The following is a 72089-nucleotide window of genomic DNA, read 5'->3' as shown; positions in this document are numbered from 1 at the left end:
TTATGTTCACAATCATATCAACCCTAAATAATATTATAATTTTTCTTATATTTTCATATTTTTATATAAACTTTTAAATAAAATAATTAAAATAAATCATATGAAAATTAATAAATTAGTACATAAATCTTCACCTCTCCACTTTTAAATTAATTAATGACTAAAACTTTTTCGTAAATATATTATTTATATAAAGATTTTTCTTTCGCTAATATCATTAATATTATTTGAATAAATTGTACAAAATAATTAGGAAAGAAACAATGGACTCTCTTAATCATTGAAACTAACCATACCTATGAGAAGGAATATAAAACGATAAATTATAAAATTATACATGATTTTTAATTTAATGTACAATTCTATATATAAACTTTAATTTAGTGTAATTATATATGTAAAAGTTTAATTGTGGTACAAATATATATTTGAAACTTTAACTTTGATTTAATTATGCACATTTAAAGATATTTATGTATGCAATATATAAATATAAATTGATGTTATATCAATAATTGTGTTAATAATTTACAAGAATTTGATCAAATCAAACTTTCATGTATACAATTGTACAAAATCAAAGTTCACATATACAATTGTACATTAAATCATAATTCAAGTATAATTTTGGTATTTATTCGAACATAAATAATTGCAACTTAGAAGAAACTTTTAACATTGGCTCATGAATCTAGCATATAAATTTTTCATAGTTTACAAAACCCATCTTCATAAGAAGGATTTTGTTAGTACTCTTAGTCACAATGGCATTTGCAACTAATTTTACAATCCGAAGTTGTGCAATTTATCTTTTTGTTGACATGTTTAACTTAAAATATGTTAATTATTTATGAAATTTATCTGAAGATTTTGAATAGAAAATATGGATATTTTATAATTGGAGAAGAGATTGGATCCAGAAATGAATGTGTTTTCAAGAGCTCTAGTATGATCTGCTTACCTTATAAAGAGATATTGGTTATGAAGAAATTAAAGTCAAGAAGATCTCTTTTATTATATTCTATAATAAGTGATTAATTAGGTGAAATTTTAGAGATTCATTCATATCACACTTGCTATTTTATAAAGTACTATAATTCCTATTTAAAGACTTGTGTTTCGACTTCTGAAGGAAAAAGAACTTATTTTATTCATTATTAAGAACTTATTTTTCACGCAAAATTCATTGTAAACAAGTTGGTTCATGTTCAGTTTGTAGCTATGGTTTTAAGGGAAATGTGAGAAGAGTAATCTTAGATTGATATATAGGAGTAAGGTTGCAATTTGGTAAGTGAGTTGAACTTAAATCACATCTTATAATGTTAACTCATATTGGATTACTCTTTAGTTAAGACCTCTCAGATGTTAGAAGAGGTTTCGAATGGTATAACTAGCTTTTGTGTCTACCTTCACTTTTTACTCTTTTGGTTAGTACCATTAGCTACAACTGAATGTGCAACTTGAAGGCAATTTCAACTAACTCTCATATTATCTTATTGGGCAAACTATCTAATTGGTCACCCAATTTTTAGGGAGCTTTTATTTTAGTCACCTAAGTGTTAAATCTCTAACAAAGATTAACTGTACACACCACTTCATTTTACACTTTTATTTTGGTCATCCAAAAAATTCTTTTTTAAGTATTGATTGGGAAAAAATCAAGGACTAAAGTGAAAAGCAATAGAAACTAAAATAATACAAAAATTACCAAATTTTACTTGTTTTTCCCATTACCAAAATTCTAAATTTCTTTTGTTAATATTAATATTTTAATTTCAAATCATCAAAATAAATTGTTAAAATTTTTATCAATTGATAATATTAACCGATTTGTTACTATAATATTAAAAATAATTAATTACTTGTTCTTCGTTTGGATAAAAAGTGATGAAAAATTATGAGTTTTGTTAGGAATGGAAGATAAAATTAATTAATTAAATTAATTGCAATAATTTTTCTTTACTTTTAACTTAGCATAAAAGATTCAAGATCATATAATAATAAAAATTTGGGTTTCATAGACAACTATTAACGACAACAACTTTAATTGATAATTTTTAAAATAATTTCACATAAAAATCAAAAGTTTGGTGTTTTGGGTTCAAATCTCATGATTTCTTTTCTAGATTTTATATAAAAAGCCAAAAATCCCTTAAATTAATATTTATTGTTTAGTTTAAAATACACTTACCCTTCCATGTATTCAAGAATATTCACTTAACATCCTCATATTTAAACATCTATTAACTAAGCAAATCTAGGATTAGGAAACAATTTGGAAAATTTTAAGATATTTACATTTAGATCATTTTAAATATTTTTATGTTTAACTTCAATTATTTTTATTTTATGTTGTTTAAATTATATAATATTTAGTCCCTTGTTAAATATCCCAACAACTTACCTACTTTACATAGTTATAAATAATATATTATTTTTTAAATTAAAATATATAATTATTTTATAAGTTAACTTATTTAAAGAAGTTTCTTTTAAAAAATATGTCTTAAATATATATAATCCATACATATTTAATTTTATAGATTGTTAAACTAGCTTTATATGATAAATTGTTTTGATATAACAAATAAAAATGTTTTTGAATAAAGTTTATTTTTGAACAAATAAATTATAAAGTTCATAACATCTTAAAAATGTTTTGAACACTTGCAATTTTTTAACAAAATTCAAAAATAGTTTAAACTTTTAAACTCAATTGAAACATTTTTAAATCGATTAAAAATTGCTCCTACAAAATTATCGATTCCTTTCATAAAGTATCGATACTTATACAATTTTATCGATATCTTTTCAAGATCGATACCAAACTTGCTTACCGACTAGAAACAAAAATTTAACAAAAGCAAAAAGTATCGATACATATTGTATTTTTATCGATACCATCTTTGATATTGATACCATTTTTGTATTCTAACTTGATGATTTTTCAAGCAATCACAAAAAATATCGATACCTTTTCAAAACGTATCGATACCTTTTACCAGGTATCGATAAATGCCTTTGGTATCATTATAAAGTAATTAACTTTAACGACCATTGGATCAAATGTTAAATGCTAATAGTATCGATACTCGTAGAAAAAGTATCGGTACCTTTTGTTGCAGATGAATTTAATGATTTGGTATTTTCATCCCCAATGACTCTATTCAATTCCCCAACAACCACAATGATTGGAAAACAATTAAAAAGTATAAATATCAGCTTCTAAAGGTTCTATCACAATAAGTGAGATTACAATAGATCAAGTGCTTCAAGATACATCAAAAATCCATTACCAATCACTTTATGCTTCAATTCTTTATCTTCTTCTTGTAAACACTTGGGAGCATTCATTGTATTCCTTATATTTGTGTTTAATAGGCAAACATCCTAATCTAGCAAGGATTATTTCTTTATTTACTTATTTGTTTCTTTTTTAGAGGGTTTGTATCTTAAGATTTTTACCGTTAAGGAAGTTGCATGGTTAAACCTTGTCCCTAAAGGTTAATTAAATTAATAAATTTGAAAAATTTCCTTAACTATAAAAAGCTAAAATAGTAGAGCAGACAATTGATCGAACCATTATGTTCAAATTTTCTATCCTTTCTTTCAAGCTTCCAGTAGATAGGTTATCACAGTGTTCAAATTATAGGTATTTATATATTCCCCACCACTTTTTGTGAATTTGCATTCATCAACTTTCAAAAATATGTTTATAGTAAATATTTGGACAATAAAATATTACTATATTAGATATTAAGTTTGAGATTTCATTTAGGGTATTACTATAAATCTATATATTTTATGTTCTATTATTTTAATTTTTCTTTTCTTCTTTATTATTATAGAGTATAATTTATTCCTTTTTCCTACAAAATTATAATTAAATAATTATAACTTACTTGATTTTAAAATAACAATTCACATTTTTTTTTAAATTAGCTTTAATCATAATAAATATAAAGATTTGTTAACATGACAAAATTAAAATTTTGTATTTAAATAAAACATGAGTTATTTTCTTTTAAATATTTCAATTTAACCTCGTTTTCTAGATTTTAATTTATCCACCTTAATCTCAAATGCAATTTTAAATTTTTATATTTAAGTCCTTACTGATTTCGATTTATTTAACTTGGTCCTCATTTAACATACCGTGGGTGTGATTTTTATATTTGCGCAATATGATCACTATTTAATCTTAACAATTTAAAGAAAATGAATTTTTTACTAATATTATTTGTAAAAGTTATTACAAATTTTAAATTAATACATTTTAATAAATATATAAAGCCAACTTGTGCATTGCACATGTAAGAAAAATTAATTTTAGATAAAAGATAATTAAACCCTTGTTATTATTTATCTATTTATTTTATTTAGTTTGTTTATTTCTCATTTTCTAATCACAAAATAATTAAAATTAATTAGATAATTAAGTGCTATAAAATTAATTATATTTGACTTATTTCATAAAAATTATATTTGATTTCAAATAAAATTGAATATTTTAAATTTATATTTAATTCATATATATTAACGTTAAGGTGGATTCATTAATTTTTAATGTAAAATTAGTATCATTATTTAGAAGATTATAATGTAAAACAAAATGATTAAAATTTAAAAGAAAAATAAAGAAAAAGAATCCATCTCAAACTTAATATTATGATTAAATTTAAATTTAAATATTTAACATGTATTTGCATAAAAAAATATTAAAAAGAAACAAAAAAAAGAAGAAGAAGAAGAGAAAAACAAGATATAACTATCAATCATAATTGGCTTTTAAAAATAAACTTACAACCAATGGGGCCTTAACTTAACAGTAAGGTTAACGCCTTGGAAACTTTAAGATGTCATGTCATACTCGGTTCTCCTAAGGACCCAAATTTAAAGGAGAATCGGGGAGTTAATTGTATAAAAATAAAAATTTACAAGCTCTATTGAGATATTTAGAAACTTAATGGACTGGTTGGGAATGGTTGGATTTTAAATCTAGTTTAGTTAGATTGGAACCGATTGGTTCCATAGTGGGAGACAGAATGATTAAAATTGAGTGGTTGTATTGGTTTGTGGAGATCGTGCTAATGGAGTATATATATAAGGGTGTATGGAAACAGAATCCTTTTCAGTTCTGTTTTTACCAATTTTCCTCTCCCTATAGCATCGTTTTCTTTAGTCGCTCTGAAGAAGGGGATGTAGTTGAAGGAAGTTCTACATGTTGCAACGTCATGTGAATTGAAATCTGGTGGTAGAGAAATTGAGGAATTGGTAAGCTTCTTCACCTCTCTATACTCGTGGATTGAAGAAAGAAGTAGAGTAAGAACTCTTAAAAGCTTCTATATAATTATGGATTCTGGGTTTGTAAGGTTTGAACACCTTTAATCTAACCAATAGATGGTTGTCATGCTTAGTTTCCAGGATGAAGAAGGCTCTAGCATTTGGACAAGCTAAGTTGTCAAGGATAAATGAAGCAAAGTGAGTTTCTGCACTCTATTTTGGGTGGTTGATAAGATTGAGTTGTTAAATGATCTATGTTGTTCAATGATAAATTTGAGTCCATCGTTGTGTGCAAATGGTGACTGAGCATGCTATGAATGCAAATTTTGTACAAGTATGTAAGTATGAGAAAGTACGATCATTGAATGATAGACATACATTGCATGGTGTTGAATATGTGGTATAATTTGTGTTATGTAACCAATATCTTGATTTCATGAAATATATGATTATATTATATGTGGAGTATGGCGGTAATTTACCTTGACGGGGTAGATAAAGTTAGGAATGTAGGCGGAGTGGAGTAATAGGCGGACACAAAAGGAAATGGAATTTTTATTAAATTTCGCAATTTGGTATTGTTGGGTGCAAACTGTAATGTGCTAAGTTTTGTGCCTTGAGGAGAGGACACTACGATGTTCAAGCATCAAGGTTAAATGTGAGACAGAATGATCTCGATTGGCTTATTGGAACAAAATCGTGACGACAATTATCGCCTGGTCCTTCGGGGCGACATTGTGACGACGATTTATAGGTTCCATACACCACGAAGACAATCAACAAGCTCTATAGAGTGACATTGCGATGGCGGTAAGGTCCTACAGGGCGACACCTCAAAAGAAGTTTAATGAGTAAGACCGTAGCTCGATTATGACAACCAGTATAGTCCGCCGGGATAGTAAATACAGGGTAGTTTGCCGGGATAGTAAACACGAGGAAGTTTATTAGGACATTAAATATGGGGATTATAAGTGTAAGACCATACTTGGCTATGACAACCAATATAGTCCGCTAGGACAATAAACATGGGTTTAGATTGTGTAAGTTCATAGCTTGTCTATGGCGCTAGATGAAGTCCACCAAAAATGTTGGCCTAGAAAGACGACAAGACAAGGGAAGGGAGATCAAAGTATGACACATTCAGAGAGTAACATGAATGGATGAGTACAACACGTTTGAGAATCCGGGTAAATAGGATCCGCTAAATTCCGAAGATAAGAAGGGCGGGTAGGAACATCTGAGGATGCAGGTAAGTTGCTGACGAATTTTAGCAAATACATCGAAACTGTGGGTGATAGTGAAATGATCAAGCGGAACCTAAATCTAAAGGTCCGTAGGTAAAGTTTAATCAGAAATGAGTAAGTCCGCCAAGGGTTACCTTGGGTGGACAGTCCACCGGGAAGTAGCAGAGGATATGGTTCATTAAGAACTATTTGTTAATTTTAAAAATTTCAAAGGTTGGAATAGGGTGAACTAGCAACTTAAGGTTAGTTGTAAAGTACGAGACTGCCAAATGATGGGGCATTTAATTTGTTAGCTTAACCTCATGTCTAGATCTGTGAGTTTGGACTGGAATGGGGGTTAAAGTGGAAAATATCTCAAGGCTAATCTAATATGAGATGAATGGATTAGAATGAATATCTGAATTTAAGATGATGGGGAATAGGGCTAGAACCATAAATGACTTTTTTCGTGAAGGTCATGTTTACGACCAAAACATAGGATAAATCCTCCAATAATGAACCAAGGAAAAATGGGCAAAATGTTGGCCACGTCAGTGAAATCTGCAGAAGGCCAAGGATAGACAAGGAGTTGAAATCTCTGCTTAAAAATTTGTTCCTTAAAGATTCTGAATTATTGTTACAGCGCAATTTTGCATAATTTCACTAAGTTCATTTGAACTTACAAGCTTTCTGCATGTTTGCAGGACAATTGTGTGATTGGGGTATCAAGTGGAAAGACTAAGCCAAACACTGTCAGTTTGTGGGAGGGGTATGGAAGTTGTTCATGTGTATAGAGGGGCACCCTTAGAGGCCACGCCTCAAGGTTTAAGTTGATTATGTCTGTATTCGAGTTTAAATCTAAAGTTTGTAAATGATTGCTAGATTGATTTAAGAATCAAAGTTATAAGAGTTTAAATTCTGGATTTTGGGTCGTTTGAGTATGTAATTAAATCAGATCCGAAAAATGGTTAAGTTATTCGAGTAGTTGTAACATCAGGTACTCGGATCTGGCAATTGGGTCGGGCATAGGGTGTTACATGTCAAGTACGAGTCTCACTCTTCGTAAATCACATATGAGTTCTTAGTCTATATTTATATGGTTCATGTCCATTATATATGGATCATGTACTAATTTATTCTTTATAAATACAAATATGATTGTACATATAATTTTTAAAAACTTACGTATATTAAATGAAAATTATTGAATATAAAGATTCGAAATAATATAAATAAATAGATTAATTAATGAAAAAGTTGACACTTTATTTAAAGTTCATTTAATAGATATACTTTAGGGGTTTGCATTTTTATGTATAAACTTTTAAAATTAAATTGGTAATTTTTGCAATAATAAAATTTTAAAAAGTAAATTAATTGATTAGGTAGCTATATTCCTAATATATAAAAACTTAAGGTTGAAGAGTAAATAGATAAAAGTTGTTCAATATTCAACTAAATCAGAATTATTAGTTAAGAAAAGTTAGAAAACATCATCCATGAGGCGTTGATTTATAAAATTTAATTTTTTTTTATGAATTATAAGAATAGAGCAAAGTCTGAATAACAAATACAACAAGTGCGATTCGAATCCAGACTGCACCTAAAGTAATAAACATCCATACTATTAGGCCATCACATGGGGTTTAAAATTTTAATTTTTAAGTTTATATTTTCTGAACATCTTAATTATTCAATTATATTACAATTTAATTATTAATCACATTATTTTTTGGGGGATATTAATAAATGGTTAATTTAATACAAATAGTTTAATCTGATATGGAAGCTAAATTTAAAATTTTAATTGATTTAAACTGTTTATAATATAAAAGCATAATTTTTTTCTTAAATCTGTAAATAAATTAGTAGGTTTAAAATCATTTTATTTTCTGTAAACTTTGTCCAAAAAACTTTGACCAACATTTATATTTTAAAAGGGACGTAGACTTAAATGACTACGGTAGCAGGGGCATTTAAGGGGTACACGGCCTTTTACCCTCTTGTCTTGATTAAATGTATAATTACAAGTTTTTTTTTTTGTTATTCTTTGTGTTTTATTTTATCGTTTATATTTTAAGATTTATTATTTTCTCTCTCAATTTTGCGTTTTTCATAAAATATATTTTACTATTTTATCCAATATTTTTTGATAAATTTAAACTCTTTTAAATATATAATTTTTACACATATATACGTGTGATAAAAATTTTAATAAAGATAAAATAATTTATCAAATATTTGAAATTGTTGTAAAATACAAAAGAGTTTAGTTTTGTAAGTATTAATAAAATATTATTAAATTATGAAATGATAAGTGTCTTTTTATTTTAATTTATCATTGAGAGTTTATTCCTCACCTTAAATATAGAAAAGTAGTTTTAAAATTCGTGATGGAAATAAAAAAATTGAAGTAAAATATTGTTAAGAGTTATGGGGTTTCTTAAATTTATCATCTAAAAGTCGGTAAAAGCTTATAGAAGAACCCACCAGACCCCATGTTTATAGTTCAGTGAATATGGGCTTCATTTAGGCATAGAGGTCCAGAATTGATGAAATTACCTTGGAAACGGTAGATTTTGTCAGTATGTAACCCTTTCTTTAACAAAAGACAAGAGCTTGGCATCGGATTTTTATGATATCAAATCACAAAAAAGAAAAAGCTGCTGCTGTCATCCGATTTCCCAAACATCATCCTATAAATGCATATCATCATTAAGGTTGGTTTCCAAAGCCCAGTATCGAAGACAAATGAAGAGGCAACGTAGTAATACAGAGGGTGCCACCATGGAAGGGGGCAAGAAGATCAAGAATGCTGTGGAAGGCAATGAAATGGATGGGAAGAATGAGAATAATGGGGGGGAAGTGGCGGTGGAGAATTGGTGTGGTTGGGAGGAACGGGCGTGGTGGTTAAGAGGTGGTGCGATGGATGAGCTAATGTCATGGGGTTGTTTCTGGTCGCCGTTCTGGGGTGTTGATTATGTGGACTTTGCTTACACTGAGATCTTCAGTGATGTTGCATGGGATGATGACATTTGGAACTTGAAGACCATCGTGGAGATACCCAAGCCCTGAGAATCAGACCAAACAAGATTGGGACTGAGTTAGTTGAGCTTTTACTTTCACAAATTAACCAATAATAATTTTGGTGTTAGTTACATTAATTCTAGTATGGGTAGGAACAGTGTAGCTGTTGGTCACATCTTTTAACATATATTTGTTCGCACAATATAATGATAAATTAGCTACTATTTCATTTTTTTCCAGAATGAGATGTTTCTTTTATAAGTTAGTAAATGGATTTTTAATTCGTTGATATAAAGACCAGGTTCAATATCAATTTTTGGATTAAAAAGAGAAAGATGCTTAGGATGAATGGGTACCAATTAAGAAATGGATGCATTGCTTAGTCAACCCTGGTGTTAAGTTGAGTGAAAGGCTAAAATATTGTACCCAAGGTTGGACCAACCAATTTTCACTTTAGACTCAAACTCAGGCTAACCAGAAGTCGATGCTCAATTTTGACACAAGGTTGGGTTCAGTCATCAATGGCTGCTCCAGATTACACTTTTTGGGTTACACCATAATCACCACTTTAGCTTATGGAACCATCAAAAAGGTGTTGATCCAACCGCAGAAGAAGACTACATATTATCTCTCAACTACTCCTTATCGCTTCATCATTAATAACCTTCCAGTATAATTTTATGTTAAACAGAAAACTACTAACATAATTTTGTATGTTCAAAGGCTTTATTGCTTGAAGTTGTAGTAGCCAGTAGCCACAAATAGCCGAGAATGCTCTGTGAATTTTAAATAAATTAAATATTTTTATCTGATACGTATAGATGACAGACCATACAACAAACAACAAAGAATTCGAGAAGATCGCTCAGACCAACTGTTGAGCCATCAATGACGACACTTTGATTTAATGATAGGCCCACGTCTAGGGTAAGAGTTATAGTATGTGATTCTAATGAGTTTGTCCAGTGTAAGAAACTAAAGACCCCAATATCAACCACATAGTTCGACTACTCACTGAGTTATTGAAGAAAAATGCCTCGGAATGAAGCCCAGCAACTCAGGTTGCTTTTTGACTTATTAAAGATATTCGAGACGATTGCCCCTTCGTTAGCATTGCCAAACATCCAACATACCTTCGTAGGTGCCATGGCTTTCAAATTTCTCAACAATATAAAATTATATCAATCTATCATTTCAATATCCACGAGAACATGAAATGACATCCGTCTCCAAAAACAATATGTAAATTTTCTTTCAATTTGAACTTAGCACTTTCTCTAAGTGAAAATATTATAAACACTTTATATATATATTCCGTTTTATGATCTAAGCACTCTCAATAATAACGACTTCAAAATTTAAACTTGATTCAAATATTTGAAACAAATCCACTTTCACTTCTTACATTCACTTGTTAATATATGTTTAATTGACTATAAAGGCAAATGAGTTTACTTAAACAAACAATAGGATTAACTTTAAAAAATACTTTTATATACCCAATAAAACAAAGCACTATGAACAATATCATAACTTCATAAATATCAAATTTTGTTATAAAATAAAAGATAGAGACTAAAGAATAAAGAAAATGGGAGAGCAAAAGAGAGAGTATATTTTATTGATCAATACAATTTTCTACAATACTTCTCCAAAGTCTATATATAGACATAAGAAGTATAAATGAAATAAAACTCTACTTCTAATGACAATTAGAATTTAAAGTACATCAAAATTATTTTAATCTTGATGGACATTCACTTAATAATAAAATATTCATAACACTCCCTTGGATGTCCATTGGTAGATAATGTGTCACATTAAAACCTTACTAAGATAAAAACCTTATAGGGAAAAAATTCCTAGTGAATGAAAAAGAGTACACATATTTATAACACGCATAACATGCTGCCTCATTAAAAACATTATCAGGAAAACCCAATAGGACAAAACATCGGTTAAAGGAAAAAGAGTACAACGCATATTTACTTTCTCTCATGAAAACATCACATAATATATCATATTCTACGTATTCAATCTTGAATACTAGCTTTTCAAATGATCATTGGAACATATTTGCTAAGCATTTATATCACTATTCTTTTGAAAGTCATGAGAGAGGAAAATTTTTGGAGAAATATATTTTGATCCCTTCAAGTCACTACACCAAAACAGGCTTTTAGCGGTATTTTTTGTGGCGTTTGGACAAAAAATGCCGCTAAAAATCGAGCATTAGTGGCGCTTAGAATAAAACGCCACTAAAGATCTAGCATTAGTGGCGCTTGTTTGGAAACGCCGTAAAAACTCGGACCTGTAGTGGCGTTTTTTAAAAAAAAAAAGCCGCAAAAGAACATCATTAGTGGCGTTTTTAAACAAAAACGCCGTAATAATGTTGACAAAACGCATCGTTTAATCTTCAGGAATAGCGGCAGTAGCGGCGCATTATACAAACGCCATTATATAGTACAATTAGCAGCGTTTTTTTGTAAGCGCCGCAAAAAATGTTGAACAAAACGCAGCGTACGATATTGAGGTATAGTAGAATTAGTGGCGCTTATGCAAAAACGCCGCTAAAGCACAGCATTAGCGGCGCTTTATGAAAAGCGTCGCAAAATATCTTAACCAAAACGCAACGTTTGGTCTTGAGGTATAGAGCCAATAGCGGCGGTTGTAGAAAACGCCGCTATATCCCACAATTAGCGGCGCTTAACTAAAAAACGCTGAAAAATTTTAAACTGAAACACAACGTTTCGTCTTGAGCTATAGCGCCATCAGCGGCGCTTACCCGAAAACGCCGCTATATATCAGCTAGAAGCGCCGTAAAAATTTTGACCAAAACACATCGTTCCGGCTTGACTTATAGAGCGTTAGCGGTGCTTACCTGAAAACGCCGCTATATCCCTCAATTAGCGGCGCTTAACTAAAAACGTCAGAAAATTTTAAACCGAAATGCAACGTTTCGTCTTGAGCTATAGCGCCGTTAGCGGTGCTTACCCGAAAACGCTGCTATATATCAGCTTTTAGAGGCGCTTCTACTGAAGCGCCGCAAAAAATTTGACCAAAACGCATCGTTCCAGCTTGACCTATAGAGGCATTAGTGGCGCTTATTTGAAAACGCCGCTATAGAGCAACTTTTAGTGGTGCTTTAGGGAAAGTGCCGCAAAATTGTTAACCAAAACGGCACAGTTTTTAGTACTTCAGTGGCGTTTTAGGTAAAAATGCCACAATTAAATTAATTTATTTTTCCATTTTAGGATTTAGAATTTAGAATTTAAGAATTAATGTTAATGGTATAGAGTTTTAGGGTTTATGGTTTACTATTTTTTTATTTTGGGCTAGGGATTGAAGGTTTAATGTTCAAGGTTTAAAGATACTATTTGAAAACTAATTAAAGAATAACATTTGAATTTTACTGGGATTCATGCCACTTTGTAGCACACCTATATTATTTAATATAATTAAGAATATAAAATATATGTTTTGTACTAAACTAACATTGGCCACCCGAATTCCCAAAGATATGGTTTAGGATTATGGTTTATGATTTACGATTTAGACTTTAGGGTTTGGCCAATTTTAAGGTTTAGAGTTCATGATTTGGTGGTTGTTGTTTGTGGTTTACGGGTTTAATGTTTATGATTTAAGGTTTAAGATTTTCAGTTAATGTTTATGATATAGTGTGGATTGGATTTTGGGGTTTGGTGGTTTGATATTTTATGGTTAATTGACGGGTTTAGGGTTTAAGGTTTACGGTTTGGGGTTTAAGGTTTATAGTTTAGGGTTTAAGATTTACGGTTAAGGCTTACAGTATAGTGGGGATTGGATTTTGGGGTTTGATGGTTTGGTATTTTATATGGTTGACGATTTTAGGGTTTCCACTTTGGGGTTTGGGGCTTTGTGTTTAATCTTAGCTATTTTAAAATATAAATGTAAATAATATAAATATAAATTATTATTTAAAAAATATATCAAAATGGGTTAAATCCCAAAAGCACACATGAACAATGTTTTATTGTTCAATTGTATACATTAACTTTTAATTAGTTTGATCCAGATCTTGTAAAATAGTAACATAATTATTGATATAATTAAAATAATTTTTTATTTATATTGCATACATAAATATTTATATTTATTCAATATAAAAATATATTGATGTATTTATCTTTTAAAATGTGTAATTATTTTTTAAAAATGCATTACTCTCCTTTTTTATTAGTTAATATTTTCTCTCTAATTTAAAAGAAATTGTAAACATTAGCGACGTTTATGTTAAAAGCGCCGCAAAAAGTGAGGCATTAGCGGCGTTTTTATGAAAATGCCACAAATTTTATTGAAATGTTAGCAAAACATCGTCGTTTTGTTCTTTGCTTTTAGTGGCGCTTTTTGTAAACGCCGCAAAAGTGTATTATGAGTTAAGAAACTGTGTCGTTTGGTATTGTCTATAGTGGCGCTTTCCTTAAAACGCCGCAAATATGTTTTAAGTTTTATATAAATGGTGCCGTTTTTTCTATATTAGTTGTGGCGTTTTTTTAAAAACGCCAGAAGTTTGATTTAACTGATGTGGAAACGACTGCGTTTGACTATATTTAGTGGCGCTTATGTATAAACGCCTCAACTGGGTTAAATAAGAATAAAAAACGGCGTCGTTTGTTTTCCATCCTTTTGATCGAAACAAAACCAAACCCTGATTCTCCCCCCAAATTGTCATCTCCCCTAAATCCCTAAAATTTCCCCTAATCCCTAATAGTTCCCCAAACCCGACGTAATCCTGTACGACGCCGTCTGCTTTGCTGCATCACACCTCCATGCGTCTCCGGTGCCACAACCATCGGTAAGTTCGGCAACTTCTTTTTTCTTCTTCATGCGTGAATGTTATCTGGAATACCGATTTTGAACAAAAAAATCTATTTCGGGTTTTTTGATAATGTCGTGAATTTGGGGCTTCCGAACATTTGTTTTTTTTTATTTTCATTTTCAGAAAACGTTATAGGTTGAGAACTTTGCATAAAAAATCAGTTTTATATATCGACATTTCATATATATCAAAAACCAGTTTATATATCCTTTTCATTTCATATAGTAAGGCGAATCCCGTTGAAATTTATATATATGTATATGTATATGTATTAAAACTAAAGCATACTTATTCTTATTTCTTTTTACCTTGTTGAAAAATTCAAGAAAATGAAGAATTGAACTCTTACGGTACTTAGATGAAAAAGAAAATTGAAAGTGTTCTAGTATGTTTTACCCTTCCGTAATGGAAAAAAAATGGTTGAGTTGGAAAAGAAAAATATTAAGTTATCATTAGGGAGATGAGAAATGAATGATTTGTTCTCATTTTGATTTTTGATATGCTTGAGCTTAGGTTGATTTATTTGTTAACTTGCTAGTTCAATGCAACTATTTACTTTCTTTTTTTGTTCAAGAACTATTTATTTATTTGTTAATACTTTTCAATGTTAAAATTTGACAAGACACATATATGCGATAAAGGTTTAGTGTTTTAATATTTTCTAAGTATTTGAATTTTTTTAAAATCGTTTGTGCATAAATGGCATTCGTTTTTTTAACATATTTGAGATTTTAAATTCTTAAACATGCTACTTGATTTTGTATTCACATCATTGTATTGTCTTCATTAATGGATGCTAAGTATCTTATGTTTCACTTGACTTTATCAATTGATACTTTGTTTAGTTACTTTTCTATAGTTTTGTAAACACCTGGCTGCTTTTAGTTCTCTTTTCTTTATATTTGGTTTAGGGTCACTGGTATTCATTCAGTTTTTATATTTGGTTCTCATATTGGTAAAGTTTTAAGCTGCCATTTAATGTTTCCAAGTAATATTTGGTTGTGATATCGATAAAGTTTTACATATTTGATAGCTAAACTGAAAAAATATTTGCTGCTAGTCTGATCATGGTTCATCTATTGTAGGCAGAATTAATATTTGGTGCAACTTAATACATATCTGACCATTGACATCTGGTTTGCTACCTGTGTTTTGGCGGAACTATTGTTTAGGCAGGTACATGTTAAAATTTGAACGTTTTTTCCCTTATTTATATGCATTTTCCCAAATTACTTAATAGAATTCATATTTCTGACTGCAGTCTCTGTTTGCTGGTGAGTGTGAAGTAGACAAAGTTGAGTTAAATATTAAGGTATGTTTTAGTTCATAACTTAAATCAGTAATAGTTTTATCATGATGATTTTTGAAAAATGTTTCTTTTGGGGCTCTGGTTTTGTATACATGTAATTGGTTTTGGTTGTTTTCCTTTAGCTTATGTTTCATTTAACTTATTTTATAATTGCCATGTATTTTTCTAACTTATGTTTTCTGTTATCATCCATCAATGATTGCTATATATGTTGAGCAAAATAGAAGCAATTTCTGACCGGTCTTGGATGAATTTGTCAATGGTAAGCAACGGTTATCGAAATGGAGTACAGACGTTTTTAAATTTTGCATTTCAATACGCAAGCCAAGAGAACATGATTCTTTGCCCCTGTAAGAATTGTGTGAACATAAACTGGCATTAGCGTGAGGTTGTATACGAGCATCTAATTGTTGATGGGTGTGTTCGAGGTTATAAAAAATGGTTATTTCATGGAGAATGCCCGCCTAGTACTTCCTTTCAAGGATGGATGTATCTTATTCTGGTACTGCTTACCATCAGTCTGATAAAGGGGATGACATGGAAGGTATGTTGCGGGATGCATTTAATATGCACAATCATGGTGTCCAGTCATTCCCAGTGGACTTTGTGGCTTCTGATGATTGTAATATTGGGAGAAATGCTTTTATCGAACCGGGAAGTAGTGTACCTCATGAAAAGCTGAATGGAGAAGCGGTGAAGTTCTACGTGCTACTTAATGACATGAACGAAGAACTGTATGAGGGATCAAAATTTTCAAAAATGTCATTTCGTGTTTTTCTTTTTCAATTAAAATGTTTGGGAGGGTGGATCGGAAACTCATTGACAATGCTATTAGAGTCTTTGAGAGAAATGTTTCCGTTTGCAAAAATCCCTCAGTCATGCAAAGATATTAAGAAAATGATAAAAGATTTAGGCCTTGGGTACAACAAAATTCGTTGTTGCCCGAATGACTGCATGTTGTATTAAGGCGATCGAAAAAACCAACAGTGCTGTCATGTATGCGGCGAATCCCGTTGGATACATAGAAACACAAAATATGGGAACGACGATGAAAATGATGCACAGTCAAGAAAGAAGGCAGTCAAGATTTTACGGTATTTTTCGTTGATACCAAGGTTTCAAAGGCTTTTCATGTCGTCGAAGACAGCGGAGTCAATGACGTGGCACCATGATGGACGAACCGATAATGGATTACTAAGGCATCTGACATATTCTTTAGCTTGGAAATCATTTTCAAATAAATTTCCAAGCTTTGCAAGTGATCCTAGGTGTGTGAGGCTTGGGCTAGCATCTGATGGCTTTAATTCTTACAAGATCATGAGCACTGCGTACAACACTTAGCTAGTAGTGCTTGTTCCTTACAATCTGCCTCCGTGGATTTTCATGAAGCAATCTTCCCTTATCTTATCTATGATTATCCCTGGAGAGAAAGGGCCCGGAAATGATATCGACATTTATTTACAGCCACTTATTGAAGAGTTAAATCAATTATGGGCTGGTGTTGAGACATACGATGTGCTGAGAAAGGAGAACTTTAATTTACGTGCAGCTTTGATGTGGACCATTAATGACTTTCCCGCTTATGTCAATTTATCCGGTTGGAGTACCAAGGGTCGTTATGCGTGTCCTTGTTGTGCTGTACAAACATGTTCGCAATGGTTGTACAATGGGAAGAAGTTCTCTTACATGGGGCATTGTCGGTGGTTGCCGGAAAATCATAAATTTAGATTTCGAGTTCAGATTTGATAAGATCAAGAGTTCAGAGAAGCTCCTTCGCAGACCAGTGGCTCTGAAATCTTGTTGATGTTGGAAGATATGAATTTCACTTATGGGAAGATGAACCAACCGCCAAACACACAAAGAAATAGAAGTTCAATTGATGAAGCTGATGATGACTCTGATGAAGAGGACGATCCTAATGAGGCGGACTTGTGGAAAAAAAGAAGTATTTTTTTGAGTTGCCTTATTGGGAGCATCACCTTTTACAATACAATCTTGATGTTATGCACATTGAGAAAAATGTGTACGAGAACATTGTGGGTACAATTTTGAATGTCGAAGGAAAATCAAAAGATAATCTTTAGAGTCGACTTGATTTAGTCCAAATGGGAATTCGACCTGATCTTCATCCCAATCCACTTCCGAATGGGAAATATCGGTTGCCGCCTTCTATTTTTTCAATGTCGAAGATGGAGAATAAAGTGTTTTGCATGGTGTTGAAGGATATAAAGGTTCCAGATGCCTATGCATCAAATATATCTCGATGTGTTAGTGTAAAAGATCAAAGACTGTAGTCGCTAAAATCACATGACTATCACATCTTGATGTAAGATTTATTGCCAGTTGCTCTACGATGTTGTATGTCGAAGAATGTGACGTATTGTATAATTGAACTATCAAATATAATGAAAGTCATTTGTGACAAATTTTTGGATGTTGAAGAACTTCAGAAGGTACAGGATCGAGCTGCTTTGACTTTATGCAACTTGGAGAAAATCTTCCCACCTTCTTTCTTCACTATTATGGTTCACTTGATAATCCATCTCCCGCATAAAGCAATTTTCGGCGGACCCGTTTTCTATTGATAGATGTATCCCATAGAAAGGTGTTAACTTATTTATGAAATTTCCCTTCATTCACCTATATGCCTTTAGATACAACTTTTGATAATGTTGTATATCGTGTTTAGGTTCCTATCAAAATTAAAGTCTTACTGCAGCAATAAGCGTTATCCAGAAGGATCGATTACTGAAGGCTACTTGGCAGAGGAATGTATGACCTTCTGTTCAAGATATTTGGAAGATGTTGAAATAAGTTTGAACAGACCAACTAGAAATGCTGGACTCACGGATCATAACTTGGCCGATACTTATTTGTTCTAAAGTTTTGGAGAACCAATCGGCAAAGTTGAAATTGGAGAATTACATGATTTATCATGGGTACAAGCACATCGATATGTTCTGTTTCACCACGAATCAGTGGAACCATTACAAAAGTAAGTTCTAGAAATTTGATAAATATTCATCAATCCAAAATTGTTTATCTTCTAACAAAGTGAACATTTTTTTAAAATAGTGAGTACAAACAAATATTGAGATCCCGTTCGTGCTCCCGAAGAACAAAACATCGAGATATCAATAAGTTGTTCATAGAATCTTTTCATGAATGGTTAAGCCAAACGGTATGCAATTGTAGCTTTCATCGAAAAATAATATTATTTTCTAATAACATTTTTAATTACTCAGTTTACTTTCCATTCAATAGGTTTGAAGTGGGAAGAACGTCAATGATGAAGTTAAATGGCTTTCCCAAGGTCCAAATCGAGTAATTAAAAGATATAGTTCATTCCTCATGAACGGATTCAGATTTCATATAAAATATCGCGAGAGATTGAGGAGAACGCAAAATTGTGGAATAGTTGTTAATTCCTCAATTACAAGTTATTCTAGTGCTAGGGATAATAATCCTGTTGAGGGAAATGTGGAATATTTCGGACTTCTTACTGACATAATTGAGTTGGATTACTACGGCAAATGGAAAGCTGTCTTATTTCGAGGTGATTGGGCCGATGTTAATACTGCTCGTGGAATTAAGCAAGATCAATTTTTTTTCCAATGGTGAACTTCGTTCGATTGATTCACACAGGACAACAATTGATAGATGAGCTGTATGTATTCTCTTCTCAAGTCAAACAAGTTTTTTACTCAAAAGATCCAACTGATGAGGGTTGGTACGTTGTACTCTGTAACATCCCTAGAGACTTGTTTGACATTGGCAATGAAAGTAGAGATAACATCGACGATAGATTAGAAACTTTGCCCTTTCCAGAACAAAACTTAAACGAAAATATCCCTAGTACTAGTACACAATTTCAATGGGTTCGCCAGGATGCGGATGAAGATATTTACGAATTATGATTTAGTAAGATTTTACGATTGTTTAATTATATGTAATATCATAATTGAAATCTTGGTCTTATTATATATTTCAACTATTTTATATGTGTTGTTATTGTTCTAATTGGTTACTAAGTTTTCAACTATTTTATGTGTATTGCAGATAAAATGCCTAGTAGAAAGGTGCGAGATCTAAGCATTGTTCAAAATACTCCAAACTTGGTAGAAATAGTACTGAACAACAGACTGCTATTGGATCTTCGAATGTTTCGATTACACCTGACGAACCTGCAGAAATTCAAAGTAATTTAACATTTAATTTACATGCGTGTTGACTTATTGTTTATTTATTTTTAAAATTCTTATATTATAATATAACATTTTTCAGCTGAAAGTGGTGGGACGTGCAGATTTCGAGGACGTACGCTGGTTAGTGATTTATATGAGTTAGATCCAGTCGAGCGTGTCAAAGTATGCAGTAACAGTTTTGGTCAGCCTGTTGGATCAGAAGCTCGACTTTTAGCAGGATACTTGGGCATTTTAGCACGAAATGCAAATTTGTTGCCTATCAACCATGAGTCATGGCATCAAATGCCCGATAGTAACAAAAACCAACCTTCGATAATATTAAGGTAACAATACGTTAATGTCATCTGTAATACTTGGGTTTAAGTTTCATTTATATTTACTTTCTTAACTTCTGTTTTTTTAGGCGAGGTTTACTTTAGAGGTCTCGGATGCTTATGTAAAGAAGGCATTGGGAAAAAGGTGGAGAGACCATAAAAGTACATTAATGAAAGATTATTATAAGACAAAAACAACCCTCGACGAAAAATTACAAAATGTACCGCCGGGTATGCTGAGGTACCAATGGGAAGATGCGGTTAGATTTTGGCATTCGAAGAAAGGCGAGGTATGACGTACTTCCAAACTCTTATAATTATTTTTCTTTATAGTATTTCCTATTTACGTACTAATAATTTCATAACGTCGGACCGTGAACGAGTTGGAAAAAGTAGCAGGCAGAAACAGAAATTCACTCACATGGCCGGATCGAGAAGTTTTGCTTGTGTAGCTGAGGCCGAGGTATTTTTACATTTTTAAAACAGTTACTTAAGTATTACTTTCCATTAAATTCTTTTTTACTACTATATTGTAGGAACAGTCGTCCGGTCAAAAAGTTTGACGTTTTCAACTTTTTGAAATTACACATAAGAAGAAAGATGGATCCCCTATGACTCCTGAAGCTGCAGAAATTATGGTACGTCTACTTAATACAATTTGAATTGTTTTAGTTATTTATAGTGTTTATTTTATAATGGTTTCATTCATTGCTTGTAATGCAACTACTGTTAAGTTATGCTGCATTTGTTTTTTTAATATATACAGTGTTCCTAACTATGTCATTTGTTTTTTAGGAAAAACTAAAGGTTAAAAAGGCGGGGTACGAAGCGATTGCTTCTAGTGATAGTTTTGTTCATCTTGAAGACATTGATAACCGGATTATTACTGAAGTTCTGGGTCCTGAAAGGTATGGTCGGGTTTGATTTCAAGGATCTTTTGTTAACCCAACCAAATATTTTGGATCCAGCTTGCAGCAATACATGCCTTCGGGAAGTCAGGCTCAAGCTGAAGTTCAGAGGTTAAAAGACCAAATAGCTCAGATGCAAGCGACCACAGTTAAGGTTTAAAGGAAATATGAAGAACTTCAGCAGTAACTTAAAGCTGAGGCGGAAGCGAGGGAAGTGGAGGCTGCAGCGAGGAAGCAGAAAGGAGAAAAGTACGACAAACTCCAACAAAGCTTGAATATGATGAAGATGTTTCAAGATCATAACATAGTGTATTGTATAAAATTTTATCATTTTAAGTTTTAACATTTTGTAAAAATAATATAAATTATATTTGATTTATTGATATTTATATTATTTTATTCATTTAATTTGAAATATTATATAAATTTATTGCTTTTGGCTGGTTTAGATTTGCTTGCTTTTGATTTGTTGCTACAGGAGGGCCCAAAATATGAAAAATTATAATTTAAAAAAATTCCAAAATTAGTGGCGTTTTACGAAAAAGCGCCGCTAAAAGTCGCCATCAATTATGGCGTTTTTGAAAAAAGCGCCGCTAAAGAACATGACCTTTAGCGGCGCTTGTGGGAAAAGCGCCGCTAAAAGTCAAGATCTATAGCGGCAATTGTGGGATAAGCGCCGCTAAAGAACATGACATTTAGCGGCGTTTGTGGAATAAGCGCCGCTAGCGGCGCTTATGGGATAAGCGTCGCTAAAGAACATGAGCTTTAGCGGCATTTGTGGAATAAGCGCCGCTAAAGAGCATGACCTTTAGCGGCGTTTGTGGGATAACCGCCGCTAAAGAACATGAGCTTTTGCGGCGTTTGTGGGATAAGCACCGCTAAAGGTCATGACCTTTAGCGGCGTTTATTTCTATAAACGCCACAAAACTTAGGGACATTGTAAATAGCGGTGTTTTTTGCGGTGCTTTCAAATACTTTTAGCGGCGCTTAAAAGTAAAAAAAACGCCGCTAAAAACCTGTTTTGGTGTTGTGAGTGTTTCAACAGTAATCATATGATCCTTCTATAAAAATACAAATAGATATTTTGGATGATTTTATAATCCTTCTTCAGCTACCATTCACTAAGTCAAACTTACCAAATATGTTCAAATTATTTCAATTCATATAAATGAATAATTTCCCGAGAAGTTCAATTTGCTTCTAACATTCTAAATCCTTTAAGAATTTTAATATAAACTTTACTATATAGTGATTCATAAAAGGTTGTAACAATAACCATTAGATGCAAGTTAAATCTTTTATGAATTGTCAGTTTAATAATATATCTAAAGCTTATTGCATCCACCATAAAAGAACATTGTATCTTTTCATAATCAATGCCAAGACTTAGCGAAAAACTTCGTATTTTATTCCATTTTTTTCAAAATTACTTCATTTGTACTCTCACTGGCTTTATACCTTTAGATATTTAGACTATTGGTTCAAAAACTCCACGAATTTAATTGTACTTGAGTTGTGTCTTTCTATTTTGACCAATCTATTTCTTATCTATATTTCTCAATAAATTTATTCAATATTTTCCTTTTATTTCATTATTTCAACAATAATATTGCATGCAAAACCATTGTCGACCACTTTTATTATCGGTTCCACATTTTCTCGAATTGACATAACTTATTGAGATTTATTTATTTTCACTATTTTAATCTTCAGTTTCAGGTACCTGAATCTCTTTTGGACTTTTAGCTATTAGTTATGTCTTGGGTCTCTTCTGGAGCACCCGCCTCCACTATATGACCATCTAGAAGAATTTTCATCTTTGGAACCGATTAATCTATTATTTATTCTAATTGATTTTCTTGCTGGGACTTTGATTCAATATATTAGATGGGATATAACACTTGATTATTCTCATTAAGTTTGTAAATACATATGAAGTTAACTTGTAATAATGTGAGTTATCATTTTTGAACTTTTGGTTCAAATTACTCTCTATAAATATCTAAATAATGATAACTCATTACAAGAAATGATTTCATTCAACTATTAGTTCTCTACCCTAATATCGGAAAACTATCAAATCGAATAGTAATCACAAATCATGTCATAATTGAATTTTCAATTCATTCAAAACATCTAATAATACAAGAAGACTCATAATTAATATATATTCCCAACTTTCTTTGAGAAGTGGAGCAATTGGAACATATACGCACATACAAAAATTCTAAGATGGAAAATATTTAGCTCTTAACCAAAAACCAATTGTAATGGAGACTACTTATAACTTATTGGCTTGATGTGTACAACACGTAAATCAACATAATCTAATGTTGAAATAGGAAGTTTAGTTCTCATAAGTAATAATTTAGATATTAATCAGAGGCGTTCAATCAATAATTTCTCTAAACTAATATGTGCATAAATAACAAGCTTTTACAAAAGTTTTTCAAACTCAATAAAAAAAAGACTGAGATATAAACTCATCAGCTTTAACAATATGAATTGTCTTAATTGCATAATCTCAAATTAATTATTTAAACAAGCAATCTTGCAAACAACAGGTTGCAAGTTGACAACACATATGTTGCATCTACCAAAATCATATAATATCAAAATCATCCACATGGTGGATGAATGGGCCAATATTCAATTTAGAAATGCAAGACATTAAATCTCAACTTTAGCTAGTGAGTTTCTAATAATTAATTTTGATTGAGAACAAGTAACAAATGAGAATTCTTTAAATTAAAGAATCATATGGTTCTTTAATGAATGTCCATATGAATTCTCAATTAATTTTCTCATCATATATGATCCAAGATGGTCTAACTGGTCATGCCAAAATATCAGTAAACTTTTGGTTTACTTTAACATGCATTTCAATTGTACTAATAATGTCAAAATAAATTGTGACAAATTGATAATTTTACTATCATTCTATCACATCCTAAAATTCGGTCTAGAAGTTTTAGGGTTAGTGAACTAGGTTATCGATTTGGGCCCGATTTTAGTTTTGGAAAATTATGGCCCAAAAGTTGGTTCAAGAAATTAGAATTTGGTAACCGGGAAATATCTTCGTTAAATGGAATTTGAAAATAAAATCGATTTATGAAAGAAATGAGAACAGACTTTCAATTTAAAAAAAAAGTTGTTTTGTAAAGGGATTTAAAGTTGAGAGTAGCTCAAAAGCAAATATACCAAAGTTTTAAAATCAACCTATTTTCCCCCTTCACCCTACAGTTGGCGCATGACTTCCCCTTTCCCCATCTATTGCCATCAATTGAAAACCGCCAAACACCATCCACAAATTTTGATCTCCAAAAATTTAATCATTGTGATTTTGACCCTCTTTCAAACACCAAATTCTTTTCAAAATCAAAGAAGAACACAAGAGCACCATCAATTTCATTATTCTTCTCCTAGTGGGTTTTTTTGCGAATTTCAATCAACCATTCATTTTTTTCTTCAATCGAGATAAGGTTTTATTTTTCTATTAGATTTTGATGTAGTCTAGCCTTTCAAATCAAGTTTTAATCCATTGAAACAAGAATTTTAGGTATTAGCCGAAATTAGGGTCGTTAATGGTAGAATATATATTTTTAAACAAAACTATTGTTTCTAGGTGTTTTTCAACTTGTTTCTGTGAGATTTGGAGGTTCTTAAACTCGTTTTAATCTTTCATTAAAGGATTTGAAGGTTATATTGATTTTTCATTAAAAGTAGTCATCGACGTCAAAATTTTTTGAAACCATAAATCTAGAAAATTTTGGGTGTTTTAAAAGTTGAGATCCATTCTTTAATGAGTAATTAGATGTTTAGAATCAATTTTAAGCAATAGGAATAAGTCCAAATTAATAAATCTGAGTTTTGGCTAAACTAGTCAAAAATTTCAGTTTAAAAAGGAGCTCGTTTAAACCCGCATTTTTGTTTGAATTAAGGTGTGTTTTTGGATTTTAATTGTTTGTGCATGTTGTGTGGTTAAAATTTGTGAAGATTCAGAACCGTTGGAGTTATCTACGAGCAAGGTGAAAGACAAGGAAAAGCTAGTTTGGGCTTTCGACTGATAAGCGGAAGCGTGATCAGTGAGTGTTTTTGGAGTCCTTGCTGGTAGGCACGATTCATTGTATTAAACGGGAGCTTAAGTTAGCCTAAACACCTATCCTGTGTTTCAAATGTAAGCCTTCTTACTTATTTTGCTTTATTTTGTAAAATTGTGACTATGTGATGTGAGATGAGTAATATAATGTGTTAATGCAGCAAACAATGTGTGATTGTGTTAGTATGTGATGTGGAATTTCTAGTTTTATGCACATATATATGATTTAATATGGATATAGCTTATCGAGCATTATGTGAGCATTTGTAAGTGTCTCAATGAGAAGCATGATAAGCATACTATATGGAAGTGTTAGTGTTGTATATGTCGAAACCTTCTTTTTTTTTTGAAATCGACTTTTTATTTGAAAAAAACAAAAATGGAGTCGCCACCAATCACTTTTAAAAGGTGTGATTAGATCACCTCGTAATTTGATCATTTTAATAAGAGGTTTGATTTACTAAAACGATTTTTTTCGGTCTACAAAATCCTGAAAATGGGTTTGAGAGTCAGTTACGTATGAGGAATGATTAGCACGCTCATAGCGCCCAAAATTGGTACCTAGTTGATTAGTTGATGTCTTAGTGTCGAGAATTGAAAATTTAAAAAGAGTTTAAAACACGATCCCTTTTTTGTATTAAGGTACTACCTAACTAAAGTAATTTTCGTGAAAATCACTTATTTCAAGTTAATCAAGAAAAAAGGATCATGTCTCGTAAGTTAAGACACAATGCCTTAAATCCTCGAAAACGAGAATAAACGCCAATTGATCACTACTTAAATCTCTTTTTATTTATTTTAAAGTAGATATTTGACTATCCCAGTTTTAGAAAGAAGTCATATTCCGTAAGTTAGGAACACGACTTTTCTAATTCCAAAAATAATGAACATTGCCTCGACTTAAAAATTTTCTTTTTTATGCATCGTGCCAAAACGAACATAACATTTGAAATAACGTGTATTTGATTTATTTGGGTATAGTATAGAAATGAGTAAATATCTTTGAATACGGTTCGTGACATGGTTGTAACAATAATAAAATAATAGCGCGCATAAACAAAATAATGATGATATACGAAAAAAAACAAAAAATATCATACTAATAAATGATGATGATATATCTATAATAATAAAACACCAAATAAACAATAGCAATAATCATCTTATAGTTACTAATTCTAATACTAATTAAATAATAATAGGAAAAATAAATAATGATAATGATAATAAGAATAAGAATAATACTGAAAAACAAGTGCACGAATAAGAAAAATATAAACATCATAATTTTTAAATATAAAAGGGTAAGAGATAATAAATAGATAAACAAATAAATAAAATAATATATGTAATTACTATTTAATACTAATATAAACAATCAAAACACAATAAATAATAAATAATAATTTGGGAAACAAAAAATAAATGAAGTGTAAAATATAATTTTTAAATATGTAAAAAGTAAAGAAATAATAAATAAATGAATAAATAAATAAATATAAAGAAAAAATAGAACAATATACATATAAGAATCTATAAAAGGTTGAAATTAAATGATTAAAGGATTGAATCGGAATTAAAATGAAATTTAGAGCTTAAATTATAATAAAATAAATGTAAAAAGGACTAAATTAAAATTTAAATGAAATTTAGGGGGCCCAAATTGTAAAAAGAATAAAGGTCCAAACTGTAACACGCAAAAAAAGGCAAGGATTAAATGGGAAATTATCCCAAACCCTGAGACACGTGTCATTCCCTAGAAGGTCAGCAGACTGAAGACTAAATTGAAACAATTAAAACATTAAATGGTATAATTTCTAAAAGAAAAATAAACGGAACTAGGACCCGTTTAAAACAACTTAAAAGGCGGAATGACTTAGAGTCCAAATAGCCCATTAAGAAAAACACTCAGATCCTATTAAAGGATCTGGTCAGATTCTTGGTTTGGCCTCAAAACGATGTCGTTTTGGGGCTTAAGAACGCCGACCAAAACGACGTCATTTAGCAAGGCTATAAAAGCAAAAATTTTAAGGAAAAATTCATTTGTTCCGTTTTCTTTAAAAAAAAACTTCCTTCTCTGTTTCTCTCTATTTTTTCGAAAGCAACCCAGAATTTGGCCACTGGTCTGGCAACCCTCTGCAACGGTCGCCGGTCGCCGGCGACGGCTTTGCCATCCATGGTGGCCAAAAAATAAAAAAGTCCCCTTTTTAGCCTTTTCAACTCCCTGAACCCAAATCTGGAGTCCATTTTCCCAAAAACATAAAAAATATTAAAATCTCAAAAATCAAAACCTTTGTTTCTGGGCTTCAAAAACCATTTCATTAGAAAGAAGCCATCTTTCATCGGAGATGGCAAACTTTGGCCACTCACGGTGGCAGAATGTAAAGCGTCAGGTAAGCTCTTTCTTTTTAGTTTTTATTTTATGATTTATATATATATATATAAAAGGATTTCAAAAAAAAATAAGAGAAAAAAAATCACCTTTGGATTTTTCATTCTGTTTATTTTTTATTGCCTTTTTTTATTCGATTTCTCTACTCTTTTTTTTTAAAAAAGGACCCCATTTACAATCTATTTATGCAGGCTTTTATAGACGAATTCACACTATTATTTTTCTATTTTTCTACTGTTTTTGTACTTGCTTGTTGCGTATTTTCTTCTTTTTCTTACAGGTGACGGTGCCAGAGGCTAGGAGTGGCGGCTAGGGTTTTTTTGTTATTTTTTTCTGAAAACTTAGTTTAGGTTGCGGGCCACTAGGCCATTAGGGTTTTTTGTATTTTGAGCTGTTTGTAATTGGACTTTATTATTTAGTTTTGTTTTATTATTGGGCCCGGGCAAAAATGGGCTCCAACAGTATACATAACGATTAAGAGTAGCGATAATATGGATTAAAACAATAAGTGAAAATGTGTGTAATGGTGGATATTTTGGCCTCGTGATCTCTTAAATCCATTGGATATAGTTGGCATGTCATAGGATTTGTCAGTACTCACCCTTGTGTTGTGATTTGGGCATTGAGCTCGAGACAATTTAGAGAAATAAGGAAATGTAAGCTAAGTTCCATTCATCGAGAGATGTTGGTGTGTTGGAGAGCGTTAGCTTGATGCTACACTTATAGGATATGTTGGACTCTTTGAGTCATTGGTGTGATGGAGATCTGTGTATCCAATATGTAGTGATAGAGCCCACTTTTATGTTTTATAATCTCAAGTTGTCAAATTATCGTGAATGATTTTTATGAAATTACGTTGTATGTAAATGCATGTAAAAATGTAAGCTAATTATTTGGGTCAATGAAACATGAACATGATAAATTGCTTTGTTACGAATGTGCTTGGGAATGCTCTTGATTAACCTATGTAGATGTGCATGCTTTATAACAATTTCTGAAACATTCACTGAGCTTATTTAAGCTCACACACTGTTCACTAAATCTTTAAAGATAAGTAGCATCTTCGGTGTGAGTGGAACGACCAAGAAAGTGATCCAATCTAAGCAATAAAATTTTGAGTAGGTAGTTTTATAATCTTTAGGTATTTTGAATAAAGGCAATGTGGGTTAGAGTTTTGGTAGATTATTATCATTATTTAATTGATTCTATTATGGTTTTGGATTGATGGAGTGTTGATGTTGTTTTGGACTTTGGTTATGGACAACTTGATGTTTGATACTATAATTGATAATGCATGTTGGAAAGAAATAATGTTTAAGTATGAATATTTCTCTGTTTTGCTATGTTTTTGACATTGTGAGCAAAGGTATTGATACTCGGGACTAAATATTGATACTGTTGAGTATGACTCCTATTTCAGTCAAATTTGAGAAATAATCTTTCAGTTAAACTCTGTTTATTTGTTTCAATCAAACTCTGATTAGTCTAGATTATTTTATTATTATTTGACCTATGAATTTAGCCTATAAATAGGCTCTTTTACAACCTTAGAAAACACACCCCATTAGAGATTGGAACTTATAACACATTTAGAGAATTTTATTTTTTCGTTTTGAGGGTTCTTTGTTTTCGAATTTTTGGGGTTTAATTTTTATCTCCATCTTTTGTACTCTTCGTTCTTTTGCCATTATAGTAAAATTATTTTTGCTCGTGGTTTTTTTATCCTCTTTGGAGGGGTTTTTCCACGTTAAATTTGTTTGTTCAATTTCTCAATTTATTCCGCTATTTTTTTCCTTGTTGCTTAATTGGGTCGATCTCCAACAAGTGGTATTAGAGCTAGTTCAATTTTCATAGATCAACCCATTCAGATATGACAGCAACAAGGTTTGAAATTGAGAAGTTCGATGGTGAGAAAAATTTTAATCTGTGGCAAGTTCGGATGATGGCAATTCTAGTTCAAACTGGCTTGAAAAAGGTTGTTACCAGGAAAAAGCCTGAGAATCTAAATCAAACAGAATGGGAAGAGCATGATGAAAAGGTTTTGTCTGTAATCCAGTTGTACCTCGCGAATATGGTATTGCAGGAGGTATTGATGGAGAAGACCTCATCCGCCTTGTGGAAAATGTTAGAAACTCTTTATGCGACTAAGTCTCTGGCTAACCGTTTAGTGTTGAAACAACGTCCATTTACGTTTCGCATGAACGAAGGTGAGCTTCTTAGAGATCACATCAATTCATTACTCTTTTAAATGATTTAAATAATGTTGAGGTTCATATTGACGATAAAGATCAGGCTATGTTATTATTGTGCTCTTTACCCCATTCATACAAGTCTTTCAGGGAGACCCTAATTTATAGTAGAGACAAACTCTCGTTCGAAGATGTGAATGGTCATTTGTTGAGTAGAGACAAACTCAACAATAAGTTTGGTTTGGATAGCAAGGCAGATAGGCAAGCTTCCATTTTGGTAGCATCAAAGAAACGTGACAAAATGTGTCACTATTGTAAAAAGTTAGGTCATGACAAAGTAGATTGTTATAAACTGCGAAATAAAAGAGATGCTAAGAGTAACGAGGAAGATATAGCTGGTGCTAATTTGGCCGATAAAAGCGGTGATGATTTCTTGTTAGTGTCAACGAGCGATAACTTCAAGCTCACGTCCGAGTGGATCCTAGATTCGGGATGTTATTTCCACATGTGTCCCAATAGAGAATGGTTCTCCACATACAGTTCGATTGAAGGTGGAGTTGTGCGTATGAGAAACGATTCATCTAGTAAGGTAATTGGTATTGGTACTGTTAAAATTAGGATACACGGTGGGACGATTAGGACACTCTCAGATGTCAGGTATGTATCTGATTTACGAAAGAATCTCATCTCCTTAAGTATTTTAGATTTAAAAGGATGCAGAATCAACATCGAGTCAAACGATATTAAAGTATCTCATGGAGCTCTCGGTTTGTTAAAAGGTAAAAGAACCGATAATCTTTATATTCTAGAAGGTTCCACAGTGACCGGTGAAATCGGACGTACCTTGTCCGTTACGGAGTCGAAGTCAACTCATTTAGAGTGGAGGCAACTTGGATATAGGAGGGAAAAAGGTATGATCATTTCGTTGAAGAAAGGTTCTCTTTTGGATGCAGGTTTTGAAAAAGTTAGGGCACTGTGTTCATGAAAATCATACTCGGGTTAGTTTTAATTTGGCAGTGTACAAGTCGAAGGCTAGAAGTCTTCTAGTTTCTAAGCAGAGATTCGACTTAATTAATTCCCTACATAGTTCAATATAGGCCGTGGCGAGCTTTGGCAAAGATGGCATTGTGAAAATATGAGTGTCAATGTGGAGATTTGTTGAGTATGACTCCTATTTCAGTCAATTTTGAGAAATAATCTTTCAGTTAAACTCTGTTTATTTGTTTCAATCAAACTCTGATTAGTCTAGATTATTTTATTATTACTTGACCTATGAATTTAGCCTATAAATAGGCTCTTTTACAACCTTAGAAAACACACCCCATTAGAGATTAGAACTCATAACACATTTAAAAAATTTTGTGTTTACGTTTTAAGGGTTCTTTGTTTTCAGATTTTCGGGGTTTAATTTTTATCTCCATCTTTTGTACTCTTCGTTCTTTTGCCATTATAGTAAAATTATCTTTGCCCGTGGTTTTTTATCCTCTTTGGAAGGGTTTTTCCACGTTAAATTTGTATGTTCAATTTCTCAATTTATTCTGCTATTTTTTTACTTGTTGCTTAATCGGGTCGATCTCCAACAGATACCACGAAGATGGAACGATTTTGCAGGTTGACAGTAACTTAATTTGGTATCGGTACTTAATCATGAGTGTCGGTACTCGTGATAAAAATACCGATACCCTTGCCAAAGTATCAATAAAATGTTTTGATTCAAAAATTGGCAGAATGCTAAAATGGTATCGATTTTCACATTAGTATCGATACCTAATTTACTAAATATTGATACGTGCAATTTTGTGTCGATACCTGCAATTTTGTATCGATACCTACTTTGATTTCTTTGGAATTTTAATAAATGGACCCTAATTACAAATTAAATTGTTCCTAATGTTTTATAGTGTAAATTAGACACGAACACTTCTGTAAATGTTTAGATGTAGTAGTTGTTGCTCATGATTGAAGCTGTGTGAGCGTGTATGTAAGTTCGATGTTTGTTGTAGCATCCTTGTACTCTGGTCCGGCGATCGGGCCAGGTGAGGGGTGTTACACATTTCATTTACTTTGTATCCACATAAAAGTACTATTGTGACATTTACTACTAGAAGTATCTAAATCAATGTGAAGTCTAAAATGCCACTAAGTCAAAATAAATAAATATAATTTCTAAACAATTATATGTAATATTCGCTTCAGGAAATATGTCAAAATCTTTAAATGTTCAAAAAATAAGTATAAAATTTATTATATTTATTGCAGACATTCACTTCAAGGAATGTGCAAAAGTAATTCAAACAATAATGTAAGCATATATTATATTTGTTACCAATAAGATTATATAGATATCATCTGCTTAAAGGAGTGATAAATCAATATAAATCATTGAGCATTCTATACAAAGAATAAACATTTGGCAACATTTTGATTCATCCATCTTCTTCTTATCTATTTGTTAATAATGAAAATAAGTTAAATTTTCATAATTGTTATATATTGCTACATTCACTTCGAGGAATGGAGCAGAACTGGTGGAACAAATAACTTGTTATTTTGTTTAGTCGTAAGGACATATGAGATCAATTCAAAATACTTTTAAATTCCTTTCAACAAGGGTTTTGCATAATCAGTTAACTACCAAGAACAACTAGCTAGGTGATGTATAGAAACAAGCCTAAATTAAATATATGAATAAAAGTCACATCTCAAACATAAAAATATGACATAATGAAAAACTAGCAATTTTTTTCTTTCATAACCATCATCGTAAACATGTATGAAATTTAATTCAAAATCCAGTCATTCAAGCTCATAGAACTTTTCATTTACAATTGCTCATGTCATTTCTTTAAATAATTAACAAATGGAATAATATAAAATGTATGAACTACTACTTTAATAATTCTTTGAACTAAATCAAATGTGAATAAAATTCATTGGTTTATTAACACAAATTTGCATACTAGATATGTTTTAATCAAATATATTATTTAATTATAAAACCTACTATAGCGACATAAATAAATCAGTTAATATTCATTTTAATGAACAAATGAGATGCTTAAAATAATATGTAACCCATGTAATCGAAACTTAAAAAAGACCACCTTAAACATTTAAATCATATATCAAGTCGATTTAATAGTTAAATATGTACTCTTTTTGTTCTACATTGAGTATTGACGATTTTATCAAGAAGTAAGCAAATTAAACTCCAATAGTAGACTTTGAATCCAATCAAAATTTATTAATAGCAAACTTTGAGAGTGGATCTTATTTTCCATGTGTACAACAAGTACATAACCAATGAATTTTCATACATAAGTTGTCTCCCTTCTTAAAGAGTAATTGGGAATTCGTGTTCTTTTATTGCTTTCTTCATTTTTCCACTTCTGGTGGTGAGAAAATTTATTACAACCATCCCCAATGACTATTATTATAGTCCAACTTACTACCTTCACATCCAAGATTATGTCTTTCAAATTTATTACTTATTGTTACATTCTCTTTAGGAAATGGTTAGGTTTCGTGATTAATAATTTTCTTCAATCATAAGTAAACATGATATTAACTCTTGAAAAAAATTTACAATATTGCTACTATAGAAGCACATTTGAAGCATGAAAATTGAATAAGTTTCCTCTTGCAAGTTTTCATAAGTAATATTTTTCACGTAATTTTAATTGAGAATTTATTTTGAATATTGTAAAGTTATACTCTCAGCTTTTAAAACTTGCAACTTTAGGTGCATCCAATCATACCGAGTTTTAGATAGAATTACCATATTCTATTGCTCATATATTTCTTTTAAATTATTCCATAATTTAAGTAGATCTTTCATGGTCAAATATTTTGCTTTCAACTCCTTAATGGAGATGATGACAAAAGAAGATCACAAAGATAGTCATAATCAATTCAATTTAATAACAAGAGTAATAAATATAAATCAATAATCTAATTCTCTTTTTCATCCTTTCAAAATAGATCTTGATAGCAATAGTGATTTATATGAAATCTAATTTTTCCTCATTCACAATCTAAATATGAGATCCATTATAATGAATATCTTTTAAAACCAATGCATTAACTATCACAAATTTTTTCTTTTTAGATATTGATATATTAACTCTTCTAGAGCTTTCAACTAATTTTGTACGACCAAATATTGATATATTAACTTTTCGGAGCTTTTGACTAATTTTGTACTACCAAATATTGGAATAATATTGGTTTAAAATTTCTTTTATGCTTGTGTTCACTTCAGGGAATGCAACAGATTTAGTAGGACGGACTTATAAACGTCCCAATTGATTCTTTATTTCATAATTACCATTGTCTTCACTCTAATTATTATCACGAGTACTATTACAAGTATTAAAACAACTTTGTATTAATGATAACATTTACAGATTTATAATAAAAAACAATTTAATCATAATATAAATTGTGTATAATAAAACAACCCGTAAACTATATTTTTCTCTATTTTATACGCGAATGGTATCTATAATGAAAAAGTAGGGATCATATTATGATGAAAATTAAAGGGGTGCATATTAAATACATAGAGTAGTTATAATAAAATTAGTTTATAAGCAAAGACATAGAATATTTATACATACAATATTTGTAAAGCATCAAATTACCTCACCCAATAGATATAAATTTTCATGCATAATATGCATTTTAATCATGCTAACATACAATTATAATAACTAACCCAAATTAATATATGAGGATTAATATCTGCATAAACCTCATTAGCTTCTGTATCAAAGTCAGAGGTTAAGGTATTCTACATTTCTTAAATAACAATTTAGCATTCATAGAAACATTAAATTCAACCTAAAAAATATTTTGACACAAACATTCCACTGTTTCAAAATATATTTTCTTTTGCAATTAATAATATTAAAGATTTGAAAAAAAATTACAAAAGTTTGAACATTAAAAACACAAGAGTCTTGTACAAAATATCAATTACGATTAAATTATTCAAATTTATTGATGCTATAAAAAAAATTGGGTAGGAAAATGATTAAGATTAACTTAAAGCTTGGGCGTGTAGATACCTTAATAGAAGTCACAAGCGGATATTACGAAAGCGCTCTTATGGGCAATGATGGGAAAACGCGACGCATGATTAAACATATTTTCTCTTCATTTAATTATATTTACACCATTCATGAAACCATCAATTATTCCTCCTTTCTCGAACTATTTATTGGAAGGCCATGGGCCCATTACTATATTTCAATTTCATAAAGCGCAAGCCTCAATTGAAATAGCAACAGCTCTAGAAGACAATCAATAACAGCAAATTTGAGGATATTTTTGTGACTTATGGAGAAAAACAATTAAAAGAGAATCGTGCTGATAACGTGTTATAAAATAAAAAGACAGAGAGTAAAGAACAAAGAAAATGAGAGAGCAAAAGAGAGCGCATTTTATTGATCAATGGAAATTATCTATAATGCTTCTTTAAAACATATATTTATAGACATAAGAAGTATAAATGAAATAGAACTCTACTTCTAATGACTATTAGAATCTAAAGTACATCAAAACTTATCTTAATCTTCATGGACATCCATTTAATAATAAAATATTCATAACAAATTTTTACTTGAATTAACAAACAAAATGAAAATCCTAAATTTAACCTGAAGGCTAAACTAAAGATTTTACACCCTAAACTCTTACCATTAAAGTCATTACTTTATAGCTTAATTGCAACATTAAATTCCAAAATCTTAAACCCTAATTAAAACACTAAATGACATGATCCCAGTAATGACCACCTTGTGGAATATGCATCCATAAATGAATATATCGATGAGTTTGATCAAATTTTGGTCTTTGATTTAGGTGGATCCAAGCCGAACTTATTATTATTTGTTAAATAAGGGGCTAGCATGTGAGCCATTAAAAATTTGAATAGTGTTTGGGTTTTAATGTTTTAAGTAGGATTTACTTAAATTTGACCTTTTTATTGGTTTTTTACTTGTCTAGTCTTTTGATTTCCTTAAATTCATCCTTTGAGTTAACTTTTAGCCATGTTATTTTTACTTTTATATAAGTGGTATAAAATCATTATTGTAAAAGATATCTTGAATTTTAAGAAATATCATTTGCAGGTTTATCCCTTTCATTGTTCTATAACAACTTTTTGGTGATTCCAAAAAAAAAAAAACAACTTTTTGGTGATTCCAAGTATTTATCTTGCAATCCCCAATCTTTTATAATTTGGTTTCTAGCGCTTTTATAGCTATAAGGTCAACATTTCCATCCTTTATATAATATTAATTTTTTTAATCACGAGATCAATAATCCATCATTGTTCTTTTAAAATATTATTTTTGGATGATTCAAGATTTGAGCACTTAAAATATTGTCGTTGGGTGTAAAGAGTTCATTAAGGTGCGCATCATTTGGTATTAGAGCACTAACATATGAGCCATTAGAAACTTGAATAGTTTTTGGGTTTTATTATGTTGGCTAGGATTTGTTTAAATTTGGTCTTTTTATTAGTCTTTAGTTGACTAACATTTTAATTTCCTTAAATTCAACTTTTAAGTTAGCCTTTAGTTATGTTGTTTTTATTTTTATATAAGTGGCATAAAACCACCATTATAAAAGACATCTTGAATTCTGACAAATATCATTTGAGAAGTTATGATTCAAAGTGTTTTGCTTGCAATTCTTAATCTTTTATTATATTAGTTTTCGGCTTTTTATAGCTACATGGTAAATATTTTCAACCTTTTATAATATTGGTTTATGGTTTCTTAATCACAAGGTCAATATTCCATCATTTTTCTTTTGAAACCTTATTCTTGGATGATTCGAGACTTGAGTACTTAATTTTTATCTTATTTATTATTTATTATATTTAAAAGTGATTGTTTTAATATTTTAATTATTGAATCACTATAATTTTATGTTTCAAAATTGGATCAAATAAGAACATTTTGAATTAAAAAGTATAAATATTAAATTAATTAAAATATCATTTGAAATCATGCCCCAAACTAGCCAAAAAGTATATGTAATTTCCACATAATTATTTGATCGCAACGAGATCAGTGAAGCTTTAGCTATATTATCCCAATTAGGAATTTCCATTTCTATTTTAATTCCACCATTTTTCCTTAATTCTAAAATACAAAGAAAATGAATTAGATCTGATAATAAGTTGGGCTATTCAGTTAGTCTGATAGCCTGCTCGAAAAATGAGAGGGTTTAAGAAAAATATAGGCTTGAAAAATAAGTTTAGACAAAAAAAATCATGCCCATTTTCTAAATGAGTCAGGCCTCGAGTAAGTTTTTTTTTATTCCAGCACAGCTTGACCTGAATTTGTAAAAAAAAAAACTTGATGTTGTTTGTCATTTTGCTATTATATGGCTACCATTTCATTTTTATTGTTTAGATATTATATAACACTTATTTTATTGTTAATATCAAATACCTTTTTTATTTATTTTAAATTTATTGGACGATCGGACTTAAACAAAAATTTAAACTTATTTTTTAGGCGGAACTAAATCCAAATCTAAAATTATGTTGTAACCCGAGTCCACCTGTGACCATCATGTTTTAATCAGATCAGACCTTCCATATTCCAATCAGACGTCCAATATTGTCACTAAACGTAGAAAATCAACCGCAGTGCCACACTCCACTCGACGACATCCCGTCATTTTTCTTTCCCTTTTTTCTTCTTCGACACCGAACCAATCAGATTCTCTCTTCCGTAAACCCTAAAATGTTCGAACCGATTATATATATTTTTTAAAACAATGAAGTTGAGATTGCATGTCGATTTTGTTTGGGGGGACTGAAATTCATAATCTCCCAAAAATGAACAGATAATTTTTCGTCATTGAGGTGTTTTTAGGGTTTGTATTCTTCCAACTTTTAATTGAAGACGATCATTCATTCATTTTAGTTGATCCTTCTGAAGTAACAACCAAAAGAGCGGTTTAATCGATTTTTAACTCGTTTAGAGTAACTTCATGGCAGAGGCTCCCCGGGGCCGTGTTACTATTACTCTCGGACGTAGTGGCCAGGTATGTGTTTTTATTCATTTTTCTCTTCCTATTTTTTCCTTTTCTTATCTCGTAGTAATTAGAGATGTTCCTTGAGTATTTTATTATTTTATTTATTACTGACGAAATGTAGGAAATAAACTTGAAATTAGTAGGAAAATTTTCGTTTGACAAATTGTATCCAGTTCGACTTTGAACGATTTAGTTTAGCTTGTAGGATTTTACTTATTTATTCTTTGAAGTATTTAAACTTTTTTGTTTTCTCCCTTTTTAATGGAAAAGTTAGTTTAGTGCCTTTTCTTTTTGTGTGTGTTCGCTTGTTGTGAATCTGAACTTCATTGATTATGCTGCTTTAGGTTGTGAAGAGGTCCGGAGCTGCATCGGATGATTCTCTTCCTGTTGCTGGAACTAAGCGGTCTGTAAGGGATAGATTAGGAGGCAATATAGATAGTTCCTTGTTGAATGGCGGTCAGCTCAACAACAAAAGGTATACGAATTGTACTGTTCCTTTAGAAGTATTTCACAATCTTGCTTCGTAATGTCCCTGTTTCTCAATGTCTTTTTAAGTAATGTTCTGTATTTCCTAGTGGATGATAATGATGATCATGACAATGATGATGATGTTGCATTCCTGTTACACGTTGCTTATTTGACCCCTTTTTTAAGGTTTTGTTTGATTTAATCAATTGTATTTGTTACTACAGGTTTGGGTCTTGAGAGTGACTATTTCAAAATTTTTCCTATAATTTGGTGTGCAGGACATCATAATTTTTCCACTTTTGAATGTTGGATATGTGTTGGACCAGAATAGTTTAGGAACTATAAAGAGCTATAGCAACCTAGACCACAACTTCTAATCCTTTGCCTTCTCTCAGTGTTTACATTCTATGTAAATAAGTCCACACTATTAGATTATCAGTGAAATTTTCTTATTTAAAAAGTTATACCAGTGTTTTGTCCTTTTCTACAGACAAAGAGGCGATGGTCAAAGAGCAAGTTTGAGTGGTAAAAATATGCGCTTCTGCATTGCAATATCTTATTTGTCTGATTTCTCAACTGATTGTGAGATTGCTAACATTTCTTTATTTGAAAAAAAAAAAAAGATCTCCACATTGGTAAAGATGACCTCCGGTTTAAACTCCTGCAAAAGAGTGCATTTAGACGGGTTCAGAGTGACAATAACCAGAAGGGTATGGACCTTCGTCAAAAGTTGTCAAGACTGGGACAGCCTCCAGTTAACAGTTATGAGACACGTCAGCAAATGCCTGATTCGAAGGAGAGAATACCTGAACCTAGAGATCGCATGCCTGAATCAAGGGAAACCAGTATCTTGGGGAAAATTCCTTCTACAAGAAGCATGGATGATTTCCCTCATGTGACCACATCAATTTCTTATTCTCCTTGGACTTTAGATCATTTAAGACAAAGATCACCTGACAGAGTAATGGGTGCTTCTAGGGGTTTATCTCCTCCAAGAAATGTTGAGCTACAGAGAAGGCCAGTGGGCAGGACATATGATGATGTGAGGACAGTTCCATACATGGGCAAAGATGTTGCTGATGCTCTAAGGCCTGTGAGTACAGCATCTTTTGTTACAAAGTCCACTTTGCCTACAACTTCAGCTAAGCCTATGCCACCAGGGCCCCCAATTCCAAGTACAGTTCCTCCAAGCAATATTGTACAAAAAAGTTCATACTTGGTACGTACTACTTTCTGTCTATTTTCCATTCTACCAGTGAAGAATGAAATTGACTTGTTAAATCTATGTTTTTGACTATATCTCTTGTGAATATCTGCTGCTTATGTTCATGAGTCAGTCTGTTCTTTACCAGATGACACTTGACAAACTTTGTTTGATGAAGTGTCATGTTTGCATTAGTCAAAAGAAATGAGTTAAGTTATTGCTGTACCATTGTTGTTGAAAAGTCGAGACCTATCTTAAAATATTTCTCCGTGAAGAGGATAAATATATAGAAAGTTGTTTGGATCTTCCAATCTATTAAGATTTGTTCTCAATGGTTTTCAGTTGTCTACAGGATAGTATGATATTCAAAATGTTGTAGAACCAATTATCTTTCTGTTGGTTTTCCAAATTTTTTTTGGGCACTAAATATAATATTACTTTTTTAGGTATTTGATATACTTGATTGTATAGTAGAAAGCTTCTGCTAGCCCATGGGTAGCTATTGATCTGGTCTCGGTTGGTTCTGAATAAATAGTACATAAGGCTGCTTTGAATCTGTATGTTAACTTGCCCTAGATAGTACTATACTACTATTACAGTTATGGAATTTGATATTGTAGGTGTTACATGTTCTTTAAGAACACCCCCCTTCCTTTTTCACTACCTCTCTTTGTCACATGTGCTAAGAATCTTCTCCTCTATGAAAGCATTTCTATTTTCTGCTTTTGCTTATTAAATTTGGATCCTAAATAACTCCTTTCATCTCTCGTCTATGTACAAGCATGTTTGCTTTCTCTGCTAGTGCTAACCCTTTGCTACATTGACTCTCACCATAAATTGTAACACTTCCAGCCCCATTTCATCAAGTGTCTGCTGTTATTTGCTTTACAATTTATGTTTAAATTGCTTGTCATGATGTGATATCAAAGACCTTTTTCTAGAGTTATATGCTTACATTGAGTTTTAAAGAGTAGTGTTAAGAAGAATTTTTTTTACTTTTTTTCTTGTTTTGGCTGGCTGCTATGTAGGGTGATGAACAACAAACTGTTGAAGGCTTGCTACATTCCCTGGGACTGGGAAAATATGCTATTATATTCAAGGCAGAGGAAGTAAGTAACCTAGGTCTATGGTTAAACTCTTCTAAAGGATTTCATTTTTTAAAGAAAAACGGTGTTCATGGGAGGCAGTGTTATTTATTGATGGTACCTTTTTGCTTCTTTTGTTTTCTTTGGTTATTTAAGTACTTTAGTGGTTTGTCGGTATTGATGCAATTGAAGATCTTAGGAAGTTTCTTGCATCTTCGCCTAATGCGGTATTTACTGTTTATTTTCCCTTTCTGATATTAAAAAATTGGCATCAATAATGATTTTGGCTTCTTTTTTTTTTTTTTTTGTCACAATTCAATTGATCTTGGGGGGACTGAGGATTACTCATCATTTTCGATTCTTAAATGCATCACTTCAGGTTAAATATCCCAGGCTGTTGGTAATGCAAAGTTCTCTTCATACATGCTTTGTCTGAATAAAAATAAAAATGGAACTTTGTAGAAGCAGAGATTATTAGTTTATGTTTTATATCCCCCAAATGAAACTTTGACTATTAGATCCAGAGACTTTCAGCATATGACTCTCTGATTTTAACCTTTGCACGAGGTTGAAGTTTATGGGATGAAAGGAGTTTACCTCTTAATATGACCTTCTAATGAGCTTCCTCTTGTATCAAAGAAAAGGAGGATTAGTATATAAAGCAAAATTTCATTTCCTTCCCCATGCCGGTGAAAAATGGTAGGGGATGTTATGTGGTAGAAAGACAACAAAAAAAATGTAATTCTAAGGGCACCAGGTTGGTTTTGGGAGGACACCTTTCTTGATAATCCAATAGGGGATATGATGAACCAATATTTTCTTGTAGCTTTTGATACTTGCAATTGATGCTTGGATTTTGTGTTAGAAAGATGCAGGCATATATCTATCTTATTTTATTTTAATTTTACAATATTGAAATTTACTGACTTGAAAAATGCTGTGGTTGTAAAATTTGGAATCTATCTTATAAAACAATGCAAAGCATCTTCATGAAGTAGTTGGTGATTGATGTATGCTGACAGACTGTACAGTGAAAATTTTCCTGGAAGGAGGTTGTTGCTACAGCTGTGCTATCATGCAAAATTTGAAGATTTACTTCTGTGTCAAGTTATTGAACTATCAAGGATGGATATTGTGATTTTGATTGGGGAATTGCTTGCTTGTTTTATCTGTATCCTCCTGATTCGGCTGATCTATAGATTTGATATTTTACTCAGGTGGATATGACTGCATTGAAACAGATGGGGGAAAACGACCTTAAAGAGCTGGGAATACCTATGGTATTTTATCCTTCCTTTCTTATTTGATTGTTTATTATTAATTTTTCTGTACTTTGTCTTTGTAATTGATGTCCTCAAACTATTAAATTGTGGTGAGTTAGATTCACAAAGTTGAAATTGTGAAGCGTCTAGGCTTCACTTTTCACTCACAAAAAGGAACAAAAGAAAAAAAAAGAGCTGAGAATGATTTGAATGCCTAATTTCGTGATAAATGCCTGGCACTTGTTCCTGTTGCCAAAGACACATTCATTCTAACTCAAGGGTCGCATTTAGTATTGTGCCTTTGCTGACCTGAGAATACAAAGCTTGATATGAAGTTGATTTGATGGATTATATTTATTGTTGAAAGTATAGTTTGTTTTGTAATTGTCTGCTCTCCTCACCCCTTTGTGTGTGCGCAAAAAAAAGAAGTCATTTTAAGATGCTAAACTTGTCCCTGATGGCTGCGGTTTGATTTGCGTTGCAGGGCCCTAGGAAAAAGATTCTTCTTGCTCTCTTGCCTCGTTCCAAAAGGCAACCATGATTAATATTTTCATTTGATGATTAGATTCATGAAAGTTGTCTTTAAGTAAAAACCAGTGTATCTCTCTTTTGGGGTCGGAAAGAAAATGGCCCCTGAATCCAATCAGTTCGGATGTCAAAATTTTGGATCTCTAATACTGCTGATTCTGATTAATAAAATGGTAGTGTCGACCAAATTTTGAGATGACAGACTAGAAGGAAGTAGAAACTATTGATATCAACGTTGTATGTTTTTGTTCTTATTGCTTGTGCAATTGATTTATAACGCATTCTTTTACATGTTTCATCATTCCATTGACAGCAGCATGAATATGATGCCCTTATGTATGATTTTATTGTTGTCAAAATTGAAATTAATGTTAGAAAGGAATTGTTGTGAAGAGCATGTGTTCTCCCAAAAATTGTTTGTTCTGTTCCTTTAGTAGGAAATAATGAAATATCCTTTTTAACATATAAATAGCCACGATCAGATCTGATGGAAGTTGATTTAAAACAAGCCCATGTCATGCAACCAACATAAAAGAATGAATAAGCTCAATTAAGTTGAATAATATTTTTAGCTTTAAAGCAATGGGCGAGTAGAGTGTAATGAAAACAATATATAGGTTAAATATCCCGTAAGTATTTATAGTCTTCGAAATTTTGGCTTTTATTTTAAGAATTTATATATACTTTTATTTTTAGGAATTTATTCAAAGTTTAGATTCAATTGTTAATGGTATTAAATTTAGGTTTACTATAACTTCATTTTTCAATTACATCGCTATTAAGTGAAATTATTTTGATTCAAAATGCCATACCAACAAATTTAACAATAAAATTTCACTATGCTAATAGTTTGACTTGGATTTCAAACTTGAAAAGTAAAAGACTAATTTTCTAGAAATAAAAGTACATGGATTAAATTTTAAATTTATGAAAAGATTAGGGATTTATGGCATAAGTTAACATAATACATGTTGATAAAAATGAAAAAAAAACACACCTTTAATTGGGTTTCCTTTTTTGTTGATTAGTCTCATTATAGTTTATGATCATATCTGTTCTTTTTTGTATAATACCTAGAACTACTCATAGCTCCTCCTCAACCCATAAATAGGAGGATAATGCGCTTCAGCACATTCGAACCCATGCCTTCCTGCATTGGCAACAATGCCCATACCAATCGAGTTGAGACAATAAATACTTGATAAGTCTTAATATAAGGATTGAATCAAATTAGTCTCTATTATTAAATGGATTGGTCAACTTTTAATAGAGTTAATATTTATAGTTTAAATATAAAGCGGCTCTTTTTTTTCATTTGTTGTTTAACTCTATACAAAAGATTTTACTTGCAAAACAATAAAAACATTAAAAACATTAATTTTAATTAACAGTGACATTTTTAAACAATAGATTTTTACTCTACTAAAAATTGATATTATTTGTTTATTTTAAATAATATAGAGATTAAATTGATCAATTTAATAATAAAAGACTTATTTAATCCGATTTTTATAATAAAGAGACCTATGAAAAGAGTTGTAAAATTTGTGGTTACAAAGATTAAGGCAGAATACAAGTTTTTGGGGCCATGTCTCAATAAGGGAGTGTTTATATATAATTATATCCTTAAATCAACAGTTGGATCGTTAAAAGATTAATCATACAAAGAGATACGAAAGGGCATTAGTTTTACAGCAGTGTAAGAAGATCTCTCCCCTATATATATACTATTGTTTAAACCATTGACTGAGTTGGTGTCACAAATCAACTGGGCACCAACTCGGTTAGAGAAATTATGAAAATGTCATTCCGTATTTAAAATAAGTTATATTAGTCAAGAATACTTTAATCTTTTTATTTTTATAAAAATCAATAAAAATTTACATATAGTAGGATTTGAACCCATACCATTCGCATAAAAGAATTACCTATAATTTTTAAAAATTTAGGATTTTTATTGGAAAATATATTTTTAATTTTTATAATATTTTAAAACTTTTAAAGAGTAAAGACCAAATTGAAAAAAAAACGGATAAGCAAGTTATTTTGTCTTTTTTATAATTGAAAATTGGAAATAATAAAAATATAATGACTGAATGTGTCAGAATTAAAGTATAAAAATTAAAATTAAAATTCAAAAGCGTATACATAAAGTTATTCAACATTAACTAATTATTATTAGCTTAGTTAGCAGAAATGGAAGGTGTTGAAGTGAAGTTAGGCATCTAATGTAGTGTTGAGAAGTTTGAGATTTAAGTGTGGATTAAGAAATGTATAAATCGTCAACATAACATAAATAGGTAGATGGGAGAAATGGAACACAAATCTTTTATCTAATATTTAAACTCCCACCTCTTCTTTTCATTGCATTATAGACATTTAGTTGATTTGAAGGTAAGAAAGAGAAGAAAGGTTGAAATATGATAGTCATTGAAGTTAGAATGGTGATTTATTAGGTGGTAGGTCAGGCTTGCTTAACAAAACCTTGTCATTAATGCTATTGGGATTGAGTTTTAACTTCTAAGCATGGGTAATACCACTTCCGGTCTTCATTAGTTGCCTTCCATACCCCATTTTCACAACCTCTTCCTCACTTTCTCTCCTACCTACAACATCTTCTCATTTCTTAAAAAATTCCTATTTTATCATCCCATTTTAATTTGAATTTTTTTCGAATTGAACTTAGTGAAATTGTTCGAGTTAAATTATAAGAAATGTTACAGTATAACTAATTCCATGTTAGAGTACATAAATTTAAAACCATATATATTTAAAAACTTTTCCACAAAGAAAATAAGAAAAAAAGGTATACTTTAATATGATAAACTCGAATCATTCCAAAATTATTATTTTAGAAATTTTTAAAATTTTAACTTTCTTTATATATTCTTTTAATTTTTAAAAAATATAATTTTTAAAAATATAAATTTTAGAATTTTAAAAATTAAATAGAGTTTTAAAAAAATTATAACTTTGTTGAGAGAGACCAATTTGCTCATTTTAACAAAGACCAAAGGGTATTTACATCAATCTATTATTTGAATTATTTTAGTTATTCAATTGTAAAATTCAACTAGACTTGAAACTCAATTACTTATTCAATTTGACTCAAGAAATAGAATAATTGAATAACTCAATTTGATTAACTCGAAATTTAAATTTTTATATTTTTTCAATTGAATCAAATTTTACTCTAGACACATATTTTAGGATAAATTTTGTGTTTTTAGCTACACAAATTTTTATTAAAAAAAACACAATTTTAGCATACCCCATTATGAGGGTGAAAAATATGATATTTTAAAAGAATAATAAATTATAAGGTTAAAAATATGATATTTACATCTTTAAATTTGTTTTTGGTACCCACTAATTATAAGGTTAATAGGTCTATTGAGTTAATTAATCTCATTATAATTATATATGAATTATCATATACTTAGCTTTTAATATGTGTTAATTAATTGCCATTTCAAATTTAATAACAGTTAATTACAAACATAACAACCTTTGAGAGTTAATTGCATCATATTCTATATTAATCCTTAAATTTCAAAACATTCTAATTATATCCTTAATTTATTGATATTATATCAATCAAGTCCTTTCATTATTAAAATTGTTAACCGTTATCGACATGTCAAATATTATATGTCATAATTTAAAATGAAAATTTTAAATAAAAGTAAAATGTTGTCATATAACCTTTAAAAGTAAAACCAAAAACAAAAACAAAAAAGATCGAGCGAGTGAACAATAAAACTTTTGTAAAAGCTTCAAAAACTTCAACACCAAGATTTTAAAAATTATGTCACATGAGATATGATGTCTAGTTTAACAGTTAAATTAATGATTTTAGTAACAAAAGAACTTTATTGATATAACCTCAATAGTTTGAGGATTTAATTAGAATGTTTAAAGTTTGAAGACTACTTTAAAACGAAGATAATAGTTTAAGGATGTCTTCTATAATTAACTCTAACCTTTTAAATAACCATGTAATTAATTTTTGGGGTCAATAATCGTGTAATTTGCCTTTAAATGCCTAAATCTACAAATTATAACAATTAAGTCAACATCTACAAATTTTGCTTAACTGAATATTGCTATAAAAAATTGTATAAATATATCTTCTAGATATAATCATCAGCCCATTTTATAATTAATCAGTGAAATAAAATGTTCTTATTAATAACGATTTTTTATTTTTAGTCCTCCATCTATTTTAATAATTTTTCATTGTTTATTTCATTATTTCAATTTTCTTTATACTTTTATTCTTTTGTTCAAATGTTTTTCACGTTTTTAAAATTATTATATATATATTTTATAAATTACTCTATTATTATTTTATCAATTTTTTCATCTATCATTGAATAAATAAAACTATTGAATTTTGTTGACTAAGTCTTAGTTTAATTGGTATGGGTATTGTTGTCAATGCAGGAGAACATGGGTTCGAATGTGCTGAAACACATTATCTTTATATTTATGGGTTGGGAAGAGGCTATGGGTTGAGGAGAGGCTATGGGTAGTTTTAGGTATTATGTAAAAAAACTAAATATAATAAAAAACATATAATAAGATTATTAAAAAAAATTATATAACAAACCATTTTATGTTGTCGGCTATTAATTTCACAATTTTGCCATGTTTAAACTGAAGTGTAATATTTTTGAAGCAACATAATTTATTAATAATACATTTGTATATTTTAAAATGTGATGGATTAATATCTTAATAAATATAATTTTAATCATTTTAAATTTACTAGATTTTATTTAAATATTTTAAAATGTATTATTATGAGTTTATAAAATTAGTTCAACATTCATAAATATACTTCTTCCGTATATGTTAAAATCTTTGAGGATATTATAGATATATGGAAGTTCGACTTTGAAGACCAATAGTTATGGGTGCAATTGAATAGAACGTCCGATGAACCGTTCGTATAACGTTCGTTTACTAAGTTAAATAAGCGAGTATGAACAAAATTTTTATGTTGTTTAATAAACAAGCGAATACAAACAGATGTGTGTTCGGTTCGTTTATGTTCACGAATAAGCTCGTTTATTGGCTCATTTATGACTCGTTTATTTATTAATGATATTTTCTTATAAAAATATTGAAATAATATCTATGTGTATGTATTTATTTATTATATGTTTGTTTATTATTCATTAATATTTTTCGTGAACATGTTCAATTATATGTTCATGAACATGTTCATTTAATGTTTGTGAACATGTTCGATTAAGTTAAATGAACATGTTCGTGGATATTAAACAAACGAACATGAACTCACATGAATTTAAATAAACGAACACGAACAAAAAATTTGAAATTCTTAACGAACACAAACTGAATACGAACAAATTTAAAAATAAACAAACGAACATGAACAGAGGTTTGTTCGTTCAAACTTAGTTCATTTACAGCCTTACCAATAGCAACTATACTTGAAGATTAGATTGGTTTGGATCAAACAATTATATAATTATAGGTATAATCACAATTATAAATATAAATTATACACATTCAAATAATTATGAGGGAGGGATTCACTTATACAGTTTAAGACTTAAGTTGTTTTACACCATTGATAACTTTTATGCTATTAATATTTTAAGCATTCAATAGTTGAATTTGTTAAAATATTTGTACTTATCATGCATGCAAAATTTTTAATCGATTCGGTATCTCTATCATATCAATCTAAAATATTGTTTATATTAATATATATTTGATGACTGAAAGTCTTTTTTTATTTAGAATTTTTAATTTACATCAAACTTGACATGCATGATTTATATAACTAGAGCATGAAATATAACGGTCTAATTGTTAAAATATTAATCATAAAAAATTATGAAAAATAGAAAACCACATAAATTTTAGTCCGAATTATGATAAAATTAATAATCAATTTTCTTTTAAATATCACATTTTAAGGTAAAGTTTGTACCATTTTTCATAAGGTCATTTAAACACCAAAGTGTCATAAAATAATAATCTTTGATTTGCATTAATCAAACAAAAAAGGTCCTACCGGGAGTCGAACCCAGGTCGCTGGATTCAAAGTCCAGAGTGCTAACCACTACACCATAGAACCGGTGATGCTAAGAAAATATAAATTACAATTTAGAACCAAACTAGAGGAAACAAAAAGATTTTCAGTGGGAATAAGAATACTCTGCAAGTTAGTGATCGGATTATTCTAAATCATGCAACAAGATCATTATTCAGTATTTGGAATTGAGAGAACAAGATTCGGTAATTTATGTATTTATATATATTTTAATAAACTAATAATTTGGGCTATAAAAACTTCAACCTTTAATTATATTTGTAGATTATAATTAAAATATAAAATTAAACAATTTCCATGTTTTTTCAAAATCCCGCTTCAACGGGGAATGCAAATTATGCGCAATGCGCACCCACGTGCGCATCGATCCCTTCACACGTGCCAATGCAAGCAGATATGCGCTTGCAGACTGCAGACTGCAGTGCGCAGTGTGCAATCTCCATTCTGCAATGGTACTGTTCAGATAAACGCATAGCCATCGATTTTTGGTTTTTGAAAATATTTATAAACCAATGACGATATAGGTTGTCTCAAATTTAAATTTTAAAAATGAATATATTAAAATATTAACATTACACCTAATTAATTTCCCCTCCAATTTTCCTCCTCTTTCTTTCTCCTCTCTCTCTCAAACCTCCAGCTTGGAAGTCCCATGGAGTTTCCTTTTTCTATCTTCTCTTCTCTATGCACCTGAATCTTTCCTTTTTCGCTTCTTAACCCCCTAAAAAAGTCTCCTACTTTGTTGAAATGTGGTGGAGACATAAGGGAGTTAATTTCCATTCCGTTTTTGGAATTTAGTTGAAGGTTTTGGATTTCTAGGGTTTCTTACCTTAACATAGAACAGTATTCCGGTTAAGTTTTTTTGTTTGGTGGTGTTTATAGAAAAATGCCGCCACATCGATCCAAGTCGGAGAAAAACGACGGCATTGCGAAGCATCTTCGTCGAGATCCTTATGAGGTGCTTGGGGTCTTGAGAAACTCTACGGATCAGGAAATTAAGAGCGCGTACAGAAAAATGGCCCTCAAGTATGTTTAGTTTTTCTTACCTTTTTTTAAAATTTTTTTTTAAATTGTAAATTTTCGGTCTTTTTCCTTTATAAGTTTGAAGTTGTTCAAATGTTCGAATTCTTGGTATTTTTGTTAAGAGTTTTTAGTGATTACTTCAGGGTACATCAGAGTACACTAGTTTGAGGATATTGATAACCATGGTTAATTATAAGGTAAATTCACTTGCGTACATGGAGTATACCAAGTATTTAGGACCTGAATTGGGATGGCATTTTCGAACCATAACTGGAGATTTATGAGTGATTGGGGTTCGGTGTGATGGTTTGCCTTCCCAATGATAGTGTGTAGGACAGTCATTTATCAACATATAGCAATAGCTGTGGAGGACTTGGCCAAGCTTCAGATTTTTAGTGTTGGTATTTGCCAGTTAGACAACAGATTTTGCTTAGATCAGGTGTCCCATACCATGCTTGTGCAGGGATAGGCATTTGAAGCAGAATAACGCTGGCCTTTAGTGACTGGTTGGATATGTGGAATACTTGTCAAACAACAGATAAAACCATAACTAAAGTATCCAAATGATTGTTTCCAACATGTGTCCAAAGAATGGTTTATTTGCCCTGATGATGCTCCTTTCCAGCAAGCAGCTATGACAAATGAAATATGTGATTTGGGACATACAATGTATGGCATGGACTACTTTTCAGATAGGTTCACGTTGGACATCTCTTGACATTAAGCATATAAAGTTCTGGTTATACACCCAAAAAACTTGCTGTATTGAGGCGGCTGAGCTATAAATGCTAATCTTAGCTGTTTCAGGTACCATCCTGATAAGAATGGAAATGATCCTGTTGCAGCTGATATGTTCAAGGAGGTTACATTTTCTTATAATATATTGTCTGATCCGGATAAAAGACGCCAGTATGACACTGCTGGTTTTGAGGTAAGCTATACATGCATCTACTTTCTGAAGCATTATTTTGCCTGATGGTTATCTCTGATTTTCTTACTGTTGCATTCAGTGATGCCAAGAGCCCAAGGCACAATCTAGGTGCTAGAACCTTTATATTGCTTGAGGTTCAAGGTGTAAAAAAAGCCCTCCTGCATGAAGTTGGGAACAACAAGTATATATGTCTGTATATTTTTGTAGCTTGTGTATTTATAAAAAGAAAACTTAAGATATGTAATTATGAATATGAACTCTAACGAGTGGTATAAATTATCCCACAAACATGCTAGGTTTTCTTTTTCTTTTATTGGCCAATATGCATCTCATCATTCCCTTTTTTACTGGTAAAGATACAGTTAATTGAACACAATAAAAGTTAATTGTTAAAGAGAAATTCAGGCAGGCGGTCCTTTTCTGCCTAGCACCTTATAAAAAGTGTTAGGTGCATTTAGCATGCACTTCATCAAAGTGTCATTCATGGTTAAGGCACAGCACCTTAGCAACACTGGTTGCACTTGGAGGCTTTAGAGAATCCTGTTCTTCCACTTTTAAAACTGTTAAAGTTCCATCTTGCATGACAGAGCTTGATTTTATTGATAAAGCATTAAATTTAATTGATGACGTTCTTTCCTTGAATAGGCTGTTGAAGCTGATAACCAAGAATTGGAGCTAGATCTTTCAAGTTTGGGGGCTGTGAACACCATGTTTGCTGCGCTTTTTAGGTAACTCCTTTTCCTTATTATATTAGTTGACATGTCTCATTGTTTCATTGCCTTTATGAATGTTAAGCATGGGATAGAATTTTAACTAATTCCTATGAACAGTAAACTTGGCGTGCCAATTAAGACCACTGTGTCTGCAACTGTTTTGGAGGAGGCACTTAATGGTGCGGTCATTGTTCGCCCACTTCAGCTGGGGCAACCTATTTCTAGGAAGGTGAGGTAACTATATTCATGTTTTTTTTTTTCTCTAATACTTCTATAGATTATTTATGCAGTCACTGATGTTTAACAGGTTGAAAAACAATGCGCTCACTTCTACTCTGTCACAATAACAGAGGACGAAGCAAGAGATGGGTTTGTTTGCCGAGTACAATCATCTGATAAAAGCAAGTTCAAGGTGGATAAAATTAGTTAGAACTTATGGATTCAGCATCATCTGCATATGGGAACTATTGTTTTTTCTCTTTTACTATTTTTTTTTTGTTTTGTTTTGGGATGGGGGGGAGGGGCGGTGGTGTGGAGGTTTTATTGATAGAAATTGTGATTCATTTCATCTTTATCGTACTAATGAGACAAATTTTGAACTGTACCCCTTTCCAACCTTTTACAATGTGTATGCGTGCAATATTAGATATTAATTATTCACAACTTTTATTATAATTATTATCCTATACTTGAAGGAAAGAATTTAAATAATGAGGACATTTATTCACTTCCCATTACCAGATCTATGAAAGGCCCCTTCCTCCCTATCATACAAGAAAAAGTAAAGAAAAATACCGGACTTAGGTTATAAGAATGGATTGAATTGAGAATCATTCAGGCCCTTAGTCTATGTCACATAGAATTGATACTGGAAGCTAGAGTTTCATCCCTTTCATTGTGTGCTTAGTTGTGTTGCTGTGGATAGAGAGGCAACTTTTGTTTTTGATTATTTTATTGTGTGCTTGTGTTTTCATTCTAGGCAGTTTTGATATGTGGTCTAGGGCAAAGTTCATGTGTAGTTTTACCTGTTATATTGATTTAAGTGTGACTACCATGGTGTAGTCTGAATAAGGTTACACAGGAAGTGTGCTAGTGTACTTTTGCCTTGTTTCATTGAGTTCTACTGAAACTCTCGACTTAAAATGATTAATGCTTTCAGTATCCTTATAACATGTTTTGCTTTCAAAATTTTGATGTATGAAAGCTTAGAGCTGTCAACTTTCTTAAAGATTGATGTCCAATCAAATTGGACCTGTGTTTTCCTTCGAAAATATTTTAAAATGAGTATATATACCTTTCTAACTAATTATCTGGTCTACCTGTAGACTAAAATAATAAATTATATTAAACCTTTTCTGGTGCATCAAAGAATTACTCTTTTTCCCCCCCCTCTTATTTGTAATTGGTTGCAGTTATTATATTTTGAGCTAGAAGAAAATGGTGGATTAAGCCTTGCACTGCAGGTAAGAGCTTCTGCTTTTCTGTTTTTAAAGTTTAGAAGTTGTCAATTTGTTTATGTTGCATATCAAGTTTCTTCACATGAGCTATCATAATTACCTTTTAATATCCACATCAAAAGCTCCTGCATTCTGTTTATGTGTAGCATCTAGGTTTTTGAGTTCCATGAACTTGCTATTTATTAATAATTGTGAAACACTTTCATGTCTTCTCAACTCACAATATTGGAGTAAAACAACAGCAATGGATACAATAACAGTGGATAATTAACTATTAGGACAAACTTCCAGAGAGGAGGTTTTGCAAGCTCAAAGCTTAATATAATTTTAGGCCTACCTCATCATCTGCAGGAGATTTCTGTTAAAGGCATCTCTATAACCTTAGTGTTACCTTGTCTGTTTTATGCTCTGCCTATCCCCTTTTAAAAGTGGAAGAATTAGTGGAATGAGGTAAAAGCTTGGTTTTTGGTTGCTGTAACAGATTGTCAAATCATATCTATCTTCAGAAAGTTGTAATGCTTTCCTTTGTTTTTCTCACTTATTCATTCCTTCTGCCCTTGTTTTTCCCTTCTATCTTATCACTGTTTGATGCTTCTCATTTAGTGATAAGATGTCAATATACCAAAATTTGCTTGGACATGACTTCATTATATCAGTTATGAATCTTCTGATAAGGAGATTTGCTTACCTTCTTTCTTAAACCTTAGCAGTATAGTTTGAATTCTTGTGCCTTAGATCAAATTGATGCTTGTGTTACTCCACTGCACATGTTAAAGCTACTTCCGTTTCTTTTTGATGTAGGAGGACAGTGCTAAAACAGGAAAAGTTACATCTGCTGGAATGTATTTTCTTGGCTTCCCTGTCTATTGCTTGGATCAAACAACCAACTCAGTGAGTTACCATTTACGAATATGTCATATTTTTGCTTCACATTGTACTTTGGTTTTGTCATCTTTCTTCTGGTTTTGGAAATGCTTCACCGTAGGTAGCTGCCGCAAAGGATCCAGATGCAGCTTTCTTCAAAAAACTGGATGGATTTCAACCATGTGAAATAACTGAATTAAAACCAGGCAAACATGTATTTGCCGTTTATGGTTAGATCTTTGATTTATATGCCTTGCGAAGGTCTTTTGCCTGTTGGTTTGTATGCATATGGGTGAAGCTCACTACCAGTTTAATATTCTGGCACAATTTCTAGGTGACAACTTTTTCAAAAGTGTAAGTTACACAATAGAAGCTATTTGTGCTGCCCCATTCATAGAGGAAAAGGAGAATCTTAGAGCAGTGGAGGCAGAGATTCTGTCCAAACGAGCAGAATTGTCAAAGTTTGAAACTGAATACAGAGAAGTATCTATTCCACTAACACACTGTTCATGCCTGTATTAAACCTTATTTTTTCCTGTTGATATTCATGTAAAGTGCTGGCAGGTCCTGGCACAATTTACTGAGATGACAGGCAGATACACGAAGGAAATGCAAGAGGTGAGATTAGCATGTGGGAATTATGTGTCTAAGCTCCCTGATAAATGAATTTATAAGTAAATGGATCTGCAGATTGATGAGCTTCTGAAACAAAGGAATGAGATTCATGCCTCGTACACAACTATTCCTCTAATTAAGCGGAGTTCAAGTAGGAAAAAGAGTAAGGCTGCCTCCAAAGAGGCCAAAGAAGATGGTGAAGTAAGAGACAGGAAACCTTCTACGAGGGATAGAACCAAGAAGAAATGGTATAATATCCCCTTAAAAGTTGACAAGAGAAAGCCATGCTGAACAGGTAAAGCATGGAAATTCACTTTCTAGGAAGATTCCCGTCGATTTGGATGAACAGTAATGTTTGCTTAAATCCTGTTGATTGTTGTAACAGGTTATAAAAAGTCAGCAACTTTTGGGGTCTGAAAGTAATCTGTTTGTGCACCCAAAATTTACTTCCGTGGCTCAACACATGTGCAGCCAAGTAAGACATTGCAACATGATATGTTGATCATGAAGTGAAGAAGATTGTTTAACCATTTCTCCAGCATGTCAAGGATGACAACAACTCATTGTATAATTCTTTCTTCTTTTTTGCCATTTTATTCGGGTCTTACGCGGATATTTTTTTCTCCTTTCCTATCCCCAACTAAGAATACTTGTAAATTGCATAAAATGAATTGGTAGCATGGACAATCGGGCTTGATTAACTCCATTATGTATCTTGCCTGGGCTGCCTGTACTTCTCATATCGCCTCCTCCCATAACTCTTTTTTTGCAGGGGTTGTATTTTTGGGTTAAAGAAAAGAAAGTCTATTAGACTGTGCTTGCTGTGGCCAGAAAATTTGGCTTTGATGGTTATGTGCCAAAAGCGGTGATTTGTTGCTGATGCTGAATATGTGGGGGTTATACCCACAATTGTTTTACTTTGCTTCATCTTATTTTCTTTCACATGTTTTTTTATTAATTATTAGTTGTAATTCACCTTGGATATAACAAGAAATATTAAAAACATATTTAATATTAATAATACTATTAAATTAAAATAATGTATAAATTTATAGATCACTTCATATTAAACTAAATAATTAAAAATAATGATATGCAGAAATTTTAAAATATATAATTTTGTAATAAACAAATAAATTATAAATATAATTATTGTTAGTCATACTTCACGTCTTTAAATTCTTTTGTTACATAGAAAATCATAGCCTAGGAATAGAAGTTGTAAATGTTTGTGATTTAAACCTAGATAATGTAAAAACTCACCTCCCTTAATATATGATAGCTGAGCGATGTTAATAAAAATCATCCCATCAATGTCTATCCACGACAATGTCGAGTTTTCTGGCTTTTTCAATTGTAGGTGAAAGATGAACTTGAAATTATCATCAACCCAAAACTCTTCACTTCATCTTCATTCTAAACAAAACCCATTTTAATCATAATAAGCTTCAACGCATTCTTTAAGAAAAATGCACTTCACTCCTCAATCCCATCATGTTCCAACATAGGATACATCTCATTTTAGGTTTTGATCTATAACTCAATTGCTTGCACCTTACTTTCCTAGCTTTGGTTGACTTTTTTCTCTTAGAATTTTGGATAGCATCACCTCTGCAGTGTCTTCAGGACTTTCATCTTATTAATATATCCTCTTGAACTCATTTCATCCATACAAGTATGGTCTTCATTTTGAGAAAAATGACATGTTTACTCTGGTAGCCCATCGAAGCTTTTATCGTGAGCACCCAAATACTAATTCACTTATCTTTATTGTTAACATAACCCAACTAATCTGCCTTCTCCATTGTTACGGAAACATCTCATCTTCAATAGATTACTCCATCATTGTCTCAACCTCCAATGCAATCACATGATTTGATTACCACATTTATCTAACACTTGTCCTCAAGAACATCCAACTTACACCCATTTCTACTCCTAGGAAGCATGGACACGGGAGAAACCTCCCTGTACAGTGTCTCTTACTGTGTTCTACACGAACATATCCACATAGTGAGATAAGGTTTCCAAACATCTGGCATTCTGAAAAGCTTTATAGTTCCATGAATAGAATGGAATACCTAGAACAGAGACCCAAGTAGCACGATACTGCAAGTAAGATGATATGGATCATTGCTCATTATTGACAAAACCATTCATTGAGCCAAGGCCATGCTAATTGCTTCAGACTGTTTAAAGTCTCAATATCAACAAACTCTAGTAAGAACTACCCAACAGAAATAGGTTTAATGTCAATTTTGAATATCATCAAGAAATCTTCATAAGTTTAATATGTTTGTAAAAGGTCCATTGCCAGCACCGATTAAGCATTTCTCAAAACAATGTGGTGCTTTATCTTGGGTATGACTATGCCAATATTTGACTACCATGAATTATCATGGTTTAATGGTGGTGTACAAAACTTTCTTTTATCTAAGTTGATTGTTTTCACATGCCATTGTTTCTTGACAACTAGAATCCTTAACATTTTCTTATTTATCGATACGTTCTTGGTCATGTTGGATACTATACTTCATTTCTTCATTGTTATGTTCCACGTATAAAATCTACAAAGATATATCATCAAACTTCAGTAAGAACCACCCACAAGCAATAAACTTGATGCCAACTTTGAAGATCATCTAGAAATTTTCCATAAGTGTATTATGCTCGTAAAAAGTCCTTTGCCAGCTCCAATTAAGCGTCTCTCAAAACTATGTGGAGCTTTGTACTCGATATTACCATGACCATATTTGATTACCATGAATTATAATGGTTTAATGCTTGTGAACAAAACTTCCCTTTATTGTTTCACACACCATTGTTTTTGGATAACTACATTTACACGAATCCTTAACATTTGCTTATTTATCGATACAAGCTTCAACATGCTCGATACTATGCTTAATTTCTTCATTATTATCAAAGATAATTCATTAAATGCACGCATCTTCTCTTTTATCATCTTCACCTCTTAAATAAATTTGTTCTTCTACATTTTTCGACCATTTTCTTTAATACAGAGCCACTTGATTTAACATTTGATACCACTGGAGATATGAACTAGTTGGAAACAATTTCAGAAAAAAAAAAAGAATCAATGCCAACACATCTTCACATTTTAAACTTTAATTGGAAACTGATTAGTACTGCAATCGAGTGTCACATTCACCACGAGACGACTTAATTGATTAGCTAAAATATTCATAAATCAACTATACTTTAAAAAATTGTCATGTTCCAAATATAAAGAGGGAGTTGAATTTCGTAAAGTCAAACCACCGATGAATTGTTTAGATTCCAATACAATTATCATATTTGGTAGGCGTTAGAGTCATGTGTTAAAGCTTTAGCACCATCTTCCTATGTATCTTTTTCACCTATATTGGATTGAGTTAAAGTTTACTTATAGATTTTATTAACCCCACCCCCAAAAATAGGGGCACTGAGGTCTTGAAACTATCACATGTTTCGTTTGAATTCCCTTTGAATATGAAGAGTGAGAATTAAACTTGGAAATATTAGTATGGATATAATGATTGGTAAGTCAAAAACCATTATGCAATGTATTTTACCACATTGATCCAAAGAATTTGGCATTTATCATTCTTCTTTTTTGGTGTCAAAACATCTAATTTTTTTTAACCATATCTTTAAAAAGTAATCTCCAACTATCTCTATTGGATATTTGGTGGCATATTGCTGACAAAGACAATCTAGCAGGACTTGTTAGTTGTCTTCTTAATCACCATTTTACAATTTATTACTTTTTTAATATTCTAAACTTGAAGAGCAAAAACACACAGCATGAAGCCAAGATTACTTTAAGGATTATAGTGAAAAATTTGTCACCTGAAATTGTCATTGTGTTTTATTTTGGTGGCTATGGATAAATTTCTTTTCAAGTTAATTAAAATTGAATAAAAATAAAACTTAATTTCAAAATTCAATTGAAAAATTGAATATAGAGTTGAAGTAGTTTTAGTTGAAAAGCATTATAGCAAATATCTACAAAATGAAAATATTTATTTGATAATAGTTGCAGTGACAAACGAAAAAGAGAATATTTTAACAAAAAAAAGAAGGTTGAATTTTGTACTTTTCAAATAATTTAAGATTTGAAGCTCGAAAAACAAAACCAAAAACGTGAAGAATATATTAACTTTACAAATGATTTAATATTTAAAACTTGAAAAAACGTGAGGATGTTTTTTAAAAGATGTAGAACATATTTATTTTTACATAATTTAATATTTAAAACTTGAACAAAAATATTATATTATTTTTAAGTAAAACAGAGAAAAATTTATCACACACGTATTTATAACGCGTGTTTTTGTTTATAAATAACATTAAAAATCTTATCACACGTGTATGCGTGTGGAAACCATGATTTAGGATAATATACGATAAATAATGAAATATATGGTTTGAAACAAACTGATCAAACTAACACATGAAATATGTATGATATTAAAATAAAAAAATAGATTAAATTGTTAGTAAAACAAAATTCAAACGCATAAATACATCATATTAACAATACTAAATGCATTGAAATTATTTACCATGGTGTTGTAATTGAGTTATTAATAGTATAAATACACAAAATTGGTGAGAGAAAACATTTTGTGTTAAAAACTATTTTTTAAAAGTTTACTCAAGAAATATTATTGGTGTAATGGTACATAATTTGTTTATAAATTCATTAAACACAGTATAATTCCTAAACATGTTAATTTTAGTTCTTTTATTTAAAAACTACATAAAAGTATGAAATACAAAATTCCATCAAAATAATAATAGTAGTCATTTAATAAAAGGGATAATTGTCTTTTCCTAACTAAGTTGGTACCTAGTTAACTTTGTGACACTAACTCAATCAAGGTTATTATTAATAATATAGATAGAAATACAATTGATAGAGATAATATATTGTGCATATTAAAATAAAAATATATAAAATATATAAAATGAAACTTTGGTTGAGTGATAAGTTTAAGGTTTTACTAATCTAATTGGTGTGAGTTCAAACCATATGTTTTTGTTAAAATGAAAATACTAAAATATCTTGAATAGTATGACTTATTTTAATTAGGGAAGAGCATTTCCGTAAATAAAAAAAGTAGAGCGAAAAAATGGTTAATATTTAAAAGTTGAAAAAAGTAGTTGAAAGATTGGATGTCAGCATTAGTTTTGATTCTTGACTAAGCAAAATTCTAATTTTCTTTTGAGATTATATAATATTGGAAATATTGGATTCTCACCCACCCATAATGGGTAAAACCTAAATCCATTAAGGTTATTAAAACAATTATATAAAAAAATACCATGGATAGTTTATATATAAGGAAGTTTTCTTCTTATTTTTAAAAAGAATAATAATAATGGCCATGTAGTTATTACAAAAGTTTAGAATGGCCGTTAAATAAAATGACATTTTGCCATTTGAATAAAAATGGTTTTTCACCTTTGCTATTTATTTTAAGTGACTTTCATGCTTGATGAAAAGAGATAAGTTTCTTTTAGATAATGCAATACTTTCATAGCGAATAACGTGAGTTTTCAAGATAACCATTCAAAAGGTAGATATAACTTATCAATACAATATGAAACATCATTGGTCACATACTTGTCGTATGCCCAAATATTTTGTTCAAATTTATTAATTTTCTTTGAGGAAGAAAATACGTCTTGCTAACAATGTAACAATGAATACTATTTTTACAGATAGAAAGTATTTATCTTAATTGGTGCTGAAACAAAACAATATTATTGCAACATTTGATTATACAAATTTAGTTGAAACCTCCGAAAAGCTAATATATCATCCATATATGAAAGAACAAATTTTGTGATGGTTAATGTATTAGTTTTAAGAGATATTCTCTGCAAAGAATCTCATATTGAAATTGTGAATGAAGAAAAATTATATTTAGTTTAAATCACTCTTTCTATAAATATCTACATCTTTTAATAGAGAAAGATTCAATTATTTGATTATATTATGTATGATACTTGGATACCTATCTTTATTTTGAAAATGATAAAGAAAGATTGAGTTTTGATTGTGAAAGATCCACTTGAAGATGAAGTTGCAATATTTTAAATCTGCAAGTGAGTATAACTTTGCAGTATTTGGAGTTCTCAATTATATGGGAATATTATTGATGAGTACTTACTAGAGAAAACTTTTTCAACTTTTTCATGCTTCAAGTGTGCTATTAAATAACGAGATGTTAAATGAAAAACCATAAAACTCGTCGTATTAGATTTGTTTCATTCATTGAAGTGAATGTAGCAATATATAAAGAAGTAAACTATCAAACCCCAAAGTATAAGGGGGTTAATTGAAATAATTAAACTAAAAAATGACTTAGGTTTGATGGTTAAGTTGGTAGTGCACTCCCTAGAAGTCCTAGATTCTATCCACTTCTCTTTCATTTCTTTGATTTTTATTTTCAGCAAACCATGACAAAAATCAAACAAATATTATTAGAAGTAAAAACTTAAAAAGAATGGGCAACAACCTAATGGTTAAGCACCTATTCCTATTTTCCCTTTGCAAACCAAGTCCAAGCCGCCTAAATCTCCTTTTCCTTTTTAATTTCAGTAACCAAGGGTAAATTACTAAACAACCTCTAAACCTTTGAAGACCCTAGCTATTTAATCCAAAATTTCCCAATTAGAAAAGAATTTTGATTTCTCTTCAAAACCAAATAGAATTTACTTTTTTTCCCTATTTCTTCTTCCTTTTCTTTTTCATCTTTTTCTTTGCAAAATATTTTCTCTCCATTGCTGAATTTATTATTTCTTCCCGGATCAAAATCTATTCTCAATTCAAGACGCTTTTCAATCGGTTTCATAATCACCATTAAAAACGTTCTTAATCCTTGCCAAGAATGGTAAGTACAATTCAATCCCAATAATTAATTGTAAATTCTCGTAGTATTTACATCCGATGCTAATCTTTCATTCAAATTAATGAATCTTTTACGAATCTTGTTGAAATTCTCGATAATCTTGATAAATCTTGAAAACAAACGTTAACCCGTGTATAAATGTCATTTGAAGGACTCGATTTAGGTACCTCGAATCAGATTTGAACGTGAGGAACATCGCTCGGGTCGCCAGTGAAAGGAGTGTGTTCTTTTACAAGTGAATCGAGGCAAAATCGTGCCTAGAATAGGGCCACACGGTCTGCCATATGGGCGTGTAGACCACACGTGTGGACCAAACGGCCCCATACACGACTATGTGCCTTTGAAACCCTAGGATAGTTTAAATATCACACGACTAAGAACTCTTCACACAGCCTACCACACGACCGTGTCTCCCCTATAGCTTAATTTTGCAATTTCCATACGGCCAGAGTCTGTTACACGGCCTGGCCACACGATCGTGTAACCCCTCTACACGATCTATAGCATCTCACACGACCATGTGCCCTTATTTTTTAGAACTTATAGTTTTTCCCAAAATTTTATGATTTGTTCAGTTTAGTCCCTGAATGGTTCCCTAACTATTTTACTGTTTTATTTTATTTAGTTAAGTTTCTGATGATATGAATAAGGTTGGAATCCATGGTTTGATTGACTGAATTAATATTATTTATATGTGCATGAATTGTGAATGATATATACATGCCTATGGTATTTGTATTTGTGATTGTACGTACAACATACCTTATGTTATCGTTAAACCGAACACATGATAAGCATGCTTTTGACTACTGTATCGAACTATTATAAGCATAATATTTTCCACTGTATTGAACTGTTAAAAATCCATTAAATGCTACTGTGTTAATCTGTTTGAGCATACCATATTGCATTGCATGGGGTGGGACGTTATGAATAGAGGAAGTATTGACATTTTATCTGTATTATTTTGTTGTGTTATTATAACCATAGGCAGATTCCATCTATGACAGTCTTGCTATGTACCCACAGCCATTGTAACACCCCAAACCCAGCCTAGACGTTATGGTCGTATCTGACAATGTCACATGATAGTGTTTTTGAAACCTTGTTGTTACGTTGAAAACATTCCATATTATTATCTTTAGTAAACCTTTATTAGAACTTAGGAAGACGTCTTTATTCATTTAAAACATTTGTTTTGAAACATCCCTTGTTGCGGAAGCTTTAGTAAAACAGTCTATGTGATCATGAGTTTAAAAAATACTTTAACTTCTTGAAAATCGAATTTCCTATGACCAACATGTATAAATCCATAAAGTAAAATAAATAAATAAAAACCCAAAATTTAAAACCAAAGTCCCAGAGGGTCCTTAAATTACAACCCAAATAATCAATAATAATTAAATCATAAAACATAAATTGAAAACCATGAAGTTTAAAAATTACTGTGGTTACTGCTGAGTCCTCCGTCGCATCGAACTGTCTAAGTCTGGGGATTACCTGTGCACATTACACAAAAAGGGTGAGTTTATGTAAACTCAGTTTGTAATCCCGCAGAAACATACAAACAATCAGTATTCACAGTGCACAGTTGAATAGTCTTGGGCCTAAACCTTTTTCAGTGATATTTTGGGCCTTAGCCCATCTCAGTACAGTGTCAAAAATACAGTAGGGCCTTAACCCATCAAGTATCGATGAGATATGATTCTGCAAAGAGCAAAATCCTACCCATCCAGCCTCTACACACCATCTCCGTCCAACCCTACACTCTATGTGGGGATATAATCAACCCACCCATCCTTACACTCCAAGTAGTACCGAATGCGGTATAAAACAGTAGTTTGCAGTTGAGCTGCCAGTAAATTAGGCTTAAAGCCTTTCAGTACACTTCCTCCAAATAACAACTCCCAACCCAATGTAATGCAACATACCATGGATGATATGCTATTATGCAATTTCAGTATATATATTCAGTTCAGATATTAACATGCTCAGTACAAATATCATTCAGTCAATTTCACACATTTAGGGGTCTAAGTAGCGCTTACCGACCTTACAGTAGGTTCACAGTCGACTTGGGCAACCCATGTAACCTTAGAATCATTTTGGTAATAATGGGCCCACATGCCCGTGTGTGCTCGTGTGGCCCACTTGGCCCAAATTGACCTTGATCGCGTGATCCATTTTTAATGTAACCCATGCTAGCTAAATATTTATATATGTTTTCACTATTTACTTATATGATCATTCAGAGCTGTCTACTTGAGTCATTGTCACTAAATTATTTATATCTTGAGCTATAGAATTTCAAATTAAGATCCGTTTGATATTTTCAAAACTAGACTCAAATACCTTTCTACCATAAAATTTTCAGAATTTATAGCTTATCAAATAAGTACAGTAAAATCTTCAAAGTTATCTCTATTCTGCAGTTTGACAGCTTTAACCTTTCCTTACTAAAAATTATTTATCTCATAGTACGAAATTTGGATGATGTTTCTATTTGTTTCTCTTGAAAATAGACTGATTAAGGATTTAAACGTATAAATTTAAACCCCTAATTATTTTTTTACAATTTTTGATGATTTTCCTAAGTCAGAACAGGGGAACCTTAAACCACTCTGACCTTGTGTCACAAAATTCATTATATCTCATAACTTACAATTCACTGCTTACACTGTTTCTTCCATGAAAAACTAGACTAAAAAAAATTTAATTTCATAATTTATTCAACCTCTAACTCAATTTCCACTATTTTAGATGATTTTTCAAAGTTAGACTACTGTTGCTGTCCAAAACTATTTTAATGCAGAATATTGATTTCCAAGATTATAACACCGTTATTTCCTTTCTCTACAATTTTTCAAATCATTTTCTCTTATTTCTCGACAACAAGCAATTTCGACTTTTTGTCGAATCCCATTTTCTACATTTTGGGTACACACCTCTATCGTTTTCAATGCTTACGCAATCATGAGATCACCAAAAACCTTCTAACTTTGCACAATTCCACCACTACTCAACACGAGGGAGATAGCAACAGAAATGATTCACTGCTGTAAAAATAACCATTCCTCATTAATGAAGAGTTCAACAAAGTTAAGTACGAATTTAAAGCCAAAACCACTCGTCCAAACAACACAAGAAAACGCATACCCTATACGCTTACCAAACGATCACCACTTCAAGTCAAATCGATGAATGTTAATTCCAGCCTCATGATCGACTCCTAAACAGTCAACAAAACACCCCTTAATCCCTTATCCAGAGTAGCATTTGAGTTTAGTAAAATGGAAACTTACCGTACAACACAATTGCACGCTTGCACAAAGAGGAAAAGATGAAGAAAGACAACGAAAATGGAAGGAGAATTCAAATGAAATTCAGCAGCAAGGATTTATTATTTAGAAAAAAGAGGAAAACCCAAAATTGAAAGTGGCAGAGAAGAGATAAAACGTCAGAAAGGTGGAAGAGAGTCCAAAATTTGAAAAAACACTAAACAAAAAGATAATGCCTAAAAATCTGGTAATTCATTTCCTTAATTCTCTCCTTAACCTCTCACAACGACTCCACCACTCGAAATTTCAATTTGACTAGGACTCCACCACGCCACACAGCCAAGCAGCAAAAAATAATTCCCTTACTCACGCAAGGACTTGAACTCCAGACCTCCCACCCGCCAACACACACTTTAGCCACCAGACTAGCAGGCCCATTTTGATATATTTTTACCAACTTTTAACTATAAGCATACTGACCAAAGATAAGGCTTTATTCATAAAAATACCAAAATTTGGCCAAGTCAAGGCTTGAACTTGGGACCTCACACATACACCCAGAACACTTAACTACTGAAGCAGACAGATATTTGTGTCATATTTTCACAGCAACGAAATTAGAAATTTTGGCGTGTTACAATTCTACCCCCTAAAAGAAAATTTCATCCTCGAAATTTACCTGACCAGAATAGGTGAGGATACTGTTGACGCATCACATCCTCAGGCTCCCACGTAGCCTCCTTAGTACTATGATTACGCCACAGAACCTTCACTAAAGGAATAGACTTTTTAGAAGGACCTTTACATCACGCTCCGGAATCTGAACTGGCTCCTCCTCGAAGGTCAAGTCTGCCTAACCTCAATCTCCTTAATAGAAGCAACATATGTGGGATTAGAGCGGCAGCGCCTCAACATCGAAACGTGAAATAGATCATGAATGCGGTCTAAATTCGAAGGTTACTCCAACTGATAAGCGATAAGTTCCACACGTTTCAGAATACGGTAAGGTCCAATAAAATGATGGCTCAGCTTGCCCTTGCGACCGAACCTTAGAACCTTTTTCCATGGCGAGACCTTGAGAAAAACTAAGTCCCTCACAGAATACTCGATCTCATGCCTCTTCAAATATGCATAAGATTTTTGCCTGTCAGAAGCCGCTTTCAAATGATCCCGAATCAATCTAACATTATCCTCCATCTCAGAGACCAACTCAGGACCTAGAACACATCGGTCGCCCAACTCAGTCCAACATAAAGGAGTACGACACTTACGATCGTACATTGTCTCGTAAGATGCCATCTAGATGCTAGACTGGAAGCTATTATTGTAGGCAAACTCCGCTAGCGGTAAGTACTCCTCCCAATTGCCTCAGAAATCAATAACACAGCTCCTCAACATGTTCTCCAGTATCTGAATCACCCTTTCTGACCGACCATCTGTCTGAAGATGGAAAGCAGTACTGAAGTCTAATCTTGAACCCAGAGCCTCATGAAGCTTCTTCCAGAATCGAGACGTGAAACGAGGATCTTTATAAAAAATGATCAAGATAGGTACCCCATACAGTCTCATTGTTTTCGATATGTACAGATTAGCTAATTTTTGAAGAGAAAAGTCTATCCTTACCGGGATGAAGTGAGCAGTCTTGGTCAATGATCCACGATGACCCAGACAGAATCCTTCTTAGTGGGTGTTAGAGGCAACCCACTAATGAAGTCTATCGTTACTCGCTCCCATTTTCATAACGGTATCTTAACCGGCTGCAGAAAACCTGAAGGTAACTGATATTCAGCCTTAACCTGCTGACAAGTCAAATAGCAAGCAACGAAGTCAGTAACCTCACGCTTCAACCCTGGCCACCAGTACCATTTTGAAGATCTCGATGCATCTTGTTCCCACCGGGATGCATAGCATAGGGACTACCATACGCCTCTCTTAGAATCGACTGCCTTAAATTCTCATCATTCGGTATACAAATCCAACCTCGAAAATAAAGTACCCTATCACTGTTTATCCCAAAGTCAGTAGTGCAACCATTCTCAACCTGACGAAAACGCATCCTGAGAGACTTATCCCCCAACTGTTTACCTCGAATCTGTTCAATCCATGTCGGTTTGACTTGAAGTTTTGCCAACAGACTTCCATCGTTGAATAGGCTAAGTCGAGTGAACATCGCTCTCAGATCGGTCATAGCCCTACGGCTCAACGCATCGACCACCACATTGGCCTTGCTAGGATGGTACTCAATAGTACAGTCGTAATCCTTAAGCAGCTCAACCCATCTTTGCTACCTTAGATTCAGCTCCTTCTGAGTAAGGAGATACTTGAGGCTTTTGTTATCAATGTTGATGATACACTTCTCACCATACAGATAATGCCTCCAGATATTCAATGCAAATACTACGGTGGCCAACTCCAAATCGTCCGTCGGATAGTTCACCTCTTGTGTCTTAAGTTGACGAGACGCATATGCAACCACCTTACCATCCTGCATCAACACACATCTCAAACTGACATGTGATGCATCACTATAAACTGTGAACTCCTTTCCAAGTTCAGGCTGTACCAAAAAAGGAGCCTCAGTTAGTACAGTCTTAAGCTTCTCAAAGCTCTCTTGTTGCGTATTAGTCCAGACAAATGGTACACCTTTACGTAGCAGCTTAGTCAAGGGTGCTGCAATCAGTGAAAATCCTTCCACAAACCATCGATAATAACCTACCAGCCCCAAAAAGCTACGGATCTCAGACATATTCTTAGGCTGCTTCTAATCCAATACAACCTCAATTTTTTAAGGATCGACTTGAATCCCCTCAGTAGACACCACATGACCCAGAAATGTTACTTCACGTAACCAGAACTCGTAGGCCTATTCTGATATATTTTTACCAACTTTTAACTATAGCCTACTGACCAGAGATAAGGCTTTATTTAGAAAAATACCAAAATTTACCCAAGTCAAGGCTTAAACTTGGGACCTCATACACACACCCAGAACACTTAACCACTGAAGCAGACATATATTTGTGTCATATTTTCACAATAACGAAATTAGAAATTTTAGGGCGTTACAACCATAGGTAGATTCCATCTGCGGTGTTTTTGCTGTGCATCTACAAGTGTTGATTTGTTTTGAGCATACCATATTGTAATGCATGGGGTGGGATGTTATGAATGGAGGAAGTATTGATGATTTATTTACATTATTTTGTTGTGTTCTCAAAACCATAAGTAGATTCCATCTGCGACAGTCTTGCTCTGTACCCACAACCATAGGTAGATTCCATCTGCGGTATTTTTGCTGTGCATTCACAACCTAGTGGCAACTATTACCTGCAAACATGTTGTGCATCCATAGCCAGTGACAAATTTTACCTGTATTATTTTGTTGTGATCCACAGCCATAGGTAAATTCCATCAGCGTGTTTTGTTGTGTGCCCATAGCCATTAACAGTTAATCTAGAAACCATGGATGGTTAAACCACAATTCGATTTGTTGGTGGTTAGAGTACAGGAGAACCCCCATTGTGGTGTGTAGTGGTGGGGTAGGATATTTTATGTTAAAACCGAAACTATATGGCATCAACAAAAGCATGTGCGTACAAAACTGGAATTTCAGACATGACATTTATATATATATATGTATATTGTTGAATGATTTGAAACATTGATATTTTGATAATTCCACTGTAAGTTATTTATGTGCGACATATTTTTGTATGCTGAACCACTTGCACTGATTATCTTGTGATTGAACTCACATTGAGCGTTATAGCTCACTCCCCTATTTATTTCCATCCTTACAAATAACCCACCAGGTTAAGATGCGGACGCGACATCCGGAGGGTCTCGACTTGGATTTTAGTTAATAAAATATTTTAGAATTGTTATTTGAGTTTTTTTAATTATTTAGAGATTGTATTATTTTATTTTGAACTGTGACATGAGACTTAAGATTTGTTCTCTTTTAGCATGTTGGCCATTTAGTTTGAATTTAACATATTGAAATATGAATATTAATGAGTTGTGCATGAACTTTGGTTTTTATTAAAAATACAAACAATTATCACTTTTTCATTGCTAAATTATAGTTAAGAATTTTGAGTAGTAAATATACTAGTAATTAACTAACTTTTATTCCAAAGATAAACAAATGTTTTAAAATGATCGTCTTCAAAACTCTGATAGTTTACCGGGACATTTCGGTGACTAATGTAATCTTTCAAATTCGAGTCTAATGTTTAGGATGGGTTGGGGAGGTTACATAATCTTTGACATGGATGTAATAAGTGGCTACATAATAATTGTAAAAGGGATGGTCATATTAATTCTTCTCACCATCAAAAGTGAATAATGAAGATAAATAAGAGAAAACAAGAATTCCTAAGAAAACCCTATAAGGAGTTAAGATAACTTATGTTATTGATGTGATATGAAATGTCATTGATTGCATACTTGTTGTACGCTTAAACATTAAGTATGAGTTGCATCCTTTTGTAGATTGTGATATTAATTACTTAATTATTGAAATTTTTTCTAGTCTAATTCTTTTTGCCACTAGAAGCGAAAATATAGAGATAAATAATAGAACAACAAGAGTTATCAAAGAAGAGAGACAATTTATGAAAAGTCATTGGTTATGTACTTATCGTACACTTGAAAATTTTATTATTGAATTAATATTACTTAAAAGGAAAGAAACATATGTCCTGTAGATAATACAACAATGCATACTATCTTTAGGTATAAGAAGCATTTTCTTGTTTGGTAATGAACAAACCAATTTTTTGTGGTACAAAATTAATTTAAGGCTTCAAAATAGCTAATATATTGTTACCCTATGTTCAATGTGACAATGAATTATGTTAATATTTCATAGTACAAAATTAATTCAAGGCTTCAAAAAGCTAATACATTACTATCAAGATGCTCTAATCAATCTCAAAGAAATTATTATATTTTAAAAGATATTTGTTGTGATGAATATTTTATTGAGACGATGGATGGGGAGAAGATTGATTTCTATATATTAAATTTATTAGATTTTGGTAAGAATTCTATTGGAAAAATATCATTTTTCCTTCTAGTTGGTACTATGTATATATTAATATGTTTAAATTACATGAGATGATAAACCAAAAGTTTACATTAGTATCATTTAATCATGTGCATAGTAAACCGAAGTTTGTTAGTCCAAATATACTAATTAGTTGGCATGATTGGTTAGACTATCCCGATCAATAATGATGTGACAAGATTAAATTTTATATGAATATTTATTAAAGAACTTGAAGATTTTTATTTATTAAGTGTTGTTTGTTTTCAAAGAAGATTTATTAAACCTTACTACCAAAAGTTGAGATTAGATCTCTTGCAATTCTAAAAGAAATATAGGTCCATTTTATCCAACAATTGGATATTTTATTATAGTAGATGCATATACAAGATAATCACATGTGAGTTATCAAATAACAACTTATAGTTTGCGAGATTACTTGTTAAATGATTTGTTTAAGAACAAAACTTTGAGATTTTACAATCGAGACAACAATTCCTGCTAATGTTGATGAGTTTATTTCTCATGTTTTAAATGATTATTGTATGCTAGATTGTCAGTGCGAATAACTATCACAAAGATTGTTACCTATAAGTATAAACTGGTTTATTAGAATTAATGAGTAAATGCCTTCAGTTAGTAGCTAAACCATTGCTTTTGAGAACAAAACTTTTTGTATATGTACAATGATATTATATTTTACGTGAATTGGTACTTGTACGCATCATTTCAATAAGTTTTGATAAATACTCCCCATTAGAATTGGCATTTGGTTAGGAGCTAAATACAACCCATTTTAGAATTTTTGAATGTGCGATATATGTTTAAGTTGCTCCACCACAATGCACAAAATGTGTATTCAAAGAAAGTTGAGAATATATATTAATTATAAACCTCCCTGTATTATTAGATGTTTTGAACAAGTTGGAGATTCAATTATGACATGATTTGTATTTTGATTTGATCGTTTTCACAACATTAGGAGAAGAAAATAATAGCTAGATGAAATAAATACTTGGATGAATTATCATTATCTAGATCCTCGTAGAAAGTAATTTGAACTAGAAGTTTAAAACATAATTTACTTTATTGTAAGTTAACTACCAAATGTATTTATTGACCTAAAAGAATAACCAAGTCTTATATACCAACTAATGTGTCAAAGTCCTAGTCAGAAAATCTGTTGTAGTAAATGAAATTAATGCATGCTTGAAGGAGGGTAGATCAATTGGTTCCAAAGATAAAATTTATCATAAAAGAAAATAATGAATCAAGATGGTCATATAGTGGAGGCGGGTGTTCTGAAGAGACCCAAGACATAAATAATTATTAAAATTTCAGAAGAGATTTAGTTGCTTGAAATTGAAGATTGAAATAGTGAAAATAAAGAGAACTTGATAAGTTACGTCAATACGAGAAAGTATGGAACTGTGAAAAATAGAAGTTGTCGAAAACGATTTAGCACACAATAATATTGTTGAGATAATGAAAGAAAAGAAGAATCTTGAATAAAATTGGAAAATAGACATGGCATAGATTGGCAAAAATGAAAAGACACAATTCAAGTAAAAATTAAATTTTGGAAGTTTTGGACTAACAGTCCAACATCTAAAGGTATAAAGCTAGTGGGATACAAATGAATAAGTTTTGTGAAAACGAAATAAGAAAAATGAAGCTTTTTGCTAAGTCCTAGTATTGATCATGAGAAGATATAATATTCTTTTGTGGTGGATGCAATAACTTTTAGATATCATATTAGCCTAACAATTTATGAAATATTTAACATGCATCTAATGTTTGTTGTTATAGCCTTTATATGAATCACTGTAAAAATAGAATGTCGATAATGGCAAGAAAATAGAGAAAAATAGAACACACAAATTTTACGTAGAAACCATTCCGGGAAAAAATAACGGGCAGAGGAGAAGAAAATTCACTATGTGAAATTTGAATGAGTACAAAGAGTATAGACCGTGTCTATTTATAGGTTTAGAAAACCTTATTCTAATCAACATCTAATAAAAGTAATGCAGTAAGGTTGAAACACCTTATTCAAATCAATATCAAACAGAAGAAGTAAACCTCGGCCTTCGCCCTCGTGGATCCCCTTATCTTGCCACTTGTATTTTATTTTAATAAGAATTTAGGTCACAACTCTAACAATCACTATATAGTGAAGTTTATATTAAAATTCCTGAAGGATTTAAAATGCTACAAGTATATACAAATTCTCGAGAAATTATGCAATATATGAATTGAATTGAATTGATTTGAACATTTTTATTTTTATAAAAGTATTGTGATAAGAATTTGTTATGATTATTGTAAGAATTCTTGTAAAGATCAAAATAAATTAGTAACGATCCAAAAGTCATGGTATCAAAAAGTATAGTTTGAACCCGCTTTTGTAAACTGAAACTATAAATATTTTTATTTAATATTTATGAGGTTATATTAGAAGTGAATTAAATTTTGGACAAGTAATTTTGTCAAAATAAGGCTTAATTAGGGTATAGAGACTAAATCGTAAAAGTGTCAAAAGTTGAATTAGAAGTGAATGTTTATGTATAATTTAATTAATGAACTTTTGAAGCAATTAAACCAATGTCTTAATAAGGGTGGACGATTGTGTGGGGTTTAATATATAGAAAAATGTGATAAAATTTTTTAGTTAAATTAAAGTTAATGAATAAAATAAGTTAATAATATAGTTAGTGGAAATTAATTAGAAA

At 31.4% G+C, this 72089-nt stretch overlaps 2 protein-coding genes and 1 non-coding gene across 6 annotated transcripts; 2 read left to right on the top strand and 1 right to left on the bottom strand.

The window, feature by feature from the left end:
- Positions 1-37445: 37445 nt before the first annotated feature.
- Positions 37446-42613, top strand: LOC105780187 (uncharacterized). Of its 2 annotated transcripts, none has more exons than XM_012604371.2 (7): positions 37446-37874; positions 38210-38340; positions 38824-38858; positions 38957-39552; positions 40566-40739; positions 41840-41902; positions 42369-42613. In XM_012604371.2, the coding sequence occupies exons 1-7, from the start codon at positions 37821-37823 to the stop codon at positions 42423-42425; spliced, it is 1110 nt and encodes a 369-aa protein (XP_012459825.1). In that variant the 5' UTR covers positions 37446-37820; the 3' UTR covers positions 42426-42613. The 2 variants fall into 2 exon arrangements, with proteins under 2 accessions (XP_012459825.1, XP_012459826.1); XM_012604372.2 differs by having other exon boundaries at positions 37450-37874; positions 40566-40646.
- Positions 42614-48455: 5842 nt separating this feature from the next.
- TRNAQ-UUG (transfer RNA glutamine (anticodon UUG)) lies at positions 48456-48527 on the bottom strand. Its single transcript has one exon. It is a non-coding gene; the product is annotated as a tRNA-Gln (tRNA).
- Positions 48528-48883: 356 nt separating this feature from the next.
- LOC105780265 (chaperone protein dnaJ 16) lies at positions 48884-54941 on the top strand. Of its 3 annotated transcripts, XM_052629312.1 has the most exons (13): positions 48884-48955; positions 49386-49529; positions 50334-50457; positions 51103-51185; positions 51288-51399; positions 51478-51582; positions 52583-52633; positions 53429-53518; positions 53613-53721; positions 53826-53974; positions 54056-54109; positions 54182-54401; positions 54492-54941. In XM_052629312.1, exons 2-12 carry the CDS (start codon positions 49390-49392, stop codon positions 54395-54397), a joined length of 1233 nt encoding a protein of 410 aa, XP_052485272.1. In that variant the 5' UTR covers positions 48884-48955; positions 49386-49389; the 3' UTR covers positions 54398-54401; positions 54492-54941. The 3 variants fall into 3 exon arrangements, with proteins under 3 accessions (XP_052485272.1, XP_012459944.1, XP_052485273.1); XM_012604490.2 differs by lacking the exon at positions 48884-48955 and having other exon boundaries at positions 48977-49529; XM_052629313.1 differs by lacking the exon at positions 48884-48955 and having other exon boundaries at positions 49391-49529; positions 49670-50457.
- The last annotated feature ends 17148 nt before the right edge of the window (positions 54942-72089 follow it).

This window comes from Gossypium raimondii, chromosome 4 (genome assembly GCF_025698545.1).
Source record: "Gossypium raimondii isolate GPD5lz chromosome 4, ASM2569854v1, whole genome shotgun sequence".
NCBI lineage: Eukaryota > Viridiplantae > Streptophyta > Magnoliopsida > Malvales > Malvaceae > Gossypium > Gossypium raimondii.
Note: the sequence above shows the minus strand (reverse complement) of the source record. Positions and strands in the feature narration are given on the sequence as shown.

Coding starts and splice junctions, on each gene's coding strand:
- LOC105780187 (XM_012604371.2), top strand. CDS start 37,821: ATGGCAGAGGCTCCCCGGGGCCGTGTTACTATTACTCTCGGACGTAGT. Junction 38,859..38,956: donor TCAAAGAGCAAGTTTGAGTG/GTAAAAATATGC, acceptor AAAAAAAAAAAG/ATCTCCACATTGGTAAAGAT. Junction 39,553..40,565: donor TACAAAAAAGTTCATACTTG/GTACGTACTACT, acceptor GCTGCTATGTAG/GGTGATGAACAACAAACTGT.
- LOC105780265 (XM_052629312.1), top strand. CDS start 49,390: ATGCCGCCACATCGATCCAAGTCGGAGAAAAACGACGGCATTGCGAAG. Junction 50,458..51,102: donor ATGACACTGCTGGTTTTGAG/GTAAGCTATACA, acceptor TTCCTTGAATAG/GCTGTTGAAGCTGATAACCA. Junction 54,110..54,181: donor ACACGAAGGAAATGCAAGAG/GTGAGATTAGCA, acceptor ATGGATCTGCAG/ATTGATGAGCTTCTGAAACA.